This window comes from Pleurodeles waltl, chromosome 8 (genome assembly GCF_031143425.1).
Source record: "Pleurodeles waltl isolate 20211129_DDA chromosome 8, aPleWal1.hap1.20221129, whole genome shotgun sequence".
Classification (NCBI taxonomy): domain Eukaryota; kingdom Metazoa; phylum Chordata; class Amphibia; order Caudata; family Salamandridae; genus Pleurodeles; species Pleurodeles waltl.
The window spans coordinates 498,366,566-498,438,654 of NC_090447.1; positions in this window are offsets into that span (position 1 = coordinate 498,366,566).

Here is a 72,089-nt window from a genome sequence, read left to right on the forward strand (position 1 = left end):
CGAAAATAGTAAGCTCATTGCCACTCACAAAGTCCACTTCTAAAGCTACTACTGCTAAGAATGTCTGAAACATGTATCAATAGAAAAACAGCAATAGCGACTATTCTCCACTTATTTGTACTTCACGTTTTTCTTTATCGTGCACCAAGACATTGCTCGTAATCAAGTTATTGTTTTAAGGAAAATCCTGATTTGAATAAGGAACAAAAGTAGACAGTGCACCTCTGTAGACCGGTTCCAGAACTGTGGCATGGATGTACTCCATGTCCTACTTTGAGGCCTCTAGAAATGTATTTGGCCTGACATTTGACTTTTAACAATATAGCACAATGCTGACCAAAACCAAGGCTTTCAAGTGATAGTTACTCTAAAATGCATTTCCAATCCCTGTATCATCAAAGAAACCAGATGGATTATGCGGCCCATTGAAACATTGTCAGCACTCTGACACATGGTATACTCAAATGGAGCGCACACCTGGTTGATACATACCATTAGCCCCAATTGCAGAGAAATAAACATTTATGCATGACGCATTAGTCTCCATCTATGTTCTGTGGTCATTGATGGATATGTATTCTTCTAATCACCACTAAAGGAAGAATGGAGCAAAATACCTTTAGGTTAGAAAACTCATAAATGTTGGGCTGCGAGGGAACCCTTTAGCTAATATTGGACTAAAATAAATGGATAAAAGGATCATCAATTTTGTAAAAAATACTCATTATCTTTGCAATCAGTGTTTCATTTGAAAGGAAGTCATGCACGCAAAGGGAACATGCAAAAAAGAACATTATTTATTTTCAAGCCTTCAAAACAAAATTGGAAATACATTTTACCAGTATGTTAACAGCTGTGTGTGGTTAAGCTGAACATCGTGATGGATGCATTGTCGAATGCGAACATTAATTTTCTTTTTATGTTTCATAGTGTTATATATGTCAGTGTCATTGATGCCTGTTAATTGTGATTTGTTCTCCGGAAGGATTTGACAGTAAAACGTAGGTGTGCGAGGCCTAATGCAGGCCACTTTTTACACGAGTTTCTTTACTTTATTTCTTGCGCAGGCCCACAGATTGTGTATGTGATAAGCTGCCATATATTTCTTCTGAATATAATATACAGTGAAGGAATTTTCCTTTCTCTGCGGTACTGTAGCTAGAAAGCAGCATGCACATTGACCCTGTTCCAGTTTCCTGCCAGTGGAGCCAGAAAGATAGCATAGTTCCTTCTGTGTGCTTCATAACAAACTACTACAAGCATTATTTTCTATTCTGTGTTTCACATGTAGGAACCAAGTGGAAAGCCTTTTGTGGTAACTAGATAATGTGGTAAACAGTTACAGAACACTGTATGCAGGCAGCAGTGGTCGCTAAGTGATGAAGTGTTCATAGAACATGAAAGTATCATCACTAGAAATGAGTCAGTTGGAGAGCTGACTTTGCTTGGATAAGTTGTAACTAAGCTGATGGCGGGGATAGGGCTTTGTAAACTGTTATAGCCAAGAATAAAAGGATTTTGGTTCATATGATTCCGCTTCCGTTTGAATGGACTTTCACAATTTGGCGACGATTCACGGAAAACAAAACTTCGCAAAGCATACGTGGGAATCTGGAGATCTCCATAATGTACTACGTCCGTTACATAAGCTCTTACACATCAGCCTTTGGGAGTAAAGGAGGGAACCTGACTGTATTTTAAATTATTGTGTGAAAGATTATTATTAATATTATTTACTTTGGACATGGCCTGTATGTGCACCAACGGATCTACCCTACCTCGTGCGGAGGTAGCTCGTGAAGACTCCGGGCATTAAGAGTTCGTCAGCGCGAGCTGATTAGAAGTTTCGGATCCATTATTAAGACAATTGCATTGTGGATTGCAACATGGCGTGCCATCGTGCTCCTGCATCACCACGATCCTCCTTGACGGAGTGAGCGAGCGCCTCACATCAAACACTCCTGTGCTGCAGAGTGAGCGTCCCGGTGCGCAGGAACACCTGCTTGCCGAGTGTCTCCCCATGGATTCATTGTACAGCCCCATAGGCGGATGAAGAGAGAGAGGCCCTAATTACATCCCTGGCGGTCAGTGAGAAAGTGGCGGTAAAACCGCCAACAGGCTGGTGGTAATTACAACCAAATTATGACCACGGTGGAAAGAGCTCAGACAGCCACTTTACCACACCAACTGCCAGGGCAGAAACAGGCACCACGGCGTTAGCCGCCTACAGCTAGGCGGAAGACAATGTTCCGCCCACTGTATTATGACAGCCCAATATGACACCTTTTCTGGGGCGGTACCAACGACATCAAAAGCCTGGCGGAAACACTGCACAGAAGAGAAAGGACTCACCATTGGAGACACAGGGAACAACCACGCCGCCATGGAGCCTGAGCTGCAAATATTTCAGATGATCTCCTAAGTCCTGCTCCACCATGAACACCAACTACGGTGAAGATGATCACGGTGAGTACAGCCACTTAGCACACAGGAGGGGGGGAGGAGGGGAGGAAAAAGAGAGTGACACACGCACGCAACACACACATCCCCACCCCTAACACCATACACACAATCAGCTGCAGTATTAAAACATATATAATTCGTACCCCTCAGGAATAATGCATGGACAACACGAATAGATGTAAGTGAGTGTAATAATATAAATACAGTAGAAATACGTACATCCAGTCTAAAAGTATATACAGTCCTCAATGTGCGTGGGTCACAGGGCCACATGACAATGTCCAAGGCCCCACTTGTCTCCTGCAACAACACATAGAGAACACTGCAGGGGCATCATTTGGAAAATAGGCAGGCACCTCAGGGGCACAGGGGACAGTGGGGGACCTTAGCCGGCAGATAGAACAACACAACTGGTCCTGGAGGGGGCAACATGCCCTGTGCTTGGTCCTGGGGAGTGCAAGGCCACAGTCTCTCAAGTGGGTGACTTTCCCACATGCTCTGGAGTGGGCATCATGCCCATTGCTCTGTCCTGGGAAGTGCAAGGCCACTGTCTCTCAAGTGGGTGACTTGCCCACTGGCTCTGGAGGGGGCAACATGCCCTGTGCTTGATCCTTGGGAGTTCAAGGCCACAGTCTCTCAAGTGGGTGACTTCCCCATTGGTTCTGGAGGGGGCAACATGCCCTGTGCTTGATCCTGGGGAGTGCAAGGCCACAGTCTCTCAAGTGGGTGACTTGCCCACATGCTCTGGAGGGGGCAACATGGCCATTGCTCTGTCCTGGGGAGTGCAAGGCCACAGTCTCTCAATTGGGTGACATGCCCACATGCTCTGGAGGGGAAAATATGCCCATTGCTCTGTCCTGGGGAGTGCAAGGCCACAGTCTCTCTAGTGGGTGACTTGCCCACTGGTTCTGGAGGGAGCATTGCACCCAGTGATCTTCATCCAGGGAAGGATGGGGTGAGAGGGTGCCTTCCCCACTGGTTCTGGAGGGGGCATCGTGCCCTGTGATCTTCTTCCTGGGGACAATGGGGTGAGTGGGAGGCTTCCCCTCTGGTTCTGGAGGGGGCATCATGCCCTGTGATGCAGATCTTGGGGAGTGCAAGGTCACAGTCTCTCAGCTGGGTGTCATACCCACAGGATTTGCAGGCGGCAGGCCGCACAACAGCCCATGGAGGCAGGTCTACAGAATGTCAGCCGGCGGTGACACTGTTCAGTGGTAGCAGTGGTGGTGCTGCTGCTGGTAATGGAGGGGGGAGGCTCCTGCCCATCCCTTGCCAACTCGGACAGCTTCCCACTGCTGGTGGTGGTGCTGCTGGTGGTTGTTGTGGGGAAAAGCTCCTGCCCATCCTCTGCAGCCTCAGATGGCTGCCCATTGCTGGTGGTGGTGCTGCTGCTGGTGGTGATTGTGGAGAGAAGCTCCTGCCCATCTCCTGCAGCCTTGGACGGCTGCCCACTGCTGGTGGTGGTGGTACTGCTGCTGGTGGTGGTTGTGGGGGTAAGCTCCTGCCCATCCCCTGCAGCCTCGGATGGCTGCCCACTGTTGGTGGTGATGGTGTTGATGCTCCTGCTGGTGGTTGTGGGGGGAAGCTCCTGCCCATCCTCTACAGCCTCGGAGAGCTGCACAACCATGGTTGGTGGTGGGGGCTCCGACTGAGTCCCAGCACCAGTCCCCTCATCCTTCCTGCCTGCTGGTGCAGGCCCCTTGCCCTTCCTGGCAGCAGCTGGGGATGGCTCCTTGCCCTTCCTGGCAGCACTTGGGACAGGCACCCTTTCCGTGAGTCAGCCTGGTGCCCTAGATCTTTTACCACCACAAGTGGGTGTGGACACTACTGGGCCCGTGGACTGGGTGCTGAGGTTCTTGCCTGGGTTTTAGCCACCGTGGCTAGACATGAAGGACGGGGGAGGGGGAGGGAAGAGGTCAGTGGTGGAGAGGAAAAGCTGCTTAGGGACATTGGGGTGGGGAGAGGGAGAAGGTATGGAAGTGGAGGAAGAGGGAGTGGATGTGGGAGGTATCTTTCTGCTGTGCTTGGGTGCAGGTGCATGGGCTGGATGCTGTAGTGAGGTGGATGGCTGTTGGGTGTCTGAGTGCTTGCGTTTGTGTACCTTGGGAAGGGGGGATAGACACAGTGGGAGAGTGTGAGAAAGTAGCCTCTTTCTAGCCTTGTTACCCCCACTTTTGGCCTGTTTGTGAGTGTATGTCAGGATGTTTGTCACTGTTTTCACTGTCTCACTGGGATCCTGATGGCTAGGCCCCAGTGCTCATAGTGAAAACACTATGTTTTCAGTATGTTTGTTATGTGTCACTGGGATCCTGCTGGTCAGGACCCCAGTGCTCATAGGTTTGTGGCCTATATGTATGTGTCACTGGGACCCTGTCACACAGGGCCCCAGTGCTCATAGGTGTGCATGTATATGTTCCCTGTGTGGTGCCTAACTGTCTCACTGAGGCTCTGCTAACCAGAACCTCAGTGGTTATGCTCTCTCATTACTTTTAAATTGTCACTAACAGGCTAGTGACCAATTTTACCAATTCACATTGGCTTACTGGAACACCCTTATAATTCCCTAGTATATGGTACTGAGGTACCCAGGGTATTGGGGTTCCAGGAGATCCCTATGGGCTGCAGCATTTCTTTTGCCACCCATAGGGAGCTCTGACAATTCTTACACAGGCCTGCCACTGCAGCCTGAGTGAAATAACGTCCACGTTATTTCACAGCCATTTTACACTGCACTTAAGTAACTTATAAGTCACCTATATGTCTAACCTTTACCTGGTAAAGGTTAGGTGCAAAGTTACTTAGTGTGAGGGCACCCTGGCACTAGCCAAGGTGCCCCCACATTGTTCAGAGCCAATTCCCTGAACTTTGTGAGTGCGGGGACACCATTACACGCGTGCACTACATATAGGTCACTACCTATATGTAGCTTCACCATGGTAACTCCGAATATGGCCATGTAACATGTCTATGATCATGGAATTGCCCCCTCTATGCCATCCTGGCATTGTTGGTACAATTCCATGATCCCAGTGGTCTGTAGCACAGACCCTGGTACTGCCAGACTGCCCTTCCTGGGGTTTCACTGCAGCTGCTGCTGCTGCCAACCCCTCAGACAGGCAGCTGCCCTCCTGGGGTCCAGCCAGGCCTGGCCCAGGATGGCAGAACAAAGGACTTCCTCTGAGAGAGGGTGTGACACCCTCTCCCTTTGGAAAATGGTGTGAAGGCAGGGGAGGAGTAGCCTCCCCCAGCCTCTGGAAATGCTTTGTTGGGCACAGATGTGCCCAATTCTGCATAAGCCAGTCTACACCGGTTCAGGGACCCCTTAGCCCCTGCTCTGGCGCGAAACTGGACAAAGGAAAGGGGAGTGACCACTCCCCTGACCTGCACCTCCCCTGGGAGGTGTCCAGAGCTCCTCCAGTGTGCTCCAGACCTCTGCCATCTTGGAAACAGAGGTGCTGCTGGCACACTGGACTGCTCTGAGTGGCCAGTGCCACCAGGTGACGTCAGAGACTCCTGCTGATAGGCTCCTTCAGGTGTTAGTAGCCTTTCCTCTCTCCTAGGAAGCCAAACCCTCTTTTCTGGCTATTTAGGGTCTCTGTCTCTGGGGAAATTTTAGATAACGAATGCAAGAGCTCATCCGAGTTCCTCTGCATCTCCCTCTTCACCTTCTGATAAGGAAACGACCGCTGACCGCGCTGGAAGCCTGCAAACCTGCAACATAGTAGCAAAGACGACTACTGCAACTCTGTAACGCTGATCCTGCCGCCTTCTCGACTGTTTTCCTGCTTGTGCATGCTGTGGGGGTAGCCTGCCTCCTCTCTGCACCAGAAGCTCCGAAGAAATCTCCCGTGGGTCGACGGAATCTTCCCCCTGCAACCGCAGGCACCAAAAAGCTGCATTACCGGTCCCTTGGGTCTCCTCTCAGCACGACGAGCGAGGTCCCTCGAATCCAGCGACGCTGTCCAAGTGACCCCCACAGTCCAGTGACTCTTCAGCCCAAGTTTGGTGGAGGTAAATCCTTGCCTCACCTCGCTGGGCTGCATTGCTGGGAACCGCGACTTTGCAGCTACTCCGGCCCCTGTGCACTTCCGGCAGAAATCCTTCGTGCACAGCCAAGCCTGGATCCACGGCACTCTAACCTGCATTGCACGACTTTCTAAGTTGGTCTCCGGAGACGTGGGACTCCTTTGTGCAACTTCGGAAAGCACTGTTTCATGCATCCTCGTAGTGCCTGTTTCTGGCACTTCTCCGGGTGCTACCTGCTTCAGTGAGGGCTCTTTGTCTTGCTCGACGTCCCCTCTCTCTGCAGGTCCAATTTGTGACCTCCTGGTCCCTCCTGGGCCCCAGCAGCGTCCAAAAACGCCAAACACACGATTTGCGTGTAGCAAGGCTTGTTGGCGTTCTTCCGGCAGGAAAATACTTCTGCACGACTCTCCAAGGCGAGAGGGATCCGTCCACCAAAGGGGAAGTCTCTAGCCCTTTTCGTTCCTGCAGAAACCTCAGCTTCTTCTGTCCAGTCGAAGCTTCTTTGCACCCGCAGCTGGCATTTCCTGGGCATCTGCCCATCTCCGACTTGCTTGTGACTTTTGGACTTGGTCCCCTTGCTCCACCGGTACCCTAGATTGGAAATCCACAGTTGTTGCATTGCTGGTTTGTGTCTTTCCTGCATTATTCCTCTAACACGACTCTTTTGTCCTTAGGGGAACTTTAGTGCACTTTGCACTCACTTTTCAGGGTCTTGGGGAGGGTTATTTTGCTAACTCTCACTATTTTCTAATAGTCCCAGCGACCCTCTACAAGGTCACATAGGTTTGGGGTCCATTCGTTGTTCGCATTCCACTTCTGGAGTATATGGTTTGTGTTGCCCCTATCCCTATGTTTCCCCATTGCATCCTATTGTAACTATACATTGTTTGCACTGTTTTCTAAGACTATACTGCATATTTTTGCTATTGTGTATATATATCTTGTGTATATTTCCTATCCTCTCACTGAGGGTACACTCTAAGATACTTTGGCATATTGTCATAAAAATAAAGTACCTTTATTTTTAGTATAACTGTGTATTGTGTTTTCTTATGATATTGTGCATATGACACTAAGTGGTACTGTAGTAGCTTCACACGTCTCCTAGTTCAGCCTAAGCTGCTCTGCTAAGCTACCATTATCTATCAGCCTAAGCTGCTAGACACCCTATACACTAATAAGGGATAACTGGGCCTGGTGCAAGGTGCAAGTACCCCTTGGTACTCACTACAAGCCAGTCCAGCCTCCTACAGAGAGGACACAGGGGACGTGTGCATGGCTGTTGGGGTGGTGACTGTCAGTGAGGTGTGTGTTCTTATAGGTGTGATGTGATGGCAGTGATGGATGTGGATGTAGTGCATGGAGGTGTGAGTGTAGACACAACTGGGAGGGAGGTGGAGGAGGAGGAGGAGGACAGGGACACTGTGGAGGCAGTGGATGTTGGTATGTCTGCATCTGGATGGTGTTTGTGTGAGTGCCTGTGGGATGATGTGTGGTGCTTGTGTTTGCCTGTGCCACTCTTGTGTTATGTCTTGTGTGCATGCTGGTCTGCCTGTGTGCTTGGGATAGGTTGGGTTTGAGGGGAATGGGATTGAGTAGAGGAAGTTGGAGGTGGGAGGGTGGAAACAGGGACCGTGGCTGCCATCAGAGAGGAGGCCAGAGGCTGGATTGATCTCTGTTGGGCCGCCAAGCCAGTGTGAATGCCCTCCAGAAATGTATTGGTTGTTGCATTTGGGCTGCCAGCCCCTGAATGGCATTCACAATGGTTGACTGCCCAACAGCGATGGACCGCAGGAGGTCAATAGCCTCTTCACTCAGGGCAGTAGGGCTCAAAGGGGCAGGGCTTTAGATGCCTTGGGCGAAGGAGATGCCAACCCTCCTGGGTGAGCGGGCACGGGCAACTCAATGAGGGGCTGCTGGGAGGGTGGTGTTGGTACAGGTGGTGGCGGCTGTTCTGAAAGCTGGGGTGGGCACAGAGGTGTCCACCACTACCAGGGAGCTTCCATCGGAGGAGGTGTCTGTGTCTGAAATGTCCCATCCAGTTTTTGCCGTGGTGCTCACCTCACCCTCCGTCCCACTGGTGCCCTCACTGTCGATGGACTCTGCCTCCTGGGTCCTGGGGGATGCAGCTCCCTCTGTCACCGGTGCCTCTGCTCCTACGCCAGATGATGCTAATGCACATAAGAACAGGATGACAAAACAAAAATGGGGGAGACAAAGGATACACCTGGGCAATGGCTGCACCAATACCACCGTTGGCATACACAACACCCTCACACACAGGGAACAGGCCTACGCACTATGCAAAGCACTACCAGTAACAATGCTGGTCACCTCGTTGGGAGGCCATCCCCAGCTGGGCCTCCACCATCTTCCATGCCCAGCGTCTCAGATCCTCCCACAGTTCCTGACAGTGGGTGCTCCGCCTGCCGTAGACCCCCAGGGTCTGCACATCCTTGGTGATGGCACGCCACATACCCTTTTTTTGATGGGCGCTGACCTGCAGAGGAAATACACACAGGGAAAGGTATTAGTCAGACCGTCCTGCCTGTTACACTCATGGCTCACCATACCCCTTCCCATCCACATTTGCACAGACCTGGCCCAGCAAACAAGCTGCACGCCACCCAGGGGACATCCACCAACCCCCCCCTACATGAGGCCTTCACACACACCACTCTATGCATTCATGCCCCAATGCATAGTGCTCACGGTGTACTCACCTGTTGGACTGAAGGCCCATACAGTAGTCGGTACTGGGGTAGGACCCCATCCACCAGTCTCTCCAACTCCGCCGAGGTGAAGGCAGGGGCCCTTTCCCCAGTCACACGCACCATGGTATGTTCCAGACACAGGTCACAGCAGCACATGCCGTGCAGGTCCTCTCCTGTTGAAGGTCAGGTAGCAAGTGAGTAAACAAATAGAAAATGGTGGTGACGTCCACGGTGGTAAATACTGTCACCGTCAGAGTACATCACCATTGGCCACTGCACCCCTTAGGGCCCAATATTATCCAATAAGGCGTTGCACGGCGGTTCCCGACCGCATCCTGCAACGGTGCGCAGCATCAGCGGAATTACCTCACTTCCACCTGTCCCTCCATACAGGACAGGCAGATGCCATTTCAGGGGGGGAGGCAGGCCCTGGATTATAAATGTGTCACAGTTTACATTTGTACATACAGGACAGATGCCACTTATACATTTCAAATTAACATCATGCATTGTATTGTTGTGGCTACAATGTATAGTTTGTGACCGGCTCTTCACTCTTTTGCCCCATAGATTGCTACCGCTGTGGATGAATAGGAGATGGAGACATACCCCCGTGTACAGAACCCTGGAAGACTTGGCAACAATGGAGGACAGGCACATTATCCTCACCTGCAGACTTGACAGGGCCACAGTCAAGGAGCTGTGTGCCCAACTGGAGCCTGACCTGATATCTGCTCTGCTATCCATCACCCCACTGGGATCTCCCCTCTTGTGCAAGTGCTATCAGTGCTCCATTTCCTGGCAAATGGTTTGTTCCAAGTGACTGTGGGCTTGGCAGCAGGAATTTTGCAGCCAATGTTCTCAATAGTGCTGACAAGAGTGATGGATGCCCTGAATAAACACAGGTGCAGCTACATTGTTTTCCCCCAGGTGGAGGATTTGGTCACTGTGAAGGCTGACTTCTATGCAATGGGACACATCCCCAACATCAGTGGGGCAATTGATGGCACACATATTGCATTTGTTCCCTCCCGGCAAAATGAATAGGTATTCAGAAATCGAAAGAGTTTTCACTCTATGATTATACAGATGGTGTGCCTGGCGGAACATCTCCCACGTCAATGCTAAGTATTCTGGGTCTGTGCATTATGCTTTTATCCTGAGGAATAGCAGCATCCCAAATGTGATAGCCCAACTGCAGAGGCACAGGGTGTAGCTAATAGGTGAGCCCTGGTTCCCACCCAGTGGATGTTGGTATATGGTTATGGTGTGGGCCATATGGGATAGTGTGTGGCTAAATGTTGTCCCTCAATATTTGCAGGTGACTCAGGTTACCCCCCAACCTATCATGGCTACTGACCCCTGTGAGGAATCCCAGGACACCAGCAGAGGAATGTTACAATGAGGCACATGGGCGAACAAGAAGGATAATTGAATGCACCTTTGGCCTCCTGAAGGGCAGGTTTCGGTGCTTCCATCTAACAGATGGATCCCTGTGCTGCTCACCCAAGAAGGTCTGCCAGATAATTGTGGCATGCTGCATGTTGCATAATCTTGCCTTGAGAAGCCATGTGCCTTTTCTGCAGGTGGAGGAGGCTGGAGATGGCCGTGTGGCAGCAGTGGACCCTGTGGACAGTGAAGATGAGGAGGCAGAGGATGAGGATGAGGACAACAGAACTGAGTGCTTTGACAATACTTCCATTGACAAACAGGTAAGACAGTGTAGCTTCACATTCAATTGTCATTTGTTTGTTTCACATTGTCACTGGCGGGCTGTGATTTCTCACTTCTATACCCACTCACTGTACCCTTTGGCGACTCTTTTTGCAGATGTTGGTGCCCCACTATTGATCCTGGTGTTTTCACTGCAGCAAACTACAGGTGTATCCTATGTGCACACTACTGTACAGTTGATTTGCAATGTTTGAACCTTGTTAAACGAATACATACTTAAATCATTTGACATACTCCGTACTTGTATTTTTTAAAAGTGTGTTTATTGAAGTGCTATGAAGAAAAGGGGGAAGTGCAATGGGCTGGGGCGATGATGGAGAAAAGACCAGGGTATTGTTCCAGTCTATTTGTAGCACAGGTGCATTGTCCAAGGGGACATAGGAAGGGGAGCAATGGCAGTTCAAGGTGGACAGGGTGTCAGAGTGGGACACAAGGGCTACAACCAGGAGAGTCTTATTTCCTGGCGGGGTCTTGGCAGTAATCTCTGGATTCTGCCTGGATCGCATGGAACGTTTGCAGGATGGTTCTCCTTCTGTAGGGGAGGGGTGCTGGTGGCCTGTTGGTCCTGTGGTGGGGCCTCCTGTCCACTAGTGGCAGCGGAGGTGGAGGGCAGTTCAGTAGTCTGACTAGTGGCAGGGGCCGTCTGTTGTAAGACCGCCACCCTCATAATGTTGGCCATGTCTGCCAACACCACTACAATGGAGACCAGGGTTGTGTTGATGGCCTGCAAGTCTTCCCTTTCCCCTGGTATTGTCCCTCCTGCAGCCGCCTGTTCACCTGCACGTTGTCCAGGTTCTGGCCTAGCATATCCTGGTAATGTTGGTATGCTCCCATGATCTCTGCAAGTGCTTCCTGGAAAGTTGGTTCCATGGGCTGGTCCTCCCCCTGACACAAAGCAGTCCTCCTAGTTTCCCTGTTGTCCTGTGCCTCTGTCCCCTGAACCGTGTGCCCACTGCCACTGACCCCAGGTCCTTGACTGTCTTGGGTGCGAGGTGTGCCCTGGGGTCCCTGTAGTCGTGGACACACTGCTGATTGATGTGTCCTGGGGACAGAGGCTTGGGTATGCTGGGTGAGTGCTGTGGTGGTGTTTCCTGATGGGGGAGGCTCTGTGGTGGTGTGTGACCGTGGCTTGGTAACCGACTGTCCAGAGTTCCCTGATGGGCTAGGTTGGTCATCTAGATCCAGATGACCAGAATTGCTGTCATCACTGTGGGTTTCTTCTGTGGGGGGACTGTAACGTGCTGGCACCTTTTTTCCACTGACATTGGCTGGGATACCTGTGGGGATGTAAATGCAGTGTTATTGTTTTTGTATGTTACATATTGTGCATGGGGGGCTTGCCCTCTTTGGTTGTATTTGCCCTGGCAGATTTCACTTGCGTGAGCTGGTATGTAGTGGGCTAGCTGATTCTCTCTGGTGTGCATGCTTTAGTCTTAGTGATAGGTGTCCATGGAGGTCTGTGAGTGGTGTCCGTGCATTGGTATGGCATGCAGGGCTTGGCATTGGGATGAGTGAGATGTGATGGTGGGGTGTGTGAGAAGTGGTGGAGTGATGGGAGTGAGTGTGAGGGTATGTGATGGCATGCAGGTAGGGGGTGATAGTAGTAGAGAGTTGACTTGCCAGCGTCTAGTCCTCCTCCCACTCCGGCCAGACCCTCAGGAGACATGATTGCCAAGACTTGCTCTTCCCTTGTTGTTAGTTGTGGGGGAGGAGGTGGGGGTCCACCACCAGTCCTCTGTACAGTGAGTTGGTGTCCTGCTGCAATGGAATCTACCTTCACCCGTAGGTCATTCCACCTCTTCCTGATTTCATCCCTTGTTCTGGGATGCTGTCCCACGCGTTGACCCTGTCCACGATCCTCCGCCATAGCTCCATCTTCCTAGCAATGGCTATCTGCTGCACCTGTGCTCCAAATAACTGTGGCTCTACTCTGATGATTTCCTCCACCGTGACCCTTAGCTCCTCTGAGAATCTGGACTGGTGTTGTGGTGCCATGGGTGTTGTGTGGGTAGTGTGGACGAGGTTGTGTTGGCTGATGTGTAGGGGTATGTTTTGTGAGGTGCGTGGGTGGTGTATTGGTGATGGTAGTGTGTGGCTCTGGTCTTGTCTGTGGTCGTGGTGTCTATCTCATGGCACTTGTCTGTATTCGTAAAGGGTTGTGGGTAGTGTGGGTGTGTGTTTTATAGTGGTGTGGGTGTGTATGGGTGTCAGGTGTGTGTAGTTTGAATTGCCCAATGTGGTGGTGTTTTGTATGTGTGTGTGTATTTTGAGAGCGTCGGTATGTACCACCAATGGTTTACCACCACTGAATGTCCGCTGTGGTGATTCGTGGGTCGTAATGTGATGGGCATAGTTCTGTTGGCAAAACAGTGTGGGTTTTGATACCACCTGTTTATCATTGACCTTTGGTGTGGCAGACTTGTGTCTGTGGCTGAATAGTGACGAATTAGTGTGTGTGTGTCATAATATGGTGAACTGATATCCGCTGCAGCAGCGGTATGTTGGCAGCAGTCAGCATGCCGGTAAGTGGGATTTACCGCCAAAGTCATAATAAGGTCCAGAGTGTCTTATACAGTGACACGAACACCGGCAGAAGTGCTCATCGCTGATGCGCACAGTGGAACGGACTAAGAAAAAGGCCACCCTAGATTCCTCAATTTTAACTTAATGTCCTGTGTGTTGGGCAGTGACCCACACACACACCTGCAGAAGTGCTTATCACAGATGTGCACAGCTGAACGGACATACTCTAGCGCAGTGGAACGGACATAATGTAGTGTGTTGTACAGTGACACACGCACCCTGAGGTATTTTGTTATAAACAACTGAGCTGCAGACCGCTTTGTGCCACATGTACTAAATAATTTCATTCCTTATTTCTCTTTGGGTGTGTGTCACTTGGTGACACACACCAAAGACCAAAACACTAAGTTAACAAGCATTTGCAATGCAATGGGTCTCACGTTTGCTCGAGTTAGAGCTGTTAACGTTGTAAATCCTGAACTCGACATTTCTTGCCACTTAAATTGAAAGTGAAAAGTAAAACAGTTGACAGAAGTGAGCCAATTCAGGCCCTCATTCCAACCCTGGCGGTCTATGACCGCCAGGGTGGAGGGCAACGGAAGCACCGCCAACAGGCTGGCGGTGCTTCCGGGGGCATTCTGACCGCGGCGGTAAAGCCGCGGTCAGAAAAGGGAAGCCGGCGGTTTCCCGCCGGCTTCCCGCTGACCCAGGGAATCCTCCACGGCGGCGCTGCAAGCAGCGCCGCCATGGGGATTCCGACCCCCTTCCCGCCAGCCTGGTTCTGGCGGTTTTCACCGCCAGAACCTGGCTGGCGGGAACGGGTGTCGTGGGGCCCCAGGGGGCCCCTGCTGTGCACATGCCACTGGCATGGGCACTGCAGGGGCCCCCTAACAGGGCCCCACATTGATTTTCAGTGTCTGCGTGGCAGACACTGAAAATCGCGACGGGTGCAACTGCACCCGTCGCACACCAGCAACTCCGCCGGCTCCATTCGGAGCCGGCATCCTCGTTGCTGGTGCTTTCCCGCTGGGTGGGCAGGCGGCCTTTTGACAGTCGCCCACCCGCCCAGCGGGAAAGCCAGAATTACCGCGGCGGTCATTTGACTGCGCAGCGGTATTCTGGCGGGGGAACTTTGGCGGGCGGCCTCCGCTGCCCGCCGAAGTTAGAATGACCCCCTCAGAGTGCTATATGTAATATCTATTGGCTTTGTCAATGTTATAGCCATATTGTACAGCAGTGCTGCTTTAGTGCAGCATGACAAAGTAAAAAAAAAAAAAACACTCTAAGACGCATTCAACACTGGCTGTGTCATGCAGCTTTTTTCCTTTCTTCTTTACTTTCAGGCCTGTTGCAACATGGCTGAGAAACGTTGACAAAGCCAAGAGATCTCACATACGCCAGACCTATTGGCTTTGCCAATGCTTGTTAGAGGGTGACATTCAGTTCTTACCCAAAACATTGATGTTGTGTAACCTCTAGTTTATAACTATTGTAATGCGTGCCAATGGGCAACTATATTCGAGGCTTTTCCATAGGAAATGTGAGCAACACCCCATTAGCATGCCTGCCTGCTGTGTGTCCGGTCCAGAGGGACAATATGCAGGACGTACATGCTCTTGTACTCTCCAGAAGAAACTATTTTTTTATTTATGTCTGTATCCTTGCATGTACACCCCCAGTCGTCAATGATGGACAGTGTGCATGACACACACAGTCTTGGGCAAATCCTATTTATTAATGGCAAGTGTAAGCACACATGCAACACCAGACTTCAGTGTTGGACAGTATGAGTGATATGTACAGTCTTGTAAACCTTCTTTTATTTGTGGCACTTGTGTGTGCACATATATCACAGGCGTCCATGACTGACTGTGTGCATGATGTACACAGTCTTATACAAACCATATTTATTTATAGCAACTTGTGTGTGCACATACAACACCAGTCTTCATGGTGCTAGGATCCCAAGGATGTAGATTGTTCTCAGCTTCTAGCTCACCCATCCTATTTAAAACATTGAAGTTTCAAGTTTCAAGTTTATTATGATATGGAACTCTATAGAGGTCCACATTAAAAAAAAAAAAAAAAAAAAAAAAACATAAAATTAATAAATAACACAGTATTATATATACGACAACCGCCCAGCACCCAGAAGCATCTAATCACGAAAAACAAACATTATTCCTGAGCAAACTTTAAACAACATTTGATAATTAAATTTAATATAAGGATAAAAATCTTTTGAAGAAGTTAAAAACTCTATAGCAAAACATCTCATTAGGGGGATCATAAAAGGTCAACATTAGCTCAGAAGCTGTATGTAAAGAAAATTTGAGACAGATAGGGCGTATCTACTTATGGCGCAGTAACAGCAAGGCCGGACATATGAAAATTACATGGTTGAGATCTTCATCGCCATTATGACAGAGATTACAAGTGGCTGAAGATCCATACCATCTGGCACGCAATGAGTTGAAGGGAAGCAGCCCTTGACGCAGTAAGAGCCAAAATCACCTGATCCCGTGAGGCAGGTTCCAGCCGAGGCAGGGCTGCATTTTCCTCAAAAGGAAAGTGTCAGTTACAAATTGAAAACCCTGCCTGTGTGTGCAGACCTTTTTATCTTGGCGAAGGCTTGCGAGCCAAGATAATTGTCTAAGGATGGGTTTTAAATGTGAGTGAGGAAGTGTGGGAATGGAGGCATGGTCTAACTGTAGGAAATCTATGGCGTGTATGAAATTCCTGCCAATGGTGTATTTTGACCTGCTGCTGGCCAAGATTTCCTTTTTTACTAGTGATCTCAAAAATCGTCACCACAGTTCATCATGCTAACCACCCAACGTACAACCCCAGTGAGACCTTAGACAAAAGCGCTTTGCTGGCCCATCTCAGGCCTTAAGGTTGCTGCGGAGAAGGCCGACTTTGTGGAAGAGAGCTTCCTCAAAACACGACCCTCTAGTTTATCTAAAAAGAAACATTTTGAAACTTCAACGTGCTCTAGACCATAGAGTAAAGACGGAGGAATCTTTGCCCAGTACACCTCTAAGAGGTGTTTGAAATGTCTCTTGCCGGTAGCCCTATAGAGGGTGTTCAAACCGTTAGCATGGGATAGAGTTTTCAATTGGTTTTGTTCTATGTATGCCCTGTCACTGAGGTTCCCGCAGACAATATTACCCAAAAATGTATAACAGTTATACCCTCTCAAACTTCTGAGGACCCAGTGACCAACAGAAATTGTCGTATTTGAGCCTTTTTTTACCGTGAAAACACAGGATTTTACTTTTGGAGCAGTTTATTTTTAGAAAGTGGACTTCTGTGAAACACCCCAAGGCCTGAAGACGATTGTTTAACCCTATTGGTGTACGATCCAGTATGATTATATCATCGGCATAGAGCAAGCAGGGTATGGTCCTTTCTCCTAACATAGGGGCGAAACCCTCGCACCGGGATAAGTGAGTGGGTAACTCAGAGATGTACAAGGAGAACAGCATTGGGGCCAACATACAACCTTGATTTAAACCAATCTGAGTTGGTATTTGATGGGATAAGCCCATATTGCTCCCTAACAGCACCAACACCAGGTGGAGGAATAGAGGGCAATCACCAAATCTAGGAGAGTACCTAGCATGCCTAAACGAGAACGCTTTGCCCATAGCATAGTCCTTATCTACCTTATCAAATGCCATAGAAAAGTCAATAAAGACTGCATAGACCACCTCTCCGCTCCGAGTTACATATTTCTCATTTATTACCTGAAGGGCCGAGATGTTATCAATTGTAGCATGCTTAAATCGAAAGACTGATTGCTCCAGAGTGATGATTTTGTTACTTTCTGCCAAGTCACTAATCTGGGAGAGCAAATATTTAGCAAATATTTTACCCACCACATACAACAGAGCAATCTGTTTCTCCAAAATATTTCCTGGCCAGTTTTCGGGATTTCCTGAGACGGTCTCCAGAATACCATTGAGCGCCTTAACCCTGTCACGGGACCAATGCGTTCTGCCAGTTTTATTACTAAACTTTGATTTCGACCCATCCAGGCACCAGGAATCGGTGGGGTGAACTGTCAGGTTAATAGGTGCGACCATGATGTTATGATCCCTGAGTGCTGTCTCTATTACTTTTATGTCCTGTACCAAGGAGAATGTCTGATAGTTGGTTATCACATAATCTAAAATGGCAGTGCCCCCGAGGATTTGTGAGTATGGTGGGCTGGTGAATCGGAGGGGAATCTACCATTCACTATGATACAATCACTCGCCTTCAAATGTTCAAGGAGAAGCTTCCCGCACTTATCTGATCTTATTTTCTGGGGAAAGATGCTAGTGTGAATACCAAATGCTTCCTCTTTTTCCTTATCCCAAAAACATAAGAGGGCAGAATTAGAAACTTTACACGTTAAGCCCCCAACCATGGTAATACGAGTAGCTGGCTCCCTGTCGCAAAGTTCATTAATAAAAATGAATACCTTATCTAAGAGGATGTCATGGGAAGCACCAGGGGGAATATAGGAGATTACCAGTGCTAGAGGAGCTCCATCAGACCCTTCTCCAGCACCGTACAAAGTAATGACCAAGAATAGATGTCTAGGATCTTTATAACATTCATAGCGCCAGCTAAGCCTATTAGTCAGCAAACAGGCTACCCCTCCTTTGGCATGGTCACTCTTTGAGGGGGTAGCAATAAAGCAAAGCGAGTAGTATTTATCATATGAGAGCTCCTTAGTGGACCAAGTCTCATGTAAGCAGATTACATCTGCATTAAGCGAGTTCAAAGACTCAATTTTTTCCCCTTTATTTCTTATGCTGGCAACGTTCCAGGATATGATAATGAGCTCATTGCTAAAGTGATTGGACTATTGGTCGGGATATTGTTGAGGAACTACTTAAGGCAGCAGGTAACCAGTTCCAATTGACACTTAATTTTTGTGTAGCACTCTTTGAGGGGTTCCTAAATGACACTTCTCCGCCATGGTTCCCAAGAGAGATTTGCAAACCCTGTTGTTGGAGGAAGTGGTTGTCTGGGTAACATAAGTGTGGGGGCATGGACGTTTAGTATGGGGGCACAGACATACGGTTTCCAGCACCAGTGGGGAGATACTGTGGAATCTTACCAGTTGGGGTGCTCCCCTGGACCCTTGGAGTGGGACAACATCAATACCTTTGCATGGCAAACTATCTGAATTATTTGGAATTTTGCAAACTAACTATTCAGAATTAAAAAAAACACTCTAGTTTTGGGGCCAAAACCCAAGTCCTCCAGAGATACTTAGTGTAAGTCACTGCTAACTACAGAACTAAGCGAATCTACCTCTGAGAAACATTTTAGAAGTAGAGATCTATATAAAAATGGTTCTGTGTCAAACAGGAGCTTAAAGTCTTAAGCCAAAGTGTCCACATATTCTTCATAGAGGTGGTGACCTGGCTGGCCGAGGCTTGGACAACTTTGGAGCTCCAAACGGTTGCGCTAAAGGATTCAGTGGTAGCATGCTTGTTTGTAATGGAGGCATATTTTGGCTCAAAGGTGGACCAACCATACTTGGCCGGCAGGCAGTACAAAGAGGAACAACCTGTACTTGAGAATCAGAGAATGTGGCATGGTGTTGTGGAACGACATTCGCCGGAGGAGGGAGTTCTTCTGACATAAGGAGACCTTCTGGGAAGTGCACCCTTTTCCGACCCTTTTTGGAGAGCCTTTGATTTCGTTTTTTGGCCCTTTTGAGGTTTTAATTTTTGCGCGTGGGCATTTGTGGAGACGGACGAGTTTCTTCAGTCACTGTATTTGCCTTCAGACGTGCTTTTAAAAATTGGGAATACTTGTACTGTGCTTTGGGGTTCAAAGTTCAGGATTTTTTTCTGGGGAAAAATAATTCAAAATAAATCTAATGGCATCGACCAGACTTTCAATAGGAACTGTGGTCCCGGTGAGTGCCTTAACCAGAGGCTTCCCTGCCTGGGAGCTGAAGTCAATCCCAGGCTGAGTTGACTTGTTCTCTGTGGCACTAGATGGTGCCAAAGCTTCTTCTCGTTGCGATGTAGAAGATTCACAGTTGTCTCCTTTGCTGGTGATTAGTTCAATTAGTATGACTGCAACAGTGTCATAAATACAGTCGGAACCCCCGATGAATTTTTCCAAGAGATTTAAAATAGATGAAAGTAGTCTCTCTAGACTAAGGAGAGAAGAAGAGACCTGTATGTTTTGATCCGGGGGATTACTTGAAAGATTGGCATTTATATTCAAGTCAGGGGTCACTGAGAGATGTGAGCATAATGAGGATGGTTAGAGGGGGTACTACTAAAGAGCTTCAAGCCCATGAATAATGGCAAGGGGAGGGCTGAAGGGTGTTCACCCCCTGTTAAGGACCATGGGCCAGATGTATGAAAAAGTTTTGCACTCGCAAACGGTGCGAATCGGTAAATTCGGCCGTTTGCGAGTGCAAAACAGTGGTCTGCGATGCATGAAAGGCATTCGCAGACCACAAATAAGAAATCGCTAAAATTGCGATTTCTTGTGTTGCGACCTGGAAATTGCGAGTCGCAATTTGTGATTCGCAAATTCCAGGTCGCAAGGCTATGCTTGAAAAAATCGCAAAATGCGATTTTTCCAAAAATGGCATTTTACACATGCAAAATACCATGATATGCAACCAGGTGGTAACCTGGTGCAAAATTGTAAAATGCAGTTAAACTGCATTTTTAAATTGAACATGTAAAGCACACATGCCCTTTTGGCATGTGTGTACCTTACATGTCCCCCAAAACATTTTTGGGGTGCAGAAGAGGGGGCCATAGGCCCCCAGCAGCCTGGGGATTTGCATTTCCAGAAATCGCAATTTTGGAAATGCAAAAATGGGGCCGGTATTGCAATTTGCTATTCGGTAATAGCATTTGCAATTTTTAAGAAATCGCTATTACCGATTCGCAAATGTGATACATGGCCCTTTGCGAGTCGGTAATAGCGATTTCTTAAAAATCGCTATTACCGAATCGCAATGGGCCGTGATGATACATCTGGCCCCATATCTTTTGTATAGATCTAAGTCTAGATCGGGAAGCTTCAAGTTATCCAACTGGTGACCCAGGCCAATACTTTGGGAGGGGACTTTTTCCACGGCTTCGATGTACAAGCCCTCCTTTTAGGGGAAATTCTCATATTATTTTACAGAATTTTATCTGGTGAAGTGGACGTGAATTCCCCAGAATTCTCCGGACCTAGCAGGCATATTTATGTATAAAAGACAATTTGCGTCACCATGTCCGGTGATTCCAGTGAAGGCTAGCGGCCCATCTGCCCTCCCATCATCCCTGGCCCGTATCATGATAGGCTGCGCACCTGTTGCGAGGTGCCTAAAATTCGAACACATAACTCGACATTTCTCTGAGATATTGCATAACTTTAAAGACAACAAGTAGGAAACAGTGAGCAAAGCCTGCCTTTCTCGGTTTCCGATTTGCACTGTCTATAATGTATGCATTAAGAATTTTGAGTTTTATATCACAGAGAAAAAACAGACGCTCGTCCTATTATGATACTGCCCCGGTTGTGAGTCTGTGTGCAGAGGCAGTCGAAATAGTGACAACAACAGGATTTTCTTAGTTAAGATGTGGTGCTCCATACTCTGCGCTCAGGGATGATGAGACTTTGTAGAAGCCTGTCTTTTGTTTCTGAATACAGTAGAACACAAGGCGCCTGGAAACGGATTACTAGGCACACTAACAGCGAGTTTCAAATCTCCGGTACCAAAACTACCGACGTAAGATCTCGCATAAATATCCATCTCCCTGTCAAGTGAACTGCCGCGCTTCAGTGAGCGTTTTCTCCAAGGAGGTAGGAGCTACACTGTAAGTTAGCACCTAAAAGAATAGTTTGCTACCAATGCCCGCGTGTTAAGAACGCTCTGATTTTCTCTTCTCAGAAACAGCAGTTGATTGTAGTGAACGCTGCACTCAATAAATAACAAGCATTTGCAATGCAACGGGTCTCACGTTTGCTCATGTTAGAGCTAATAGCGTTGTAAACTCCTAACCGGACTTTTCACTCGTAATGAAACCTATCGGCAAAAGTGCAATTATGTACGTACCCGGAAAAAGTGCAATTAACTGTGTAACAGAGTCGATATGCAAAGCGCTCGACTTCTGCCCAGCGAGATCGCGCTGCGAAAATAGAGAAAAAGTAGTCCACGAACCGGACGGAAAACAGCGAGCCTCGTATGTTTTCTGTACTTGGTCAATGCGCTCGAGGAGGGCTAACCACCAGTAAAGGCATGACGTATGCGTGCCTTCCACTAATGAAATCAAGCAGATTCTAACAGGCAAGCCCACAAACCAATAAAAGACACTGACGTGACGTGGACGGGGCTCTGAGCCCTTTTTAATTCCTAAAGCGTCTCGCTTAGCGAAACGCATGTGCAAGCTTTTGTATCTCAATCTCTTTATTTCAATGTAAATATAACTATATCAGCCTTTGTCTTTACATTGGTCTGCCTGCTGTTTCTGGCAGCCTGCCTGTCTTTGTGACTATCTCTGTCTGTAGTGAAACCTATCACTATGTTGATTTGCTCTGCCTCTGTCCAGTTACCTTTATATCCAAATACAATACCACAAAAGTGACAGGTGCTAATTGTTCTCCAGTGCATACAAAGATCTGAATTGCACAGCAGCTTGAAGCTTCATAGTTTGCCACCCATAAAATCAGTCAAACAAGGTGATCAGCAAAGTGTCCTCAGTCGATACAAATTCCATGTCTCCATGGTCATGCTAAGAGGTGATCATCCTGACAACAGGTGGTGACCTAGAATATGCTAGCGTACAGGGCAGTACAGTGACTATGGATGTGAGTGCTCGAAAGAGAGCTTAAATATGTATTGACCATCACCAGAAACAAGGATATAACTTGTCTAGCTTGCACCTCACTCCGCATCAGCATGCAAGATTTACAGTAGTTCATGTTGTGTCTACTTTCGCAAAGACATTCAGCTAAAATACTATCTGTTTGCACTAAGCATTAAAGCCAGTCACTCCCCTTCCGTGGGATGACCTGGTGTGCTATTTCATTTGAAATGATTTGAAAGCTAAAATGCTCTACTTGAAGGATGTGATTGGTTATGTCCCCTGCCATCGGAACTGAATGTTTTTGAAGGGATCAACACAAACGTCACGTCTTCCTCACAGAAACCTCTGCGCAGAGTTTGCAAAAATAGAGAAAAATAGAGAAAAAGTAGTCCACGAACCGGACGGAAAACAGCGAGCCTCACATGTTTTCTGTACTTGGCCGATGCGCTTGAGAAGGGCTAACCACTGGAAAAGGCATGACATATGCGTGCCTTGCACTAATGAAATCAAGCAGATTCTAACAGGCAAGCCCACGAACCAATGAAAGACACTGACGTGACGTGGACAGGGCTCCAAGCCCTTTTTAATTCCTAAAGTGTCTCGCTTAGCGAAACGCATGCGCAAGCGCATGCAACGCAGGCTCGACCCTAAAAAGACAAGCATTTGCAATGTAATGGGTCTAGAGTTAGAGCTATTAACATTGTAAACTCCAAACCGGACTTTTCCTGCCACAAAATATGAAAAGTAAAACAGTTTCACATAACTAACTGGACTTTTCTTGCCATATAAACTGAAAAGTAAAAGTTTCACATAAGCAAGCCAACAGCCGTCACCATCCTAAAGCAGACACACAAAGGAAAATAAACGTTCGCTCGCAGTGAAACCTATCTGCAAAAGTGCAATTATCCATGTACCCGGCAAAAGAGCAATTATCTATATATCCAGGCAAAGTGCAATTACCTATGTAACAGGATTGATGTCATGCAAAGCGCTTGACTACTGCCCAGAGAGATCGCGCTGCGAAATAAAGAGAAAAAGTAGTCCAGAAACCAGACGGGAAACATCACACCTAGTATGCTTTCAGTAGCTGGTCGGTGCGCTCGAGAAGGGCTATGCATGTCTTTCATTAATGAAATCAAGCAAATTTTAAAAGGCAAGCTCATAAACCAATGAACGTGACTGACATGACATTGGCGTGTTTAGAAGCCCAAAGAGAGATTACAACACTGGACGGAGTGCTTTGCGCTCACCCCTAAAAACTAGGAATGAACAGTACCGTCGCTCAACAAACCACACTAAAGGGTGTGAGTTTAGTGTGCATTTTGTAACATATCAGAAGTCTTGAATTTCCATATCAGTTTGTGTGAAACACTTAGGGGCATATTTGTACTCTGTTTGCGCCGAATGTGCGTCAAAAATTTTGACACACATTCGGCGCAAACACTGCCCCATATTTATACTTTGACGTCCGACGCAGAGGGTGTCAAAGTTCCACCATGTGCGCCATTTTTTAGAAGGGCGAACCAGCCTTGCGTTAATTATATGCAAGGTCGGCGTTCCCTTCTGAAAAATGACTTTAAGGCCTGTGCCCCATATTTATACTGTGACGTCATTTTGACGCAAAGGAGGGGGCAGGCCTTAAAAAACGGCGCCCAGCCTGATGGGCACCGTTTTTTAACGCCTGGTCAGGGCAGGCGTTAAGGGACCTGTGGGCTCGGAAGGAGCCCAGAGGTGCCCTCCCATGCCCCCAGGGACACCCCCTGCCACCCTTGCCCACCCCAGGAGGACGCCCAAGGATGGAGGGACCCATCCCAGGGAACTTAAGGTAAGTTCAGGTAAGTATTTTTATTTTTTTATTTTTGTGGCATAGGGGGGCCTGATTTGTGCCCCCCTACATGCCACTATGCCCAATGTCCATGCCCAGGGGACATATGTCCCCTGGGCATGGCCTTTGGGCAAGGGGGCATGACTCCTGTCTTTGCTAAGACAAGAGTCATTTCAATGGGGGTTGGGAGTAAAAAAAAATGGCGCAAATCGGGTTGAGGCAAATATTTTGCCTCAGTCTGACTTGCCCCATTTTTTGACGCCCAAGCTCCATTTTCCCCTACGCCGGCACTGCCTGGTGTGGGTCATTTTTTTTTACGCACACCAGTCCGCAGCACCGGCTCACGCCATTCAATAAATAAGGCGCCCGCATGGCGCTTTTGAATGGCGTTAGCCGGCGTTAAATTTTTTGACGCACAACTGCGTTGGCGCAGTTGTGCGCCAAAAAGTATAAATATGGGCCTTAGGCCCTCATTACAACCCTGGGAGTTGGTGATAAAGCGGCAGTAATACCGCCAACAGGCCGTCGGTAATAAAATGGGATCACGACCATGGCGGAAACCGCCAACATAAGACAGCCACTCTAACACACCGACCACCACGGCGGTAGCAACAAACACCAAAGCGGTCACCGTCAACAGACAGGCGGAAGACAATGTACCGCTCACCCTATCACAACCCGCCAATCCACTGGCTTTTCCAGGGCGGTACCAATGCCATCAAAAGCACGGCAGAAACAGGACTTGGAAGGGAAACCACTCACCTCTCGACAACCAAGGAAGAACCAGGACGCCATGGAGCCAGAGCTGCAGGTCCTGCCGATGCTGGTCTACCTCCTCATACACAACGAATATCAAAGGCGGTGGTAATGACCACGGTGAGTACTGCACCTAGCACACAGGGGAGGGGGAGAAAAAAAGAGTGACACATACACACGCAACATGCAACACCCCCACCCTGACCCACAACACCATACACACAAAAACATGCAGCAACATTGAAGGACAAAAGGAATTGAGTTCAAACTCAACTGATATTGTGAAATATGAAGATATAGGCCCTCATTTGGACCTCAGCGGTCTTTTTCCAAGACCGCAGAGGTACCGCCGTGCTGAAGACTGCCAGTGCAGGCGGTCTTCCGCCCAGCGTATTATGACTGCTGGCAGCCCTCCGCCCTATATCTGATGGAAAGCCACCAGCAGCCATACTGGCGGTCGGAGGTGAAGTGGAGGCTGCTCCACCTCCACCGCCACATCATCAGAACCCCGCCCACCAAATCACAGCCCAGGATTCAGTGTGGCGGTGTTCTGGTGATGGGGAGCTGGTGGTGGAGCAGCCCCCATGGATCCCGTTCCCTCCCGGAGGATCACCGGACAAGGTACGGTGATCGTCCGTTAGGGGAGGGGTTGGGGGGTGTTGTGTGTTGTGTGTTGTGTGCGTGCATGGGGGTGTGCGTGTGAGTGTGTAGAGGGGGTGTGTGAGTGCGTGTATGCATGGGGCGGGTGTGTTTTGTGAATGGGAAATGTGTGCCTATATGTCTGTGTGGATGTGTACATGTATATGTGCGTGTATGTCTGTGTGTATTTGTAGTAGTTGTGTGAGCATGCATGTAGGGGGTAGGGAGGTGAGTGGCAATGTTTTATGGGGGTGGGGAGGAGGGTCCTGCCACCTTTGGGGGATGGTAGGGGAGTCCTTGGTTTGGGTGGAGGACTCTGGGTAGGGCATGGGGGAGGGGGAGACCCCTATCAGTGCCATGGAACGAATTCCCTGGCACTGTTAGTGCCTACAACCATGGATTTCATGGCGGTACAAAACCCCACAAAATCCATGGTGGTATGCGGGGTCGTGATACCACTGTCGGTCTAGTTACGGGCGGCGGGCTGGAGACCAAAATCTCCAGCCCAGCGGTCATTACCACCCTGGGGGTCGGAGTGTAGAAATGGCGGTTTGGCATGGCAGTAACCACCATGCTTGTAATTTCATTTTTTTTTACTGACGGCCTGTTTGCGGTATTACTGCCACTTCTACACCGACTGCCAGGGTTGTAATGAGGGCCATAGATAACGATTTGAAAAACAGTATATACAAATATTTACAATATGTACAGAAGGCCGTACACTGTCCCTTGCAAATGTCCATGGCCCACTGGGCCAAAAAATCATGGGTGAAGCCCACACTTGACTCCTGCCTCAAAATGGAGATAACACTGCAGGGGCATCTGGTCGTAAACACACAGGGACCTTAGGGTGAAGGGTGCACCTCAGCCAGAAGATAGTACAACGCCACTGCTCCTGGAGGGGGCTCCATGCCCACTGCTTGGTCCTGGGGAGTGCAAGGCCACCGTCTCTCAAGTGGGTGGTTTGCCCACTCCTTGGTCCTGGGGAGTGCAATGCCACAGTCTCTCAAGTCTCTCCAGTGGGTGGCTTGCCCACTGGTTCTGGAGGGGGCCTTGTGCCCAGTCTGCTTCATCCTGCCAAGGATAGTGATACTGGATGCATTTCTCCACTGGTTCTGGAGGGGGCCTTGTGCCCAGTCTGATTCATCCTGCCAAGGATAGTCATAGTGGATGCATTTCTCCACTGGTTCTGGAGGGGGCATTGTGCCCAGTGATGCTGCACTTGGGGTGTGGCAGTTCACATTCCCTCACCTGGGTGTTTGAGGCACGAGATTTGTTGGTGAACAGGTAGCATGATACTCCATGGAGGCAGGGCCAGACTCCATCCTACGGCGACTAAGGCTGCAAACTGGTGGTAGTGCTGGTGCTGGTGGGGGTGTTTCAAGTGGTGGTGGGAGGCTCCAGGACCTCTCCTGCAGCCTCGCACGGCTGCCCACTGGGGATGCTGCTGCTCCCAGTTGTTGTGGCACCGGCTGGGCATGTGGCGGTGTAGATGGCGGTGTCTACAGTGGGGATGCTGCTGGGTGTGGTGCAGGTGCTGATAGTAGTGGAGGGAGACACCAGGCCCCCTCCTGTAGCCTCGGACGGCTGCCCACTTGGGATGATGATGCTCACAGTGGTTGTGGCAGCGGCGGTGCAGGTGGTGGTGCAGGTGGTGGAGCAGGTGGAAGAGCATGTGGCGGTGCAGATGGCAGGTGCCCCCTTTGATCCTCTGGGACTTGCAGGTACCACAACATCCGCTGACTTGGTGGCTGAGGTGCTGGCCTGGGATCTGGACACCCTGGCAGAGGGGAAGGAACGGGCGGGGGGAGGTGTAGGGAAGAGGTCAATGATTGCCAGGAAAAGTTTTTTAGACACACTGGGACGGGAAGATGGATAGGGTTTGGGAGTGGAGGAAGAGGGAGTGGTTGTAGGAGGTGTTCGTCTGCTGAGTTTGGGTGAAGGTGCATGGGCTGGATGCTGTTGTAAGGTGGATGGCTGTTGGGTGGGTGGGTGATTGCATTTGTGTACTTTGGGAAGAGGGATTACAGACACACTGGGAGAGGACACATGGGATGTGTGCATGGTTGTAGGGGTGTTGACTGCTTGTGAGGTCTGTGTTGTGATGGGCGTGCTGGTGATGAAGGTAGTGAATGAAAATGTAACGCATGCAGGTGTGAGTGTAGATGCTACTGGGAGGGCGGTGGACAAAGGTGGAGAAGTGTGGCACAATTGTTTGAGCGGCAGAACCTGATGCAAACATCTGGCCTGAGACCAGAGTTTAATTCCTCCCTCGGCGGGTCTTGGGTTCAATTCCCTTGGACCAGATAATTATTTCCTCGGTGTCTAATCATTTTAATGGGTCCCACTCTGTAACTCTGGGCAATAACTTGCTTAATCTCCACAACGGCCCTGAAAGCGCTTGGATGCCTTGCTTCACCCTGGGGGTTGCCCAGGAGTGGGTGCCTCACAGGGAAAAGCCAGGAAGGGTTCACAGCACCTTGAGACCCTAACAGGTGAGTAGTGTGCTATACAAGTGCAAAATGTACATTACATTTTTTTGACGAGGAGGAGGGGGGACACGGTGGAGGAAGTGGATGTTGGTGTGTTTGCATGGGCATGGTGCTTGTGTGAGTGCCTGTGAGATGAAGTGTGGTGCTTATGTTTGCCTGGGCCATTTTTGTGTGGTGATTTGGGTGCATGCTGGTCTGAAGGTGTGCTTGGGATAGGCTGAGGTAGAAGGGATTGGGTCTGGGTAGTGGAAGTTGTAGGGGGAGGTTGGACACAGGGACAGTGGCTGCCATCAGTGCTGAGGCCAGAGCCTGAAATGCTCTCTGTTGGGCTGCCACGCCAGAGTGAATGCCCTCCTTGTTTGTTACAAATGCCTCTCAACACCCTGGATGGCATTCAAAATGGTTGACTTCCCAACATTAAGGGATCTCAGGAGGTCAATAGCCTCCTCACTGAGGGTAGCAGGGCTGACTGGGGCAGGGCCTGAGGTGCCTGGGGCGAAAGTGAAGCCCACCCTCCTGGGTGAGCGGGCACAGGAAACATGCTGAGGGGCTGCTGGGAGGGCGATGCTGGTGGGGGGGTGGTGGCTGTACCTGTTGTTGGGGTGGGCGCAGAGGTGTCCGCCACCGCCAGGGAGCTGCCATTGGAGGAGGAGTCGCTGTCTGTGGTCTTCCCTCCTGTCCCCGTTGTGGTGCTCCCCTCGACCTCCGTCCCACTGGTGCCTTCACCCTCTGTGGATTCTGCCTCCAGGCCCGTGTGGGATACAGCTCCCTCCGTCTTGGTGCCTCTGCTCCTACGCCAGATGATGCTAATGCACACAAGGACAGGGCGAGAAAATAAAAGGGTGGGAAGAGACAGAGGATACACTTGGTCAATGCCAGCAACACCACTACAGTTGGTGTATACAACACACAGGGAGCCACCCTATGCACTAGGCCATGCCCAACCATTTACTGAGACAGTCACCAGCCCATGGGGTACAATGCCTAGCGGCAGCATCTGCACACCTAAAACCCACAGGACCCTGCACAGTAGTAGATGGCCACTTACACCATTGGGGTAGGAGTGCGCGACAGCCTGCCCAACAAGGGACCTACCCTGCTATGATCGCCCTGGCCTAGGGGAACCCACAGCCCATATCCCCCACCCAGCTACCTCCTAAAGTGTGCAAATTCAGCTTTCAGAATCTGTACTCACCCCCTTGTGGCTGCTGTGATGCCCTCAAGCACCCATCCAACTCCGGATAGGCCACCGCCAGGATGCATAACATTAGGGGGGTCATGGTGCAACGGGTACCCCTTCCACGTTGGGAGGCCAGCCCCAGCTGGGCCTCTGCTGTTTTCTTGGTCCAGCAGCGCAGGTCCTCCCATCTCTTGCGGCAGTGTGTGCTCTGCCTGTGATAGACTCCCGGGGTCCGCACCTCCTTCCAGTTGGCATGCCAAATATCCTTTTTCTGGTGGGCGCTTAACTGAAGGGAAAAGACAGCAGAAAAGGAATTTACTCACCTGTCCTGACCTGCATACTCATTGCCTACCAGTTCCCACCCATGCCCTGACGCACATACACTGACCACCTCTCATACAGCACTCTGGCCAGGATGCCTCAGCACCCCCCAAAATGTGGCTTACATCCACACCACTCAAAACATGCATTGCCCACACATCATGCTCACAGTGTACTCACCTGTTTGTCTGGAGGACCTTAGAGTAATGTGTACTGGGGTAGGACCCCATCCACCAGTTTCTCCAACTCCTCCACAGTGAAGGCAAGGGCCCTTTCCCCAGACACATGAGCCATTGTCGGTTCCAGACACAGATCACAGCAGCACTTGCAGTGTAGGTCCTCTCCTGTTGAAGGTCAGATAGCAAGTGAGTGAATAGTTAGAAAATGGCGGTGACGTCCGCAGCGGTGCGTACCATCACCACCTGCATACATCACCATTGGCTCCTGGAACCCATAGGTCCCAATGATAACCAATGTGAAGTTGTGCGGCGGTCATCGACCGCCTAGCATGACAGCGCACAACACCAGCGCACTTACCTCATTTCCACTTGTCCTTCCTCACAGGTCAGGCAGCTGCCATTTCAGGGGGGCACAGGACAGGGCACCTAACTGCGTCACAGCAGACAATGGCACATCAACTGACCCTCGAGTTCACATACTGTTTCTATAAAGGAAATAAATCCACATTAGTGCAATATATGTGGAAATATGACCCTCAGCTCACCGTTCTCTTCCTTAAGCTTCAACCGCTGAGGCAGCATGTGAGATGGCGGCATCCTCCGATGTACAGACCCCTGGACGCACCTGTCGACAATGGAGGACAGACCCATTATCATCACATACAGACTTGGTCGTGCCACAATCCAAAAACTGTCAGAGTCACCAGATCCTCAGGGTCTGTGCATGTTCCCAACACGTCCACCACAGAACAGCTCCAAAACTGTGATAGATAAATCACAGAGACTGAGAGAGTTCAAGAGGGGAAGAGGGGATTAGGAATGGAACAGCTGGGAAGGAGACCTGTAGTAAGAAAAAGGTTAGAACACACAATTTGAAAATTATATCTCCTGAAATCAATACTAGACTATGATTCTAAGCCTAGTCACTCTGAAAACATGAACAATCTTAGAGTTAAGTTTCAAATGATTAAGTTTCAAGATGGCCGGATACCTGTAGGGGAATCAAGATGAATTAAATGAAAACATTCTTATTCAAGTACTTTCCTTTACATGAGAATCAGAAAAACATTCTGACTAAATTTTAAACCAGTCATATAAATCCTGTTTTGAGAATGTATACTAGGACCATACAATATTGCATCTAGAAACTCTGGCCTTCTGTGTACTCTTAAAATGTTTCAACACAAATTGCGCATATTGCAGATATATATATATATAGTAAACACCATAAAAGGATTGTGCACCATGAATAACACGATATGGATTCAGGAAACAAATCACATAACTTGTCAACTCAAATATTACATAATAAATATCTTAGAATAGTGGCATACAATAAACAACATGAAATAAACTCGAGGAGAGAATCGTGCGTCTTGCCGATTCGAGTGTCACCATGTATAATACCAAGAAATGGTAACACGCAATGAATATCAAGGTCAAATCATCATTAATCGAATCGCGCGTCTTGCCGATTCGAAAAACACGATGTAAATGTCAAGAAATAACAGCTCACAATAAATAACAAGATCAAAGTACAATGAAACGAATAGCGCTTCTTTTGCCGATTCTTAAGCCACCATGTAAATGTCAAAAAATGGTAGCGCGCAATGAACAACAAAGTTAAATCCTCATGAAATGAGTTGCGTGTCTTGTCAATTCGTAATACATCATTTAAATGTCAAGAAATAGTAGCGCGCAATGGACAACAATGTTTAAACACCATGAAACGAATTGCGCGTCTTGCCGATTCTTAAGACACCATGCCAATGTCAAGAAATGGTAGCACGCAATGAATAACAAAGTCAAACCTTTATGAAACCAATCGCACGTCTTGCCTATTTGTAAACTACCATATAAATGTCAAGAAATTGTAGCACGCAAGTAATCTGTTACTCATTTAAGAATTAAACCAAGAATATGAAAATTCTCAATAACGGTGTCGGGACAGTCCAACCACCGTCTTACCGCCTGGAACAATGATCACCAATGAAAGATGAAGGGCAGAAGACTGGAAAATCCAAATAGGCCGCCAGAACAGGAGCCCATGAAGAAGCTGCTGCTCTGCACCGGGACCTCTGAATAGTGAGCACTGGGAGTTGGGCTGGCTCTCTTTTATAGAGTCTTGGCCCAGCCCAGAACCACGCCCAGGCATGTTACAGGGAAAGTCTCTGGAAGGCCCTGGAAAGGGGCCACACCCTAACACACTCTGAAAACCTGCAGCAATACATTGCAAAGGAACAGTATTTGTAAGCATATTAAAAATAAGTTTTCAGGATTGAACTCTGCAATGCAAAAGATTAAACCACAACATATCAGCACAATGCATAAATTACTTTGTTTTGAGAGTGCTGGGTATTTGCATTTTTGTCGCCAATAGAGCACGTACTGCTCTGGTGTTGCCAAAAACGGTGTGCCCAATTAGAGCCAGACCTGATGTCAGCTATCCTCCAGCCCACAGGTATCCCCCCTCAGGCATAGAGAGCTGCTGTCATCACTGTGGGACTCTTCAGTTGGGGGGACTGGATGTAGCTGCCAACTCCTCTCCGGTGACGTTGAGTAGGGGTCCTGTTGGGATGCAAATGCATTGTTAATGTATCTGTGTGTGCCATCTTGTACATGGGTGTGTTTCCCTGTATGATTTTGCTTTCCCTGTTAGCTTGGCCTTGTGTGGGTGGTGAATTTGTGAGCTGGCCGAGTCTCCCTACTGGGAATGCTTTGGTGATGGGTGTCCATGCAGGTCTGTGGGTGGTGTCCATACATTGTTGTTGCATGCAGGGCTTGATATTGGGATGGGTGGGTTGTGATGGTGGGGTATATGTGAGGTGATGGAGTGATGGGGGTGAGGGTAGGGGTAGGAGTTTGTGATGGCATGTAGGTAGTGGGATAAAGTAGTTAAGATTTGACTTACCAGAATCCAATCCTCCTGCTACTCCTGCGAGGCCCTCAGGATGTATGATCGCCAAGACTTGCTCCTCCCATGTTGTTAGTTGTGGGGGAGGAGGTAGGGGTCCACCGCCAGTCCACTGTACAGCAATCTGGTGTCTTGCAAAGACGGAACGCACCTTCCCCCATAGGTCATTCCACCTCTTCCTGATGTCATCCCTAGTTCTGGGGTGCTGTCCCGCAGCGTTGAACCTGTCCACGATTCTCCGCCATAGCTCCATCTTCCTTGCAATGGACATCTGCTGCCCCTGTGATCCGAATAGATGTGGCTCTACCCCGATGATTTCCTCCACCATGACCCTTAGCTCCGCCTCAGAAAATCTGGGGTGTCTTTGGGGTGCTATGGATGTGGTGTCAGTGATATGTGTGAGGATGTGTGGGGTGATGTGTGGGGTGATGTGTTGTGGTGTATGCTGTGATGTGCGTGAATGGTGTATGGGTAAGGGTGTTCTGTGCCTCTGATTGAGTGTGTGCTCCTTGCTTGTCTCTCTGTGCTTAGTCTCTTTTTTTTGCTGTAAGGGGCTGTGGGTAATGTGGGTGTGTGTTTTATATTGGATCGGGTCGTGTGGGTGTGGTGTGTGTAAGTGTCAGGTGTGTGTCTTTTGAATTGTCCAATGTGTTGTAGTTTTGTAAGTGTGTATGTATTTTGAGCGAGGCGATATGTTCCGCCAATGGTTTACCACAATTGAAAGACCGCCACAGTGATTCGTGGGTCATGATACTGTGGGTGTAGTCCTGCTGGTGTAATGGTGTGGGTTTTGCTATCGCCAGTTTATCACTGACCTTTGGTCTGGCGGACTTGTGTGGATGTCTGTCTTGTGGCGGATTTCTATGTGTGGGTCATAATACCTGTGGTGGATTACAGCTGCACTCACAGTATGTTGGCGGCCATCAGCACAGCGGTAGGCAGCATTCACTGCCAGGGTTGTAATGAGGGCCTTAGTGAGATGCAGAATGTACAGGCGGTACCTTTCTTTTTGGTTTCACCAGGTGACCCACCAGTACATTGGCAGAAATGGAAGTAACTATTAACCATTATGCCAAGATATGTAGGACATCGTTCAGCGCAGATAGAAAGATGTCTTTACTAATGCACTGTCTAGGTTCTGTAGAGCAGGAAGTATTTTAAAGCCTTCCTGATCTATCTGATAATGATGAGGCAGGTAATAAATATGAGATTTGTATAAAAAGTTAGACCTACATTATCTACCTAAAATCAGCATGGTTCTTGAGAGATATCAATTTGAGAAAATAATTCAACGTCAAGGTGAGTCAGTGGAGCAGTATATAACTGAGTTACAAAGACTAGCCTCAACTTGTGCATTTGGTGATTCTTATGAAGAACACCTACATGATCAGTTCATGTTGGGTTGTTCACTTGAGAAGGCTAAGGAAAACATGCGGCAGAAAGACAATCCTTCTTTAAAAGAAGTGCTAGTAATTGTAAAAACTAATGAACACTCAAAGAAGTGTATAGAAGTTCTTTTCAGTGACAGCACAACTGCTGAGAAGAATACTAGGGATGAGAATGTAGCAGTAAAAAGAGTAATGAGCAGGACCACAGAAAGTAATAGTACAAAAAACAAAGTGAGTATACAACCTGACAAAACCTTTACAAGAAAATGTTTTAGGTGTGGAAATGTTGGACACATGGCCAACAATATAAACTGCCCAGGTTGGAAGGGGACTTGGAAGAACCGTGGAAAAAAGGTTATCTTGTCAAGTGCTGTAGATCATAAAATGTTACAAAAAAGGTAAGGGAAGGTGATTGTGAAAAAGAAGGATGTGATGTAGAGTTAGTGAGCAAAGTTGATATTTTACAAACTAATTGTGGCTTTGCTGATGGCCAAAATGAAACAATATCAGTGAATGATGAAGCAGTCAATTTTTTTTTTGATACTAGGGCAAAAATAACTTTCATACCAAAAACATATTATGACCAACACTTGATAGGGAAAGTTAAATTAATTAAACTGGACGTAAGACCCAAGGGAAATGGGGGGGAACCTATTAGATTGCTAGGCTACTTCTGTGGGACGAGTGAGGAGTGATACCTGCAAGGATTTATATTCCAATGAAAGGAGACTCATTGATTAGTTGGTTTCACCAACATGATTTTCATGTGTTTCTAGATCCAAATGAGAGTTTACCAGTCAGACTCAAAGAAGTTCCTAAGGTTGAGAGAGTGTCAGAAAATGGTAGCGAGTGGGTAAACAAGTTCCCTGAGTTATGTAAGAAAGGCTTAGGTTATATCAAACATTACATGCATGAGATCCAGCTTAACCCAAATATTAAACTCAAAGTTGCAAAGCTGAAAGGAGTCCCAATGACAGTAAAGGAGGAAATGAAGGAAGAGATTGATAAACTGGTTAGAAATTGCATCATTATAGAGGTTAAGGCCTCTGAATGGTAGCACCAGTTGTAATGGCATGAAAAGTCAATGTAGAGGCTTAACTGTTTGTTGACTTAAGAGAGTTTCCCAAATCTGTGATTGTGGACCATTATCCTCTTCCAAATATTCATGAAATGATATGTTCTCTTGATGGTACCAAACATTTTGCAACGCTTAACCTCTCATCAGCATACCATCAGATTGTGTCACATCCTTTGTCTAAGGAACTCACGACTTTCATCACAGCTTTTGGCACAATCAAATTCCTCAGGATGTCTTTTGGATTGATATCAGCTGCCTCTGTATTTCAGAGAGCAATGGAGGAGGAATTGAGAGGAAGAAAAGGGGTGAAGGTATACCAACCTGGGGGCATATTTATACTCCGTTTGCGCCGAATTTGCGTCGTTTTTTTCGACGCAAAACTAACTCCATATTTATACTTTGGCGTTAGACGCGTCTAGCGCCAAAATTCATGGAGTTAGCGTCATTTTTTGGCGTGAACACCTTCCTTGCGTTAATGAGATGCAAGGTAGGCGTTCCCGTCTTAAAAAATGACTCCCAGGCATGTGCGTGGTATTTATACTCCCGGGCAAAAATGACGCCCGGGAGTGGGCGGGGCAAAAAACCCTGCATTTGCACCTCTTTTTAACGCCTGGGTCAGGGCAGGCGTTAAGGGACATGTGGGCTCAGAATGAGCCCAGAGGTGCCCTCCCCTGCCCCAAGGGACACCCCCTGCCACCCTAGCCCACCCCAGGAGGACACCCAAGGATGGAGGGACCCATCCCAGGGAAGAAAAGGTAAGTTGTGGTAAGTATTTTTTTTTTAATTTTGTGTGGCATAGGGGGGCCTGATTTGTGCCCCCCTACATGCCACTATGCCCAATGACCATGCCCAGGGGACATAAGTCACCTGGGCATGGCCATTGGGCAAGGGGGCATGACTCCTGTCTTTGCTAAGACAGGAGTCATGTTAATGGCGTCTGGGCGCCCCAAAAAAATGGCGCAAATCAGGTTAAGACGATTTTTTTGCCTCAGCCTGACTTGCCCCATTTTGGGACGCCCAAATGCCATTTTTCCCTACGCCGGCGCTGCCTGGTGTACGTCGTTTTTTTTCACGCACACCTGGCAGCGCCGGTCGGCTAACGCCGGCTAACGCCATTCAATAAATACGGCGCCCGCATGGCGCTTCAGAATGGCGTTAGCCGGCGCTAATTTTTTTGCCGCAAAACTGCGTTAGCGCAGTTTTGCGTCAAAAAGTATAAATATGGCCCCTGATCTCCTTGTGTTTGGGGCTGATTTGAAGGAACACAATGAAATATTGAAGAAAGGTTTGGAGAGATTACAAAGAAGTGGATTCATTTAAAATCAGAAAAGTGCAAGTTCAATATGCATAATCTAGAGTACTTGGGCCACACAATCCCAGAAAAGGACATTCGACAAAAGGCTGGGTTAGTGGATACCATCAGAAACCTTCCAGTCCCTGACAACAAAGAGGAGTTGGTAACATTTCTAGGGAGGGCAGAGTTCTATAAGTTTGTGCCTAAATTTATTGAAAGAACTGGAAACATGAGGAGACAGTTAAACAAGGGAAAGTAATTTAACTGGGGTGAAGAGTGTGGGAATGAATTTCAGGACATCAAGGAAAGTCTGGAAAAAGAGTCAGCTTTAGGTAGTTATAATAACAAAGATGAAACTGCAATAATGACTGCTGAAAGCTCAGAGGGCCTAGGTGCGGTCTTAGTGCAAAAGTCAAATGGGAAGAGTAGGACAATACTCTTTATATTGAGAGGTCTGAAGGGAGCTGAGTACAATTATTCAATAGTAGAGAAAGAGGGTCTATGTGTATACTAGACTTTGAGGAAATTAGGAAAGTTCCTGTGGGGCACACGTTTCAAATAATAATTGACCACAAGCCTCTCAAGGAAATGCTTATGAAGAAAGGAATTGACATGTTGTCACATAGAATCTGGAAATGGGTAGTAGCTCTACAAGCTGTGTATTGAAAATACAGGTGGATAGTCTCTCCAGATTATATGATGAACATAATGTAAAGGATATAGAAGATAGAGATTACTTTGCTAGAGAGGACTTTGATGAAGAAGTGAATGTATGCTTGATAACAAATGTCGCAATTCAGGCGTCAGAATGAAAAAATGAACCTCTGGAGGATGAAACTTTACAAAAGGTTACAAGAATGATTGAGAGTGGGTGGTGTACAAAACAGAAGTGTGATGATAAGTTACTGGTTTACTGGCAAGTTGGGAATGAATTAGCAGTAGTAGGTGGTGTATTGATGAGGTACAGGAAGTTAATTCTGTTGGTTACCTTAAGAGGAAATTTGGTTGATCCTGCCCATACTAGCCACATGGGTATTTCTAAAACAAAAGAGAGGGTTAGAGCTAGTTATTGGTGGCCTGCAATGGAAGTGATGGTAGAGAGAGAGGTAAGAAGCTGTCACAGGTGTGCTTCATCTGACAAGGCATTAAAATACAACCCATGATCTTAAGAGAAGAAGCCTCGGGCCATGGCTAGACATAGAATTGGATATACTTGGTCCAGTTAGATTAAAAATGCATGATCAGCATGTCATTATGTGTATCGATATGAATTCAAGATGGCCTGAGGTCAAAGTGATACATTTTGTAGAGTCCAAATATGTAATTTGCTTTCTAGGTGAATTGTTTGAAAGGGAGAGCTTTCCATCTGCTATCCTCACTGATAATGGTGTCCAGATGACCTCAGAGTCAGTAGAGCTGTTTTTGAGGGAAAAATGCATTTAGCACAAACAGGCAGCATTATATTATCCTGAATCCAATGGTGTTGTTGAGTGCTTTATCAAAGTACTCAAGAAATGCCTACAATTGTCCCAAGTGCAAGGCATTAGTTGGGTAGAAGAAATAAAGAAAAACGTTTTGTGAATATCGGTTAACACCGCATGCCACCATGTTGTTCAGAGGCAGATCACCCAGTTGTAATATTGCCCCTGGATGGGTACAAGAGACAAGGAAAGAAAAGAAAAGAGATTGATGATCAAGTAAATAATACAGAAGGCTGGAGGGAACGAGAAAGAGAACAGAAGGAGAAAAGAAAGCTCAATTATGATGTACATAAGGGAGTGAAAGAAACCTCGGTAGAGGTGAGAATGGATAAAAATCAAGTCTTCTATAAAAGAGAGAAAGTCATCCTGACATCATAAAGTTAATTAAAAATGCTGTAAATGACCACAGGATTTGGAACCTTACTAAACTAGTGAGATGTAATACCATTGAACCAAATGTTGGTGGGCTTTCAGAGCTGGATTCTAAACAAAATGTCAACTTGAGACCAAGGCGAAAGGTAAAGAGGCCAGTGCATCTACAGGACTATGGCCCATATTTATACTTTTTTAGCACTGCATTTGTGGCGCTTTTTAATGCAAAAGCATCGCAAACTTACAAAATACAATTGTATTTTGTACGTTTGCGCCACTTTTGGGTCAAAAAATTACGCAAATGCGGCACTAAAAAGTATAAATATGGGCTTATGTGTACACTGCTGTGACAATTTGTTTGTTGTAATTGGATGGTAGGGAGTCAAACTGTAGTATAGTTCACTCTTAGAGGCTGTTTAGTATATTTCTTGAGCTTATGTTTTGTTCTATTGTTATGCTGAGTGAGGGAGGTGATGTGGTAACTAGATAATGTGGTAACCAGTTACGGAACACTGTAGCTAGGGAGCAGTGGTCTCTACGTGATGATGTGTTCATAGAAAATGAACACATCATCACTAGAATGTATATGAGTCAGTTGGAGAGCTGACATCGCTTAGAGAAGATGTTACTAAGCTGCTGGCGGAGATAAAGCTTTGTAAAATGTTATACATAAGAATAAAAGGATCTTGTTCAAATGCTTCTCCCTCTGTTTGAATGGACATGTTCCTTCCACTTGCTCCTTGACCTTTATGCACAGAAATCGTATAGAGGACCATAGCAATTGGGACATGAAGGAGCGTTAGTTTTCATTTACAGAATCACACCTCCTAATTAACAAAGTGTGCTTCACGGCGTTAAATAATGTGTGCACAATCATCATATAATTTGTAGAAGTTAACCACACGTAAACATTATAAGTAACACACAAGGTTGTTGTAGAGAATATAAAAAATAAATGTGATGTAGAAAATATGAAGCATGAAAATATTGTGCAACATCAGGCTCAAGCAGTAACCACACACCTGTTCATAGTTAAATCCAGTTGAGGTCATGTATCACACTGACACAAACAAGGTGAAAAGTTCACTTAAGAATGTAGTAGTATAGAAAACTTGAAAGGGTTTTTAGTTAAAGGCCAACTCATATCTAACCGACCCAAAAGCTTTTACAACATCAGCACACAAGTCCCCCGGCACACGCTCTGTGCCGTCAAACAGCTTTTGGCCTAATTAGACAATAGGTTCATAATCAAATTAGCCCAGAGCACACAGGTAATTGGTTAAACCATGGGTGCAGGAAAGAAATTAAGTCCCTCATTATGCAATTGGCCATAAATCCTGCTTACCACCACGGTGACGGCTGCTAACATACCGCCGCAGTGGCGAATATCCATTCACCGTATTATGACACTCACACAACAAACTGATAGAATACTGTCACATACACAAATCCCCTAGCACAAACATCAGTGTTAAACTGTCGATACCAAAACCCATACCGTTACGCCAACAAAACAACGCCCACTGAATCATGACCCACGAATCACCACGGCAGACATTCAATGGTGGTAAACCATTGGCGGTACACACTGGCGCGCTTAGAATAGACACACAAATACTAAACTGCACAACATTGGCCAATACCAAAAACACACACCTGACACTCATACACATACCACACCCACAGCACTATAAAACACACACCCACATTACCCACAACCCTTTACGAATACAAATTATTGCCACCAGACTGACACCAAAACCAATGCGACAACTAGACACACATACCACATACACCCACACATCCCTCACTCACACCACTAGGCACACCCAACCACATACACAACACCCCCACACTTACACACACCACACAACACCATGTCCCCACAAAGGCACCCCCGTTTCACAGTGGAGGAGTAGAGGGTCATGATGGAGGAAATAGTCAGGGTAGAGACACAGCTGTTTGGAGCACAGGTACAGCAGATATCCATTGCCAGGAAGATGGAGCTATAGCAGAGAATTGTGGACAGGGACATCAGGAAGAGATGGAATGACCTACAGGGGATGGTACATCCCATAGCAGTAAGGCAACAGCTTGCCATACAGAGAACTGGCGATGGACTCCACCTCCTCCCCCCCAGCTCACAGCATGCGAGGAGCAAGTCTTGGCATTACTGCATCCTGAGGGACTCACTGAAGTTGCCGGAGGACTGGACACTGGTGAGTCAATATTTACTACTTATCACCCCCATACCTGCATGCTATCACATCCGCTCATCCTGACTTCTATCATTCCACTCCCTACCACACACTAAACCTACACATGACTAACCCCAATGCTCAGCCCTGCATGCAATACCAATGTATGGACAGCCCTCCCAGCCCTACATGGACACCCACCACAAAAGTATGCACAGCATGGAGAAACTAACAATCCCACAACACATCACCATACACAAACAAAGGTGGCAGGGAAACATCAATGATAGAGGGGAAGCTAGGGATGTACAATATGTCACAGGCATGAAGCATAATACGTCAATTACATCCCCGCAGGTGCCCCAGCAAATTTCATTGGCGAGGAGGTGCCACGACAAAACAGTCCCGCAACAGAAGATGCCCTTAGTGATGACAATAATTCTGGACTTCAGGATCTGGATCAACAACCTGGTCCACCAGGGACCACTGAAGAGTTGATCACCCCAGCACACTCACAGTCCACCACAGAACCTCCCCCATCAGTACCAACACCACAGCACCCACCCAGCGTCCCTACATCTGTGTTCCCACGACATGTCAATCAGAAGTGTGCCAACTGTACAGAGAGCCCAGTCCACACCTGACACCCAAGACAATCAGGGACCTGGGGTCAGTGGCCGTGGGCACATTCTTTAGTGGACAGGGCAACAGGGACAATGGCAGGACCACTGTGCGCCAGGGAGAGGACAGGCCCAGGAAAGTGACTCTCCAGGAGGCACTCACCAAGATCCTGGGTGCCTACCAACAATTCCAGGACACAATGGGCCATATCCTTGACAACATGCAGGAGAACAAGCGGCTGCAGGAGGAATACCATCAGGAGATCATGGAGTCTCTCAACATCACCATGATCTCCATAGCTGGCAGACATGGCCAACATCATGAGGGAATTGACAGCACAGCAGCGGGCCCCTACTACTAGCTATTCTATTGACCAGCCCACCACCTCTGCTGCAGCTATAGGGTAGGAGGCTCCACCACAGGTCCCACAGGCCACCAGCACCCCTCCCCTGCAGAAGGTGAACCACCCCGCAAACATTCCCTGTGACCCATGCAGAAGCCAGAGACACTTGCCAAGACCAAGGTCACTGCCAGGAAATGAGACTCCCCTGATTGTCCCCCTTGTGTCGCACCCTGTCACCTTGTCTACTTTGAACTGCCTTTGCTCCCCTTACTATGGCCCCTTGGACACTGCACCTATACTACAAACAGACTGGAACAATACCCTGGACTTTCCTCTACCATCATCCCATTCCATTGCCTCTACGCTCAATTTTATATCACCACACTAAACACCCTTGAACACAACTTGACTGATAGTATTTTATATGTTGAAAATGTGCATTTAGGGGAACAGTCACATCTGGTGTAAGTAATATGGACACTGTGATAGCATACAATTAATGACCTGTATCTGTCTGTAGTAATCAAATCAGGACACTGTTGTCATATCACCAACACCTGTAAGATTATAAGCCATAGGTCACAGTAAGTTTGTATGCAAAGGATGTGAATGCCATTATGCCACAGTCACACAGATGAAATCAATATTCAGAGCAATGATCAGTGCCACTGTCTCAACTGTGTATCATTGGAAGTATCATGTATAACTGATGTTCTGTTGTCCACATCCTCATCCTATGCCTCCTCATCCTCACTGTCCTCAGGGTCCACTGCTGCCACAGGGGCATCTCCAGTCTCCTCCTCCTGCAGAAAAGCCTCATGCCATCTGAGGGCTAGGTTGTGTAACATGCAGCATGCCACTACTATCTGGCAGACCTTCCCTGGTGAGTAGCACAGGGAACCACCAGTCAAATGGAGGCACCTGAACCTGGCCTTCTGGAAGCCGAAGGTCCTTTCAATTATTCTTCTGGGTTGCCCATGTGCCTCATTATAACGGTTCTCAGCCCCTGTCGTGGCATTTCTCACAAGGGTCAAGAGCCACAAATTGTTTGGATCACCAGAGTCACCTACAAATAGTGAGGGACACACTTTAGCTTTACACAATCATATGGGGATAACACCTCAAGGCATACACTGACATACAGTGGGTGGGGACTCGGGCTCACCTATTAGCCACACCCTGTGCCTCTGTAGTTGGGCCATCACATTTGGGGTGCTGCTATTCCTCAGTACAAAGGTGTCATGCACTGACCCAGGCTACTTGGTAGTGACGTGGGAGATGTACTAGTCAGCCAGGCACACAATTTGCACATTCAGTGAGTGGAAACTCTTTCGATTCCTGAACACCTGTTCATTCTGGTGGGGGAGGGGACTAATGCAATATGTGTACAGTTAATCGCCCCCAAAATATTTGGGATATCGCCCATTGCATAGAATCCTGCCTTAACAGTGGTCAAATCTTCCACGTGGGGGAAAACAATGTAGCTGCACATGTGTTTCACCAAGGCAGACAGCACGATTGAAAACATTGGTTGTGACATTCCTGCGGCCAAGCCCACTGTCACTTGGAAAGAACCAGTTGCTAGGAAATAGAGCACTGATAGCACTTGCACAAGAGGGGGGATCCCAGTGGGATGACAGATAGCGAATATCTGGCAGGTTCAAAGTAGGCACACAGCTCTGTGATTGTGGCCCTGTCCATTCTATAGGTGAGCATAATGTGTCTGTCCTCCAGCGTTGAAGTACTGGGTTTTTCAGAACCCGGTGGTGCCAGGGAACACACCCTAAGACTTCGAGTCCTTCCTGTTTCAGACTACAGAAACACAGAGTCTTCTTGGTGAAGTCAAAGATCTTGTTTATTGGCTGCAGCCAGTAACAGGTATCCTAGAAGTACAACACGGTGTATATTCTCAGGAGACTGCTCTCTTTGCAAAGCTAACCTTCTCTTTTATACAAAATATTATGCTTTAGGCAAACATTCCTTATTTTACAGTTGACCATTCACATATTTTCACTACAAAGAAATAGCAGGGTTATGATGACAAGCCCATATTTCAGTTTGTCCAGCCCTCAATCAATTACCCGGCAAGGCTTAGTACTTTCATCAGATATCGACGGACCCCCAATATAAACAGGCACCTCCTCCTTGTAAAGCAAGTCATAAAGAAAGAAACAGGGACAGGTGTGTGTAAGATTAGGCATGGTTTGTGTGTGATGAAAGGTTTTATGATGTGTTGACCCTTGATACTAATCTCATTCGGCCACTGGGAAAGAAACTGTCCGAACAGGTTTGGCTTCAGGCAGTGGAGTCAGCTTGCCCAGGTCACAGAGGAGTCAGCAAAGATGTACGTGTCCTTCAGACTCGTTTTCAGCATTAGACATTGGCCTATGTGAGGGCAATCACAAAATGGCTGTCGTTTAAATGGAACACGAGGGTTCAGGACGGAAACTCTGATATTCGGGTGATTTTGTTACCCGAATATGAATACAATGCTTGTGCATACTATTCTAATCATTCCCGGTCTGCTGATACCAAAATCGTTGTGATACGACGACGCTTATAACACGGGTCCAGAATTTTCAGTACCACAGCGTAGCCAAGTCCACAAGGGGTCTGTACACAGGGGTTTGTCTCCTCCTCCTATTCATCCGCAGCGGGAGGTATCTAAGGGACACAAGAGTGAGTAGTCTGTCACAATTTGAACAATAGAACCACCACCTCAGGGTACATACAGCATCAATGTGATGGGACAGTGGGAATAGCAATGTAAGTGCTATTTTAGGCAATGACACAATTGGTTTATCTGATCATTGTCCACCACCATGAAATGGCGACCGTCTGTCCTGTATCTTGGGACAGGTGGAAGTGAGGTAACTCTGCTGACGTTATCCGTCATGGTGGAAGGCGGTCTTACACCGCCGTGCAATTCCTCATTGGATAATATGGGGCTCTATGGAGTAGAGGCCAATGGGTATCTGCACCGGCGGTGACGGTATACACCGCTGCAGACGTGACTGCCATTTTAGATCCAAATCCTTACTTGTTTCCTGACTTTCCACTGGATGACACTTACACTGCGTGTGCTGTTGTGACCTGTGTCTGGAACCTACCATGGCCCATGTGACCGGGGAAAGTTCCCCTGCCTTTACTTCAGAGGAGTTGGAGAGTCTGGTGGATGGGATCCTACCCCAGTATGGACTCCTGTATGGGCCTCCAGACCAACAGGTGAGTACACCATGGGCACGATACATGTGGGACGGTTGCTTGAGGATGTGTGTGCAAGCAGCGTGTCATTGGGGGGATGTCTGGTGGTAGTGTAAATGATGGGCGCCGGACAATGTTTGTGCCAATGATGATGGAAACGGAATTGGTGGGCCATATGAGTGACAGGCTGGATTGTATGGTTAATGGTTTCCTCCTGTCTGTGTTTCCTCTGCAGATCAGCGCCCATCAGAAGAAGGGATTGTGGCTTGCCATCACCAAGGATGTGCAGATCCTGGGGGTCTGCAGCAGGCAGAGCGCACACTGCAGGAAACAGTGGGAGGACCTTAGACGCTGGGCACGGAAGACTGCGGAGGCCAAGCTGGGGATGGCCTCTCAATGCAGAAGTGCTAGCTGTTGGAACCTGACCCCCCTGATGGCCCGCAAACTGGTGGTGGGCTACCCAGAGCTGGAGTGGCGCTTGAGGACATTACAGCAGCCATAAGTGGGTGATAACAGTGGGCATTACTACAATAATTGGTAGGTGGCATGGTGCTGCATGTAAGTTAGTGGGTGCCCCTTGGTGCCAGGCTAGACATTGCAGCATGATCCAGCTGAAGGGTAATGGGGTGTATGGTAAATGCAGGTGACGTAGCTTGTTTGTATTCCAAGTCAGTCAGAGCTTAGTGGCATCTCCTTCTCCCCGGGCACCTCAGGCCCTGCCCCAGTGAGCCCTTCTGCCCTCAGTGAGGAGGCTATTGACCTCCTGAGATCCATCTCTGTAGGGCAGTCAACCATTGTGAATGTCATCCAGGGGCTGGCAGCCCGGATGCAGCAATGCAATTCATTCCTGGAGGGCATCGACTGTGGATGGCGGCCCAACAGAGATCGATTCAGGCTCTGGCCTCCTCTCTGATGGCAGCCATTGTACCTGTTCCTATCGTCCCCCCTCCAACTACCACTTCCCAAACCCATTCCATGCACACATACAGACGAGCATGCACAGAAGAAATAATACAAGAGTGGCACAGTAACACACAGGTGCCACACTTCAGCCCACAAGCTCTCATGCAAACACCAGACAGTTGCACACACAACCACATCCACTGCCTCCACCATTTCCCCTTCCTCCTCCTCCTCCACCTCCCTCACAGTTATATCCACACTCACACCTGCATGCACTGCTTCAACATCCACCACCAGCATTACCACATCAAGCAGCACACACTCCTCACTAGCAGACACCTCCACAACATCCATCCACTCGTACTCTGTGTCCTCTCCCACCCTGTCTGCCTCCCCTCCTAAAAGACACAAACGCAGGCACTCAGACACCCAACAGCCATCCACCTCACATCAGTACACTGCCCATGCACCTGGACCCAAGCCCAGCAGACGTACACCTCCAACAACTACTACCTCAACCTCCACTCCCATCCCTCCTCCCTCTTCCCACCCCACCATCCCTAAGAAGCTCATCCTTGCCCAACTTGACCCCCCCCTCCCCGTCCTGCCTGTAAGAGCAGTGTCCCAATGACCCAGCCCAGCACCCCAGCCAAACAGTCCAGGGGGACAGTGGAGGTACTTTCTAGTTGTGGAGGCAAGACAGTGAAGGATCCCACTCCACCATCCAGGAAGGTTAAGGATCCCACTCCAACAGCCAGGAAGTGGAAGGATCCCACACCAACAGCCAGGAAGGGGAAGGACCCCACATACAACAGCCAGGACAGGGAAGAAGCCCTCACCTCCTGCCATGGAAATGAAAAAGCCCTCACCTCCAGCTGCCACACAGCAGAAATCACCTCCTGCAGATGCTGCCCAGGAGGCACCTTCCACAGCTGAGACACAGCATCCCTCACCACCTGCAGCGGCTGCCCAAGAGGCACCTTCCTCAGCTCAGACACAGAAGCCCTCATCTCCAGCAGAGGCTGGCAGGGTATCACCACCACAACCACCACCACCACCAGTGGTCATGGAGCCCTCACCTCCAGCTAAGATGGTGCAACCCTCTCCCCCGGCAGTGGACATGTAGGCCACCCTCCAAGGAGTGCTATGCAAGGAGCCCCCTCCAGAAGCAATGGGCGAGTTCCCCACCTGAGAGACAGCGATCTTGCACTCCCCAGCATTGGGAAATGAGCATTGAGCCCCCTCCAGAACCAGTGGGCAAGTTCCCCCACCTCAGAGACTGTGATTTTGCACTTTAGAGCAAAGGAAAATTGTCATGGAGCCACCTCCAGAAGCAGTGGGTGAGTTGCCCACCTGAGAGACTGTGGCCTTGCACTCCCCAGCATTGAGAAATGGGCATGGAGCCCCCTTCAGAACCAGTGGACAGGTTCCCCTCAGAGACTGTGACCTTGCACTCCCCAACAAAGGTAAATTTGCATGGAGCACCTCAAGAACCAGTGGGCGAGTTCCACCCCCTTCCCCATGAGGTGCCTGCCCACTTCAATCATGATGCCCCTGCACAGTTCTGTGAGGATGTCATCAGGAAACGAGTTGGGCCTTGGACTGTGCCTTGTGGCCATATGAGCCCTTAGTACTTTGGACTGGGCATTGGCCGTTTGTGGACAACTGTACATATCTTGTTCATGCGGTGGCTTTTCCCTTAATAATACATGTTCAGTACTTCTGAAATCTAGTCCTTGTTTTTTATGCTGTGTCGTGTGCCATTGGTTCACGTCTGCAGCTGGTTGTGTGTATGGTGTGTGTGTGTCTGGTGTGTGCTCTGTGTGTGCGTGTCACTCTCCTTTTCCTCCTTCCCTCCCTTGTGTGCTAGGTGGCTGTACTCACCGTCATCATCTTCATCGGCGTTGGTGTTCCAGGTGAAGCATGGCGTGGAAAAGCATTGGGAAGACTTGCAGTTCCGGTTCCATGACGGCATTGTTCTTCTCTGTGTCTCTGATGGTGAGTCTTTGGTCTTCTGTGCAGCGTTTCCATCAGGCTTTTGATGGCATTGGTTCCGCCCCAGAAATCGCGGCGGATTGCAAGATCATGATATGGTGGGCGGTACCTTGTCTTCCACCTGGCTTTTGTTGGCTACCGCTGTGGTAAGTGGTGTTAACGCCCTGGCGGATGGTGCATTGACTGTCTTTGGGAGTTCTCACCGCCATGGTCATAGTTTGGCGATAATTACCGCCAGCCTGTTGGTGGTATTTCCGCCACTTTATCACTCATTGCCAAAGTCATAATGACAACCTAAATTCTGAGCACACAGATGCCTCACGCACACAATGCTGCCAGCACACACACTAAGGAGCTTACATCTACACACCCATGCATTCTAAGACAAAAGATTGCTCTGTCATAAAGCATTGTCGAAAGTATAATGAACAATGGGTAATGGTTTGGATAAGGAATTCAGGGTAATGGGGCCACATGGCCTTAAGTGTTTTCTGTCTTGAATCTGTAACTTAGAAAGTACTTATTATTTACTATGTGTAATGAAGCATTGTTTTGTAATGTATAAAAAGGCCTGCCTGCAAACAGGCATTTGAGAAAAACCTTAGTGGTAGCATGAGTAGGCTGAGGTGCAGCCCATAGTGTTTTTCTCCCTGTTGTGACAATTAGTAAATAATGTCTTTGGATTGCCAAGAAGAGTCTGTGTCGTTATGTGAGTTGGGAGCATTTTGTCCTCCCTGTAGAAAGTTCATAAGCTTAGATGAATCAAGTTAGCCTGGTATTAATGCCATTTTGAATGTCGACTTCACATGAGGCCTAATCCCACATTTTCACAGTTGTTTTGCACAATATCTTGTTTTTTCCTGTTTCTTCCTACTGTAGATGCTGTACTTTTATGGAACCCTTCTATTAGGTACTTAATAGGCATTTGTCACATATCAGATGACTGATGGTGAGGTTCTTACTGGGAGGAGAAAGAGATGACGGGGGAGACTTGTGGAAAGAGATGACTGAACAAACAGTCTGTCCATTGTAACAACTCAAGGACATAACCATGCATGGACCATTGTAATATCATGGGCACAAGGGAGTTTACCTGCTCTCAGAGGTTGGAGTAGTATGACTGACTGATGAATGAAAACTAGCTGAAATGTTGCAATTACTGGTTTTGTTTAGGTGTGGATAAAAAATGTTGCTCCGCTGGCAGAGTTTGCAGAATTTGTGAATTCTGCGATGTGCATGCTATACAGAGCTCCTGCTAAATGCTTCCATCAGACACGTGGTGACATTTTTTTTTCTGAGATTTGTAGGCCACTAGTGAGCACATACAAGATTTGCTGACTGCTTGTGCTGCTTCTGGTCACAACAGAGTCATCCAGGGCCATTTTGAGGATGCTAGCGAGCGTGAGCAGGTGCAGCTTATTCTCAAGCAGATTTTCTACTTGAGAAGCAGCCAAATCTACTCAAAAAGGTGTTTTTGAATTCATATTGTACTCCAATTGACAGTTCAGGTTGGTTTTAGTGCGAGAAGCTTTATTTATTTATTTATTTTTTCAACTGAAAGGAAGTGACCGAGAGACTCCAAAATCCTGTTCCTGTCAAATAGGCTTCTCCCAGTGCTTTGTCCATCTCCTGGTCACTTTTCACTTGGATTTCGAAGTGGAAGGGTCACTCAGTCTGTCTACAATTCCTGCTACATATGTACTATTGGATTTTAAGGACTTTGTTTATTTGATATCACATTTAAGTTCAAAAATGTTTTTATAAGGATGTTGTTTGTTTGATAGAGGGCATGCCCCCATATTAATTTGTACTTTTATTCGATTATTAAATCTTAGTTATTACGTTGCATTTAAAAAAAATCTTTTGTAAGGGAAAAATGTTGCACAGTTCAGTACATTTTCTCTATATTTTCTAAAGTTGCACTATTCATTTATTTTATTATGTGAACTAGTCTGCCCACTGGCCATCCAGACAGTACTGGTCATGGGTACATAAAACAACTCTTTTTTAGGTATGTGTTGTTCTAGAACATCATTTAGGCCACAGATGACAGTGGATTGAATTAAAAAAAGGGGGGGTGATCTTTTGTATTTCATGTTTTTCCTGCTAAAGGAGAATGTTGGTTGGGTAATATTTCATGCCTTGGGAGGATGTGTGTTGTAGTAACATTTTTATAGCTCAGTTAATTTTCATTTTTGGCATTGCTGAATTAATTGTAGTGTTCTCTTCATTGCTGTTACCATTCCTCCTTTGTGTAGCCAGTGTGTGTGTTTTCCATAGGCCACCATTTGACTTTGTTTGTTCTCCGTGCCATGTAGCTGGGGTCATTTGTGTAGTAGTCAGCGTCCATAGGCATGCATGTGTTCTTTGTTATCCATGTCTCCTTGCTTGTTGTTTAACCATGTGTTCAATGGCCATGTTGTGTAGGCACACAGTGTGCTTTTGCCACAGGTCTGCATGTGTTCTTCATTTTCCAATGGCTCCTTGCTTTCTGTTGTTGTTGTCTGACTGTGTGTTAGGCTGCCAGTTTGTGCAGCCAGCTAGTTTCCTTTATTCATAAGTTGGTGTCACAAATAGGGTCTTAAGTTGACAGTCAGGTTGCCCCCCCCTGTCCAAGCAAGGACCCTCACTCTAGTCAGGGTAAAGGAGAATATCCCTCAGTTAACCCCAGCTCACCCCCTTGGTAGCTTGGCCTGAGCAGCCAGGCTTAACTTCAGAATGTGTAAAGTATATGTACCAACACACACAGCAATACAGTGAAAACACTACAAAATGGACACCACACCAGTTTCGAAAAATAGGTAATATTTATCTAAATCAAACAAGACCAAAACAACAAAAATCCAACATACACAACTCAAGATATGAATTTTCAAAAGAATAAGAGTCTTAGGGGGTCATTACAACATTGGTGGTAAAAGGCGCTTACCGCCGTGCAGAAGACCGCCAACACACCGCGGCGGCGGCGGGAGCCCGCCACAGCTATTATGACACACATCAAGGAATCCGCCGAAATTCAGACACCCACACAACACCGCCACTCCAAAGGTCAGCGATAAACATGCGGAAACAAATCCTCCACCTCCACCGCAACAGAAACACGCCCATGCCATTACGACCCACGAATCCACGCGGCGGTCTTTCAACCGCGGTATTCCATTGGCAGTACACACCGCCGCGCTCAAAATACACACACAGCTCCAAAACACCGCCACATTGGACAATTCTAAATATACACACCTGATACACATACAAACAACACTCCCACACATCCAACACAATATAAAACACACACCCACATCACCCACAAACCCCTACGACCCAAAATTAGAGAGAACGCCATAGAGAGACAGCACAGAATAGAGAACCCCATCACACAGAGGCACACTACACCATCACCCACACAACATCCACGCACAAAACACCACATACCACTACACTCACCACACTCATCAACACATACACCACCCCACACCTCACCCACACCACCCCATGTCACGCCAAAGACACCCCCGCTTCTCTGAGGAGGAGCTCAGGGTCATGGTGGAGGAAATCCTACGGGGAGAGCCACAGCTATTTGGCTCACAGGTACAGCACACATCCATAGCCAGGAAGATGGAGCTATGGCAAAGAATAGTGGACAGGGTCAACGCTGTGGGACAGCACCCAAGAAATAGGGAGGACATCAGGAAGAGGTGAAACGACCTACGGGGGAAGGTGCGTTCAACGGTATCCAGGCACCACATCGCAGTACAGCTGACTGGCGGCGGACCCCCACCTCCTCCCCCACAACTAACAACATGGGAGGAGCCAGTCTTGACCATCTTGCATCCTGAGGGCCTCGCAGGAGTCGTTGGAGGAACGGACACTGGTAAGTCAAATCTTAACTATCATATCCCCCAACATACCTGCATGCAATCACACACCCCCACCCTCACACCCTCCCCTATCACCCTAACTCCTCACTAATGTACCCATAACACCAACCACCCATCCCAACCCCTAGACCTGCATGACACAACTAAGCATGGATACCCATCACTAAAGCATGCCCACTGCACATACCCAGAACCCCCCCCAACCATCAGCACACAAGCCCCCACACAGGAATGCCTGCACTGGGGTACACGCACACCCAACCATTGCACACCATGAAACACACACATGCAATAATCATGTACTTATACCCCCGAAGGAACCCGAAGGAACGTCACCACACCAGAGGGTCCAGACAACATCACTCCACCCCCAGAAGAGGCCCACAGTGACGACAGCAGCTCTGCCCTACTGGATCTTGATGACCAGCCCGGACCATCGTGGGCCTCAGGACAGTCGGTTCCCCTTGCCCAGCCACAGCCCAACACCGAACTTCCACCCTCTGGTAACACCAGCACAGCACCCACCCAGCGGGCCCATACCTCCCTACCCAGGACAGGTCAATCAGCGGTGTGTCCACCACTACAGGGCACCCAGGCTAACCCACCACCCCAACAACAACAGGGACCTGTGGGCAGTGGTAGTGGGCACACAGTCCAGGGGACGGAGGCACAGGAACACAGGGGAACTGGGAGGGCTGCTGTACGACAGAGGGAGGACAGGCCAAGGGAACCTACTCTCAACGAGGCCCTCTCCTCCATCATGGGAGCATACCACCACTCCCAGGAGACGATGGCAACGGTCCTGGACAAGTTGCAGGAGACCCGGCGTCTGCAGGAGGAGCAGTATTTGGGGTTCAGGGAGGAGCTCAGGACCATCGCCTCCGCCCTGGGCACCATTGTAGGGGTGCTGACAGACATTCAAAAGACTTTGAGGGACACCGTGGCACTCCAAGGGGCCCCTGACACTAGCCACGACGATGAAATGCCCACCACCTCCGCCGGCGCTAGTGGACAGGATGCCCAGCCACAGGACCACCACACCAGCACCCCACCCCCTGCAGACGGACAACTACCACGAAAGCGGTCCCTGAGATCCAGGAACAGGACAGAGCAAGATGGCAAGACTCCTGCCAGGAAATAAGACTACCCTGATTGTCCCCCCACTGTCCCACTTTGTTACCCTGTCCAGATTGGAACTGCCCCAGCTCCACTTCCAATGGCCAGATGTGCAATGTACCTGTGAGACTAATAGACTGGACTCTGCCATGGACATTCTTCCACCATAACCCATCCTGATTTCACAACCCCCCTTCATTTTTCTGCACTTAAATAAACACCCTTGAAACACTAATAAAAGTGGAGTCAGTCTATGATTTTGAACTTTGTATTGTCAATTACAGTGTCAAAAAGGGTTACCCATTGGAAGGCCAACATACCAATGTCACACATCACAAGCCTTTCAAGGGTGCAAGCTGTTGACAGGTAGGTTACCACATTTGTGAAGTGAAATGGAAGGGGACAACTCAATTAACATATAGTGAGTGAAATGTAGGTACAGGATAGAGGTAGACATGTGAAAGTTAATGTAATGTTAAACCTGAAAATGTACTCACCTGTGTCTCACTGGAAATATTGCTGTATGACTGACTCCCTGTTGTCGTTTTCGTCTTCCTCAGCTTCATCCTCATCACTGTCCACAGGCTCCACAGGCTTCACAGCTGCTACAACACCGTCATCTGGATCATCCTCCTGCAGAAAAGGCACCTGGCGTCGCAATGCCAAATTATGGAGCATGGAGCAGGCGATGATGATGTCACACACCTTCTTCGGTGAGTAGAGTAGGGACCCACCTGTCATATGGAGGCACCTGAACCTGGCCTTCAGGAGGCCGAAGGTGTGTTCGATCACCCTCCTAGTCCGCCCATGGGCCTCATTGTACCGTTCCTCTGCCCTGGTCCTGGGATTCCTCACTGGGGTCAATAGCCAGGAAAGGTTGGGGTAACCAGAGTCCCCCAATAGCCATACACGGTGCCTCTGGAGTTGACCCATCATATCAGGGAAGCTGCTATTCCGCAGGATGTAGGCGTCATGCACAGAGCCAGGGAACATAGCATTTACCTGCGAGATGTACTGGTCTTCCAAACAGACCATCTGAACATTCATCGAATGATAACTCTTCCTGTTCCTGTACACCTATTCACTCCTCTGGGGGGGGACCAGAGCTACATGGGTCCCATCAATAGCACCTATGACGTTGGGGATATGTCCAAGGGCATAGAAGTCACCTTTAACTGTAGGTAAATCCTCCACCTCAAGGAAAATGATGTATCTCCTTACGTGTTTCAGCAGGGCAGACAACACTCTGGACAAAACGTTGGAAAACATAGGCTGGGACATCCCTGATGCCATGGTCACAGTAGTCTGAAATGACCCACTTGCAAGGAAATGGAGCACTGACAGCACCTGCACGTCAGGGGGGATTCCAGTCGGATGGCGGATGGATGACATCAGGTCTGGCTCCAACTGGCTACATAGTTCCTGGATTGTGGCAAGGTCAAACCGGTAGGTCACGATCAAATGTCTTTCTTCCATTGTCAACAGGTCCACCAGCGGTCGGTACACCGGAGGATTCCGCCATCTTCTCATATGTCCCAGCTGACGATGCCTAAGAAGGACAACAGCAAAGAACCAGTCACTATTCCTCCAGGTATGTACCCACAGTTACTCACAAGACTACACCACTCACAAAACCCCTTCCTGTATGTGTGTTGATTATAGGCCTAGCTATGTGTGACGCAGTAGCCATGTGGGCCCCTGAAATGGCGGCTGCCTGACCTCTAAAATTGGACAATGGAATTGTGGGGTAACTGCGCTGGCGTTGGACACCGTCGCGGTAGGCGGTTGTAGAGCGCGGCGCAATGCTGCATTGGTAAACATTGGACCCTATGGGTCCCAGGAGACAATGAACAGGTGCGCCGGCGGGGATGATGCGCCCCGCCGCGGACGTCACCGCCGCGGATGTCACCGCCGATTTCTATCTCTTCAATCACTAGATACCTGACCTTCGACAGGAGAGGACCTACACTGATAGTGCTGCTGTGACCTCGGTCTGGAAGCGACGATGGCTGCTGCGTCTGGGGAAAAGGCCCCTGCCTTCACTGCACAGAAGTTGGAGAAACTTGTGGATGGGGTCCTCCCCCAGTACATGCTACTCTACGGTCCTCCAGACCAACAGGTCAGTACACAGGGAGCACGTTGGATGGGCTATGCCTGGGTGGAGAGGGCTGGTTGGAAGAGAGAAGGGTGCAGAGTCCATAAAACATAAATGCATGGGAATGAATGGGCCACATGGCCAGAGTAGGGAGGGGGCCACTCACATTGACGGTGCAGTAGGTAATGACTGTTCCTCTTTCCTTGTGCATGTCATGTAGGTCAGCACCCACCAGAAGAGGGACATTTGGCGTGCCATCGCCAAGGAAGTCTGGACCCTGGGGGCCCACCAGAGACGGGGCACCCACTGCCGTAAGAGATGGGAGGACATTTGCCGCTGCAGCAAGAAGACGGAGGAGGCTCAGCTGGGGATGGCCTCCCAACGTGGAAGGAGTGCCCATCGCACCTTGACCCCCCTGATGTTCGGGATCCTGGCGGTGGCCTACCCGGAGTTGGATGGGCGCTTAAGGACATCACAGCAGACACAAGGGGGTGAGTACAACCTCATTCTGTGGACTTTGCATGCAGTGGAGGTGTCTGGGTGGGGGAGGTGGGCTGTGGGTGTCCCTAGGCCAGGGCGAGTTAGGTAGGCAAGGCCCCTCCGTAATGTAGGCCGTGTGGCACTCTACCCCAGCTCAGAACAGTGGCAAGTTGATGTATAGTTGCCCCTTTGCCATCCATGTGCGCAGATTTCTACCATTGCCATGTAGGCCATATCCCAGAAATTGCATGTGCAGAGGGCAGGAGCACGGCGTAATGTATGGGGCTACTGCGTCTGTCTTGTCCGCCAACGGCAGCGGTATGCCATGCACTAAAACTCTCTTTCTTCTGTCTCCCCCCCTTTTCCTGCTCTCCCTGTCCTTTTGTACATCAGCATCATCAGGCGGAGGTACAGTGGCACCGGAGCACAAGGGAGCTGCATCCCACATGGCCATGGAGGGCCACACCACAGACTCTGAATGCACCAGTGGGACGGAGGACGAGGGGAGCTTCACGTCGGCCACAGGATCACCAACCAGCGACACTGACTCGTCCGCCGATGTGAGCTCCCCTGTGGTGGCGGCACCATCTGTGCGCCCCACTTCTACAGGTACAGCCGCCACCTCCCCTACCAGCACCGCCCTCCCAGCAGCCCCTCAGCGTTCACCCCGTTCCCGCTCACCAAGGAGGGTGGGCATCACCTTCGCCCCAGGCACCTCAGGCCCTGCCCCTGTCACCCCTGCTGCCCTCAGTGAGGAGGCCATTGACCTCCTCAGGTCACTCACTGTTGGGAAGTCTACCATTGTGAATGCCATTCAGGGTGTAGAACGAGAGTTGCAACACGGTAATGCATTCCTGGAGGGCATTCATTCTGGTCAGGCTGTCCTTCAGCGAACCCTGCAATCTCTGGCCTCAGCACTGATGGCAGCCATTGTCCCTATGTCCAGCCTCCCCCCTCCAACTTCCTCCACCCAGACCCAATCCCCTGTACCCCAGCCCATCCCAAGCACACCTACATACCAGCATACACACAAGTCAACACCCAAAAGTAGCTCAAGCAAACATAGGCACCACACACACCACAGGCACTCACACAAGCATCACACCCATACAGACACAGCAACATCCACTGTCTCCACTGTGTCCCCCTCCTCCTCTTCTCCCTCCTCCCTCCCAGTCTCGTCTACACACACACCTGCATGCACCACATCTACAGGCACTAGGACTCGCACCAGGACACCCAGCACCACAAGCCGATCACATGCACTCACCACCCCCACTGCCATTTACACGTCTCCTGTGTCCTCTCCCAGTGTGTCTGTGACACCCCCTCCCAAAGTACACAAATGCCGGCAATCACTCACCCAACATCCATCCACCTCATGACAGCCTCCAGTACCTGCACCTGCACCCAAAACACCTAAAGTGACACCTCCTACAACCACCTCCTCTTCCTCCACTTCCAGACCCCCTCCAACTACCCATCGCAGTGTCCGTCAGAAACTGTCCCTATGTCAAATTGACCTTTTTGCCCCCACTCCCCCCTCCAATTCATCAGTCCTGTCGTAGCGCCTCAGCCAAAAAGCCTCCAGTACCAGTGGTGCGTGTTCCAGGTTTTTGGAGTGCACCGTCCACCAGGGCAGGCAGTAGGACCCGGAGCAAAGGCACTGGCAGCGCACCCCCTGTAAAGGCTCTGAAATTGGAGAGTGGACGACGGGACCGTGTCAAGACTCCTGGTGGGACTACAACTGAAATGGGATCGAAGGCGATTGGTGAGTCAGCTGTAACTCCAAAAAAGGTGGGGAAGGTCCAGAGGAAGTCTCCCCAGCCTGTTGTGAGTGTCACGGCGGAGAAGTGCGCCATCATTTCCGGCGGTCCAGACACAACCGCCAGCACCGTCGTTACTGGTCAGGAGACCACCGCCAGAGTCACAGCCCAGGAGGGCCCAAGTATCGTTACTGGTCAGGAGACCACCGCCGGAGTCACAGTCCAGGAGGGCCCAAGTATCGTTACTGGTCAGAAGACCACCGCCGGAGTCACAGCCCAGGAGGGCCCAAGTATCGTTACTGGTCAGGAGACCACCGCCGGAGTCACAGCCCATGAGGGCCCAAGTATCGTTACTGGTCAGGAGACCACCGCCGGAGTCACAGTCCAGGAGGGGCCAGGATGCCACAGCCCCGCTGGGCAATGATGGAACGTCATGCCACACACCAATGTCCAGTGTGGAGATCGTCATGCCACACACCAATGTCCAGTGTGGAGATCGTCATGCCACACACCAATGTCCAGTGTGGAGATCGCCATGCCACACACCAATGTCCAGTGTGGAGATCGTCATGCCACACACCAATGTCAGTATCAGAACCGCCATGTCAAAGCACTGCTGAACAGGGCAAAGACCGCCATGGCAAAGCACCACTAAACAGTCCTGAACCGCCATGGCAAAGCACCGCTGAACAAGGCAAAGACCGCCATGTCAAAGCACTGCTGAACAGTCCTGAACCGCCATGGCAAAGCACCGCTGAACAGGGCAAAGACCGCCATGTCAAAGCACCGCTGAAAAGTCCTGAACCGCCATGGCAAAGCACCGCTGAACAGGGCACAGACCGCCATGGCAAATCACCGCTGAACAGTCTTGAACCGCCATGGCAAAGCACCGCTGAACAGGGCAAAGACCGCCATGTCAAAGCACCGCTGAACAGTCCTGAACCGCCATGGCAAAGCACCGCTGAACAGGGCAAAGACCGCCATGTCAAAGCACCACTGAACAGTCCTGAACCGCCATGGCAAAGCACCGCTGAACAGGGCAAAGACCGCCATGGCAAAGCACCGCTGAACAGGGCAAAGACCGCCATGTCAAAGCACCGCTGAACAGTCCTGAACCGCCATGGCAAAGCACCGCTGAACAGGGCAAAGACCGTGTAGGTATGAATAGGCCGCCACATCAGGCATCCTTATCCCATGTGCAGCTGGGACAGTGACAGGACAGGAACTTTCACGGGGAGACTCATCCAGTCTGGGCACCAGTCCCACCCAGTACCAGTAGAGAACTGCATCTACTTGAGAGACTGTGGCTTTGCACTCCCCAGGATGGCACAGTGGGAAAGCCACCCACTGTAGAGACTTAAGAGACTGTGGCTTTGCACTCCCCAGGATGGCACAGTGGGCAAGCCACCCACTGTAGAGACTTGAGAGACTGTGGCTTTGCACTCCCCAGGATACATCAATGGGCATGGAGCCGGTCGTGGATCTGGCTTCGCATTCATGTGGCTGAGGTGCCCCCCTTCCCTTCCCCCTGAGGTGCCTGTAGTGTTTCTATCTGATGCCCCGGCAGTGTTCTCTCTGATTTTGGTCAGGTATCTATTGTGGGCCTCGCCCATGCATTTTTGGACTGTTGGTGCACGGACATTGTTGTGTACATATCTGCACTACTTCTTGTATTGTATATATAATTATGACAGATTTCGAGATATATATCATTATATTTTTGTATGACATGTATATTGGCACATTACAATGTTTGACCGCAATTCGCTTTGTCTTTGCATTCTTCCGGGGGGATTGTGGGTTGTTCATGTGATATTTTTGACTGCATTGTTGTGTATGTTGTGATATGCGAGGGTGGGGGTGGAGGTGTTTGGTGGGTGTCCCCCTAACTTTTGCCTCCCCCTCCCCCGTGTCGTAGGTGCAGTACTCACCGGTATCTTCGGCGCCTACGTCGCTGTTGGTCGTAGAGGAGCAGAAAGACAAGGGCAGGTAGTATTTGGAGTTCCGGCTCCATGGAGTCGTCGTTCCTCGTGGAGTGTGTTCAGGTGAGTGTTTTCCCATAGCAAAAGCTGTTTCTGCCGTGTTTTTATCCGCGGTGAATCCGACCCGGAAAAGGTGGCGGATTGGTGTGTTCTGATACTATGGGCGGTACATTGTCTCCCGCCTGTCTGTTGGCGGTGACCGCCGCGCTGCTTGTCTGTACCGCCGTGGCGGGCGGTGTGTTAAAGTGGCTGTCTTTGTTGGCGGTTTCCGCCAGGGTCATAATTCCCTTTTTTTGTCCGCCGGCCTGTTTGCAGTCTTACCGCCGCTTTAACACCGTCCGCCAGGGTTGTAATGACCCCCTTAATCCTTAGAAACAGTGATAATGCTGTTGTTACACAAAGTACCTGGTTAGTGTAAAAAATAAAGCCACAAGGGCGAGCGTGTGTCAGAAACGGCACCATTGTGTTGACTTCTTCCTTGCAAGAGAGGCCGTACATCATTTTCTGACCTGGTCAAGAGAGCGATTGTGTTGACTTCCGGACAGGGCACCTCTGATCCACGCAGTGTAGGGTTGACTTTGACGGCCATAAATGAAGCATGGAAAATCCTGTCGCACGGTGTTAGAAAACCACGCTGCATGAGGTTTGCATTCTTATCAGTATCCACAAGTGGGTGTTGCACATCGTTTCTCCAGCCGCAATGTGTCGATCTTCCAGCCGCGATGCAGGTGGAGCATCGATTTTAGCCACGAGGCCAGCGGTGCATCCTTTATCAGCCGCGTTACAGATGGTGTGTCGTAAAATTCCCAGCACAGCTTTCTGTACATGGATTTTCACTTCTTGTCTGCCATCTTCACCTTTCAAGGGCCCAGGGACTGGATAGGACACCACTTGGCAGGGCAGGAGTCTCAGCAGAGAGTCCAGATGTAAGCAGAGGAAGTCTTTGCTATCCCTGAGACTTCAAAACAGGAGGTAAGCTCAGTTCAAGCCCTTGGAGATTCTCCGCAAGCAGGAATGCACAACAAAGTACTGTCTTTGGTGGTCATTCCGACCCTGGCGGTCCATGACCGCCAGGGCCGAGGACCGCGGAAGCACCACCAACAGGCTGGCGGTGCTTCCAGGGCTATTCTGACCTGCGGCGGTAAAGCCGCGGTCAGAAAAGGGGAACCCTGGCCCAGGGAATCCTCCATGGCGGCGCTGCTTGCAGTGCCGCCATGGGGATTCCGACCCCCTTCCCGCCACCCTGTTTCTGGCGGTTCTTACTGCCAGGAACAGGATGGCGGGAAGGGGTGTCGTGGGGCCCCTGGGGGCCCCTGCACTGCCCATGCCACTGGCATGGGCAGTGCAGGGGCCCCCTAACAGGGCCCCACAAAGATTTTCACTGTCTGCTTAGCAGACAGTGAAAATCGCGACGGGTGCCACTGCACCCGTCGCACCCCTGCATCTCCGCCGGCTCCATTCGGAGCCGGCTTCATTGTTGCAGGGGCTTTCCCGCTGGGCCGGTGGGCGTTTTTTTGGAGGGCGCCCGCCGGCCCAGCGGGAAAGTTGGAATGGCCGCCGCGGTCTTTTGACCGCGGGGCGGTCATTCGGCGGTGACCGCATGGCGGGCGGCGACCGCCGCCCGCCGCGGTCAGAATGACCGCCTTTGTCCCCTTTCACAGGCAGCAACTGCAGGATAGTCCAACAAAGCACAGTCACAGGAAGGGGCAGCACTTCTCCTCAGCTCTTCAACTCTTCTCCTTGGCAGAGGTTCCTCTTGAATCCAGAAGTGATCTAATTTTCTGGGGGTTGGGGTCCAATATTTATACCCCTTTTTGCCTTTGAAGAAGGTCTACTTCAAAGGAAAGTCTCTGTTGTTCACAAGATCCTATCTTGCACAGGCCAGGCCCCAGACACACACCAGGGGGTTGGAGACTGCACTGTGTGAGGCAGGCACAGCCCTTTCAGATGTGAGTGACCACTCCCCTCTCCCCCCCTAGCACAGATGGCTCAGCAGGATATGCAGGCTACACTCCAGCTCCCTTTGTGTCACTGTCTAGAGGAGATTCACAAACAGCCCAACTGTCAAACTGACCCAGACAGACAATCCATTCACTGAATGGTTTAAGCAAGAAAATGCCTACTTTCTAAACATGTTTTTTTCAAACTATCAATTTAAAAACTGACTTCACTAAAAGATGTATTTTTAAATTGTGAGTTCAGAATCCCTAAACTCCAGATTTCTATCTGCTCTCAAAGGGAACCTGCACTTTAAAGTTATTTAAAGGAAGCCCCCATGTTAACCTATGAGAGAGATAGGCCTTGCAACAGTGAAGAGTGAATTTAGCAGTATTTCACTGTTAGGACATGTAAAACACATCAGTACATGTCCCACCTTTAACATACACTGCATCCTGCCCATGGGGCTACCGAGGGCCTACCATAGGGGTACATTACATGTATAAAAAGAGAAGGTTTAAGCCTGGCAAGTGGATACACTTGCCAAGTCGAATTGGCAGTTTAAAACTGCACACACAGACACTGCAGTGGAAGGTCTGAGCCATGTTTAGAGGGCTACTTATTGGTGGCACAACCAGTGCTGTAGGCCCACTAGTAGCATTTAATTTACAGGCCCTGGTCACCTCTAGGGCATATTAATAGGGACTTACTAGTAAATTAAATATGCCAATTATTGATAAGCCAATTACACATACATTAATATAGGGGCACTTCCTTATTTTCTTTGTTGTATAAGCCTCCTTTCTTGTTGTTGTTTGGCCATGCAGCCAGTAGCTATTTTGTGCAGTCAATCAGTGTGTCCTTTCCGTAGGCCTGCTTGTGTTCTGTTGTCCATGCCTCCTTGCTTGTTGTTTGACCATGTGGTTGGTGGCCATTTTATGAAGGCAGTGAGTATGCTGTTGCCATAGTCCTGTATGTGTTCTTTGTTTCCCAATGACTCCGTGCTTGCTGTTGTTGTTTGACCATGAGACCAGCAGCTATTTTGTGCAGCCAGCTATTGTGCTTTTTCTGTAGTCCTGCACGCGTCTTTTGTTGTCCATGCCTCCTTGCTTGTGGTTGGTTGACCATTTTCCGGTGGCCGTTTTGTGCAGCGAGCCACTGTGCTTTTACCATAGGCCTGCATGTGTTCTTTGTTGTATATGCCTCCTAGTTTGCCGTTGTTTGACCATGTGGTCGGTGGCCATTTTGTGCAGCCAGCTAGTGTGCGTTTGCCATAGGCCTGCATGTGTTCTGTTATCCAGGACTCCTTGCTTGTTATATGACCATGTGGTCGGGGGCCATTTTGTGTAGGTAGTCAGTGTGCTTTTGCTGTAGGCCTGCATGTGTTCTGTGTTTTCCAATACCTCCTTGTTTGCTGTTACTGATGTTGTTTGACCATGTTGCCAGTGGCCATTTTGTGCAGACAGGCAATGTACTTTGCTTTTGCCATAGACTTGCATGTGTTCTTTGTTTACCAATGCCTACTTGTTTGCTGTTGTTGTTTGACCACGTGGCCGGCGGCCATTTTGTGCAGTCAGCCACTGTGCTTTTGCCATAGGCCTGCATGTGTTCTTCTTTGTTGTATATGCTTCCTTGCTTGTTGTTTGACCATGTGTAGGCAGTCAGCCTGCTTTTGCCAGGGCTACACGTGTTCTGTTACATCAGTTAAATTACTATGCTTCAGGATCATTGTGATATATGTATGAGCAATGTTTAATAATGCATTTCTTTGTATTCTTCACTTGCACCTCTTTGCCTCCAAATCCCAGTGGGATCCTCATAGTCCCCTAGTACACCAGCAATTGTTTTTTGTATGTAATTATTTTTTATTTACTTAGTATATGTTTTGTATTTTTTTTTATTATTTGCTTTTTTTTAAATTAGTTATTTTTTACTTTTAACATTGTTTCCTTTTCTAAAACATTTTCCCTCCACCCACCCCCTGCCTGCCATAGGCATCAGTCACAAGCCTGCATTTCTTTTTTAAGGATTGCCATTAATAATTTTTCCCTAGACCTCCTGTCTGCCAAAGGTGGACATACACACATATACACACCCCAGCATTCATTTTCCAAGGATTAGTCTATTTTCCCCTGAACTCCCTCTATCTGCCATAGGAGCACACCATCATTTATATTTTAAGGCTTTTTCAATTTTCCCCGGACCCCCTGCCTGCCACAAGTGTTTCCCCTAAGAGGCACCTAACGAAAAACATTACATCTGTATGTTGGTTTCCTGAATAATGTGAAATATTATGTTACAGTGGTGTAATTTGACTTGAATGGATACACTACCCACACTAAATTACATTGTCTGTACTATTAATAAAAAAAAGAAAACTGAAAAAATGCAACGTTTCACCAAATACTTTTCTTGCTTGCTTGCTTTTAGGTGCACAAGACCTACAGAGTACTGCCAGACCGAAGGCTGGCACAAAGTGATATGACTAGAACACGCAAATCCTCAATCTATTTCACTTGTGCAGCTAAGTGCCACTACCCACTGAGAGATTTTGATGATTGCCCCAAAGACAGATGGTGCAAAGAAAGTGGCCAGTGTGGAGGAGAAGAAAAAGCAGATTTCCACCACTGGTATTCCACCCCACACCTTTTTCAGGAAACGTGTGCCTTCTGCACTGTCCTCCAGCCAGAAAGCTGGGAGCAGCACTTCTGCATCGATGGCACCACCTCAACCTAAGGCCAAAGCCATGTCTCTCAATGAGGCAGCAACTGCAAACAAGGAAATGAGCAGTGAATCTGAATTGCAGCTGTCTCAACCACAAACTATTACCCAATTGTCACAGGAAACTGAGCAAAGTGGACAACAGGATGAGCTGCAACCCGCAAAAGTAGAGCTTCCTGACATAGCCTCAGAACAAGAGGTTGAGCTTCCTGCCGAGCAAGGTGTACCTGTTTGTGAACCACTGGTTTTCTGATCCCCAACAAGAAAAAGAAGGGTATGCCTCCAAGCCCTCCTACTTATGATCTGGACATGTATTGGAACCCAGCTGAGATCAAGGCTTGCCAAGAGAAGCAAGGGAAAAGGAAAGCTACTAAAACCTTAGAAATACGGAAGGGGAGGAGGAGGAGGATGAGCCAGTCATTGTCATGGAAGCTGGCTCAGAGAGCACTGACATTATGATTTCCCCAACTATTCATTCTACTCTGAGGGATGTGGCACTGATACACTACTGCTCTCACCTTCCATATTTGTAAGTCTCCTGCTAAGACCTGCATCCATCACTACCTCAGTTGAAGTACACACTGCAGAAAGGCAATGATCGACACACCCACCTACCTCCAGTTATACAGGAATGGCATCACCAGTGGTCTGCTAAAAAAGTTCTCCTCCCCAGTCTGGGACTTCTTTATGATGTGCAAGCAGGAGGATAACATTGCAATATGTTCCATTTGCCACATGGTTGTTCATCGAGATAAGTCTGCTTGACACTTTTGGAAGCCATATAAAAAATCATGCAATTTGGGGGGAGGAGCACCTTAAAAAAAATAGCTGCAGGTACTGGTGTTAGTGATGAGAGAGGGGAATCAGTTCCGATCATAGTGGGAGGTGAAGGTGATGAGCAAGAAGAGGGTGACAGCTTTACCAAAGCAGCTTTTTCCCTTGCAGTACACTAGTATCACCCACATCAGCAACCTTGAAATGGCACAAGAGTCAGATAGAGAAACCACATCAGACAGAGACTTCCCCAAGATGCACATTGAGTCCACTACCTCCTTGTTCTTGGAAGTCACCTGTGTCAGTGGCACCAAAAAGAAAAAAAAAGTCCAGGATACAATTACAGGCATGTTTAGGCAGGAAGGCCCTATGAACACAACCCCCCAGTGGCACGTTTGGATTCTGGCTAAAATGTTAGCACTGAACCTCCTCCCTTTTTCTTTTGTGGAAGGAGTAGAATTTTTAGAGTTTGTGGCAGCCATTTGCCTGAAATGGAAGGTTCCCAGTCAGACCTATTTTGCCAGAGTTGCTGCTCCAATGATCCATAATGTTGTGCTGCTGGTTGGGGAAGCTTGGCAGCAGAGTGCTGTTCACACTAGCTACCTGACAACAAACATGTGCACCAGTTGTCAAGCAACTGATTACATGTTACACTGCAAACTGGATCTCATTTGCGAGGTTTAGGCAACATCTATCCATAGGTCTCAGTGCTTAAGAAACTTTTAAGGGCGTTTGGTGCCATACAACAGAAGCAATGTTCATCATGGAGAAATCCCATACAGCTGCCAACATCTTAGAAGACTTTAACAGCAAGGTGTTTGAATGACTGTTACCCAGAGGTCTCAGAATTGGATTGTTTGCCATGGACAATGGCAGTAATGTAGTTACGGCCATGGCAGATGGTGTCTATTTCAGGGACCTGTGTTTGGCTCATTGCAACAACCTGGTTATGCAGGACATTCTAAAAAAAGAAGACATAGTTAACAGCATACTTACCATGTGTAGAAGAATCTGCAACATGTTGGAACTCAACCTATTACCTGTTGCAACATCTGATTAAGCAGTACAGACCGATCAATGACTATGTCATTCAAAGAGGTGGGGATTCAATTGGGAAAAGCATGACCATGGTTGTGGACAAATGTGGGCCAGTCAAATGCTTGACACAAATGCTACTTTTTTTTTAGGTTTCACATGGGAAGTCAGCCAGGAGGACAGACAGTACAATGAGTCAAGCTAACCTGTTGTTGCATCTGCTACAGGACCAGTTAAAAAAGGTGTTGTAAAGAATTGCAGGTGTGAATGAAAATGCAGAAGTGCATGCCTTAGTTGAGAGCTTAATCCTTTGCCTGACTGTTAATACAAGGCTCCAATGACACAGCATGTCGTCCGAAGACATCTGTGCCACAATACTTGATCCATGGTACAAAAAAATACTGCCCACTTTCATTCCTTTTTCAGAAGGCAAGGTTTCACAATACAAGGCGTGGATTGTTGAGCGAGCCAGAGATCTCGGAGAAGAATGGCTAAAAGGTAGAGTCCCACTCCCAGGCAGAGGTTCTGGAGTGCCCTCTTCAACTTCCAGAGAGGGCAGTCTTGTTGTCCCACAGCAGCCAGCACCAGCAACAAGAACACTGGCAACAGCCACACCAATGGGAACAGTTGCAAACTCTGCACTGACTTGGTTTCAACTGGAAGATCTTAAGTAGGGGTGGGCAGAACTTTCAGAGGTTTACTCTGTGGAATTAGGCACAGTTACCTAAAGGTTCTACAAGATCCTACCCACCCCTAGTTTTCATTTAAATGACTTGAAGAAACACACATTTCAAAATGACACATTTCTCATTCTCGCTGGGGGGCACTCACACACAATCTTCAGCAGTGTCGATTTCTGCTTGACTCATGTGGCCATAAGGAGAGAAGGACAATATTAGCTTTTTGGAATAGTAGTACTCTAAAGACAGGTTGAGATAAAACTAAAACTAGAACATATGTGCAATTCTAGGAGTTGCTACATGAAGCAGACACTTCATTTCACAGGACGCTGAAGTATGGTCGGATGATTGGATAAACCCTGCTCTCTAATTGTGAGATTTTTCATAAACCTATTGAATCTGGATTCACAGTGTAATTAAGCCCACTGTAATTGCCATTATCACAGCATCTTAACTCTCAAACACTTAAAGGGCTTTCCATCAAGTGATGTTAATCTGAAGAGGAAGTCCAAATTAGTTGCAGTGTCGGTTTTTCAATTTCTTGACAAGAGGTAATAATTGAGTCCCTCTCTCACAGATCAAATGTGCTAATATGACAAGGCAAGGAGTTCAAACAAGAATTAGTTGCACAAAATTTCTCTGTCACTCTGTCGTTTTGAAAAGGAACATACTGGCTCCATAAAAAACATGAGCGATAAACAGTTGCCATGCAATATTACTAATAATAATTATATGAATAATATATAATAATAGCAGAACAGTAACAACAATACACATGGCGCACGCCAAATTATATTGCTTAAGAAATGTACGGCCGTACAAGCCATTATAAGCTATTAACTGAATAGAATTATTCACTCCAGATAATGGTGTTTAACGGCACATATGGATCTTGCTGGGCCACTTAGCATCTCATACTGGTGAAAATGATAGAAAGAGTGCGTTTAAGTGCAGTAAAATAATTGTTAATCACCCCATCTATTGGGAGATGCCATAGCACTATAGAGGGGCGATTCACTGCAATCAACTTTAGGCACTATAAACCATCCACTTAACTTAGATACAACTGGTTATAAACTGCTTTTTAATGCTCTGTAATCTAACGTGTAATGAGGCTACCACTCAGGGCCCTGGTCTCCTGCCACAATCTACCTCACTTCTCTTCTGCAGCTCCTCCTGTGGAGACAATTTATCTCACTGCTGCCTACTCTTAACTCTGTTTTTTCCAACTCATGCGACATGCACTGCCCTCTGCCTCTGCCAAAGGCCATCACTTGGCGGTTTGCATACAGTTTTACTTTCCAGTGCTAAGTAATTCTTCTGGAACAGCAAGGAGGCAGAATTTATTAGTAAATCCGTGTTACAAGAGTAATACAGAATTACTAAATTCTTCCAACTCCATGACAAAATGAAAACTTCGGCTCACCCCTAGTCTTATTTCCAGTGCAGAGACAAAGGAAAAGAGGTTGAGCAAGTGATAGCACCAACTACCATTCAGAGGATGTTCTAGGGGTATTTGAATGACTGAAAAGAAGTCTATTTGGATCAAAATCCATTGGTGTACTAGTATGGGTTGATGCGCCAATGGCCTGAGCTCTGCAGGCTGGCAATAAATTATCTGGCATGTCCGATAGCCAGTGTTTCTGCACAACATGTGTTCAGTGTAGATGGCACAGTTGGCACAGTGAGAAGGACCAGTCTCTCCCCTCAAGATGTGGAGAGATTGGCCATGATCAAAATAAACCAACACTTAATACAACACAATTACACTGTTCCTGAAATACCACAGGAGGAAGAGGATGATTGGGGAGACTCAAGTGTGTTAGCTGACCCACTTCTCAGCAATCCACCTGAATTTGAGTATTAACTTTACTTACCGGACTGAGTAGGCCACCATAGAACTTTTTAATTGTTTTTGTCAAAGTGCATTGCCAAAAAAGCAGAAAGAATGTAGCTGGCAAAACATTATGTTTGTATCTGACTTATGCAGCCCCACCATTTTCAGTGACATGTACGGCCTGATTGGAGTTAGACCAGTGTGCAGTGAAGAATCCTCCCTATTCCCTTCAAGACTTTGGAGACTATGCCTACCTCCCTCCCATGCCTATTGTTATTTTTTTCATCACATAGCAGGGCTGCCCCAGGAGATCATATGATTTCAAAACTACCAAATGACAAAGTGTTGCTTGCATCAAGAGGAGATATAATTGTGTGCCTACCACCATGTTTAGATTGGAAGACGTAACTATTGTACCAATGAGTGATGATATATGTAGGAAGTTGGCTCTGTATGCAATATTTCAAAGTAAGGAATAGTATGCACAGAGTCCAAGGGTTCCCCTTAGAGGTAAGATAGTGGCAAAAAGAGATAATACTAATGCTCTATTTTGTGGTAGTGTGGTCGAGCAGTAGGCTTATCAAAGGAGTAGTGTTAAGCATTTGTTGTACACACACAGGCAATAAATGAGGAACACACACTCAGAGACAATTCCAGGCCAATAGGTTTTTGTATAGAAAAATATATTTTCATAGTTTATTTTAAGAACCACAGGTTCAAATTTTACATGTAATACTTCAAATGAAAGGTATTGCAGGTAGGTACTTTAGGAACTTGAATAATCAAAATAGCATACACAGATTTCATATAAATCACATATAGCTATTTTAAAACTAGACACAGTGCAATTTTTAACAGTTCCTGGGGGGAGTAAGAGTTAGTTAGTTTTTGCAGGTAAGTAAACCACCTACGGGGTTCAAGTTTGGGTCCAAGGTAGCCCACCATTGGGGGTTCAGAGCAACCCCAAAGTTACCACACCAGCACCTCAGGGCCGGTCAGGTGCAGAGGTCAAAGTGGTGCCCAAAACGCATAGGCTTCAATGGAGAAGGGGGTGCCCCGGTTCCAGTCTGCCAGCAGGTAAGTACCCGCGTCTTTGGAGGGCAGACCTGGGGGGTTTTGTAGGGCACCGGGGGGGACACAAGTCAGCACAGAAAGTACACCCTCAGCAGCATGGGGGCGGCCGGGTGCAGTGTACGAACAAGCGTCAGGTTAGCAATAGAAATCAATTGGAGACCAAGGGGTCTCTTCAGCGATGCAGGCAGGCAAGGGTGGGGGCTCCTCGGGGTAGGTACCACCTGGGCAAGGGAGAGTGCCTCCTGGGGGTCACTCCTGCACTGGAGTTCGGATCCTTCAGGCCCTGGGGGCTGCGGGTGCAGAGTCTTTTCCAGGCGTCGGGATCTGAGGAACAGGAAGTCGCGGTCAGGGGGAGCCTCGGGATTCCCTCTGCATGCGTCGCTGTGGGGGCTCAGGGGGGCAACTCTGGCTACTCACGGTCTCGCAGTCGCCGGGGAGTCCTCCCTGAAGTGTTTGTTCTCCACAAGTCGAACCGGGGGGGCCGGGTGCAGAGTAGCAAGTCTCACGCTTCCGGCGGGAAACACAAGTTGTTTCAAAGTTGATGCTTTGTTTCAAAGTTGCAGTCTTTGGTGAACAGGGCCGCTGTCCTCAGGAGTTCTTGGTCCTTCTAGAGCAGGGCAGTCCTCTGAGGATTCAGAGGTCGCTGGTCCCTGGTGAAAGCGTCGCTGGAGCAGTGTCTTTAGAAGGGGGAGACTGGCCGGTAGAGCTGGGGCCAAAGCAGTTGGGCCCATATTTATACTTTTTGGCGCACAACTGCGCCAACGCAGTTGTGCGTCAAAAAATTTAACGCCGGCTAACGCCATTCCAAAGCGCCTTGCGGGCGCCTTATTTATTGAATGGCGTTAGCCGGCGCTGCGGACTGGCGTGCGTAAAAAAAAATGACCCACACCAGGCAGCGCCGGCGTAGGGGAAAATGGAGCTTGGGCGTCAAAAAATGGGGCAAGTCAGGCTGAGGCAAAATATTTGCCTCAACCCGATTTGCGCCATTTTTTTTTACTCCCAACCCCCATTGAAATGACTCCTGTCTTAGCAAAGACAGGAGTCATGCCCCCTTGCCCAATGGCCATGCCCAGGGGACTTATGTCCCCTGGGCATGGTCATTGGGCATAGTGGCATGTAGGGGGGCACAAATCAGGCCCCCCTATGCCACAAAAACAAAAAAAATACTTACCTGAACTTACCTTAAGTTCCCTGGGATGGGTCCCTCCATCCTTGGGCGTCCTCCTGGGGTGGGCAAGGGTGGCAGGGGGTGTCCCTGGGGGCATGGGAGAGCACCTCTGGGCTCCTTCCGAGCCCACAGGTCCCTTAACACCTGCCCTGACCAGGCGTTAAAAAACGGCGCCCATCAGGCTGGGCGCCGTTTTTTAAGGCCTGCCCCCTCCTGTGCGTCAAAATGACGTCACAGTATAAATATGGGGCACAGGCCTTAAAGTCATTTTTTAGAAGGGAACGCCTACCTTGCATATAATTAACGCAAGGCTGGTTCGCCCTTCTAAAAAATGGCGCACATGGTGGAACTTTGACGCCCGCTGCGTCGGACGTCAAAGTATAAATATGGGGCAGTGTTTGCGCCGAATGTGCGTCAAAAATTTTGACGCACATTCGGCGCAAAGAGAGTATAAATATGCCCCTTGGTGTCTCCGCCTGCCCTGCAGGGTTTTTCAGCTTAGCAGTCCTCTTCTTCTTAGGTTGCAGGAATCTATCTTGCTGTGTTCTGGGAGCCCCTAAATACTCGATTTAGGGGTGTGTTTAGGTCTGGGAGGGCAGTAGCCAATGGCTACTAGCCCTGAGGGTGGCTACACCCTCTTTGTGCCTCCTCCCTGAGGGGTTGGGGTACATCCCTAAACCTATTGGGGGAATCCTCCATCTGCAAGATGGAGGATTTCTAAAAGTCAGAGTCACCTCAGCTCAGGACAACTTAGGGGCTGTCCTGACTGGCCAGTGACTCCTCCTTGTTTTTCTCATTATCTCTCCTGGACTTGCCGCCAAAAGTGGGGACTGTGTCCAGGGGGCGGGCATCTCCACTAGCTGGAGTGCCCTCGGGCATTGTAACATGAAGTCTGAGCCTTTGAGGGTCACTGCTAGGTGTTACAGTTCCTGCAGGGGGGAGGTGTGAAGTACCTCCACCCAGAGCAGGCTTTTGTTTCTGTCCTCAGAGAGCACAACGGCTCTCACCACATGGGGTCAGAAACTCGTCTCTCAGCAGCAGGCTGGCACAGACCAGTCAGTCCTGCACTGAACAATTGGGTAAAATACAGGGGGTATCTCTAAGATGCCCTCAGTGTGCACTTTTTAATAAATCCAACACTGGCATCAGTGTGAGTTTATTATTCTGAGAAGTTTGATACTAAACTTCCCAGTATTCAGTGTAGCCATTATGGAGCTGTGGAGTTCGTTTTTGACAGACTCCCAGACCATATACTCTTATGGCTACCCTGCATTTACAATGTCTAAGGTTTTGCTTAGACACTGTAGGGGCATAGTGCTCATGCACATATGCCCTCACCTGTGGTATAGTGCACCCTGCCTTAGGGCTGTAAGGCCTGCTAGAGGGGTGACTTACCTATGCCACAGGCAGTGTGAGGTTGGCATGGCACCCTGGGAGGAGTGCCATGTCGACTTAGTCATTTTCTCACTACCAGCACACACAAGCTGGCAAGCAGTGTGTCTGTGCTGAGTGAGGAGTCCCTAGGGTGGCATAAGACATGCTGCAGCCCTTAGAGACCTTCCCTGGCATCAGGGCCCTTGGTACCAGTGGTACCAGTTACAAGGGACTTACCTGCGTGCCAGCGTTTTGCCAATTGTGGAGACAATGGTACATTTTAGGTGAAAGAACACTGGTGCTGGGGCCTGGTTAGCAGGGTCCCAGCACACTTCTCAGTCAAGTCAGCATCAGTATCAGGCAAAAAGTGGGGGGTAACTGCAACAGGGAGACATTTTTTTTACAATATATTATTGAGTGATCGTGAGTAATGATTGATGATTTATTTGTTGGTAGATAGGAAGAGAGAGTTTTTAACTAATTTGGAAACTTGGGGGCATATCTATACTCCGTTTGCACCGATTGTGCGTCAAAAAATTTGACGCACATTCAGCGCAAACGTTGCCCCATATTTAAACTCTGACGCCCGAGCCCGCGGACGACAAAATTCCGCTGTGTGAGTCATTTCTTGGATGCGGCAACCCGCCCTGCGTTAATCATATGCAGGGTAGGCGTTCCCGTCCAAAAATCAACGCAA